At 39.3% G+C, this 64,683-nt stretch overlaps 2 protein-coding genes and 1 non-coding gene across 5 annotated transcripts; all 3 read left to right on the top strand.

The window, feature by feature from the left end:
* Window positions 1–9,700: 9,700 nt before the first annotated feature.
* Window positions 9,701–18,120, top strand: LOC108982025 (probable thimet oligopeptidase). 2 transcript variants are annotated; one of them, XM_035686170.1, is made up of 20 exons: window positions 9,701–9,994; window positions 10,152–10,273; window positions 10,411–10,574; window positions 10,955–11,045; window positions 11,352–11,531; window positions 11,696–11,776; window positions 11,988–12,068; window positions 12,548–12,640; window positions 12,783–12,863; window positions 12,995–13,154; window positions 13,295–13,415; window positions 13,516–13,588; window positions 14,549–14,656; window positions 15,614–15,711; window positions 15,790–15,835; window positions 15,992–16,088; window positions 16,249–16,322; window positions 16,400–16,504; window positions 17,427–17,507; window positions 17,745–18,120. In XM_035686170.1, the coding sequence occupies exons 1-20, from the start codon at window positions 9,832–9,834 to the stop codon at window positions 17,853–17,855; spliced, it is 2,130 nt and encodes a 709-aa protein (XP_035542063.1). In that variant the 5' UTR covers window positions 9,701–9,831; the 3' UTR covers window positions 17,856–18,120. The 2 variants fall into 2 exon arrangements, with proteins under 2 accessions (XP_035542063.1, XP_018808836.1); XM_018953291.2 differs by having other exon boundaries at window positions 9,702–9,994; window positions 12,992–13,154.
* A 15,726-nt stretch (window positions 18,121–33,846) lies between these two features.
* LOC118344933 lies at window positions 33,847–33,953 on the top strand. Its single transcript, XR_004798661.1, has one exon. It is a non-coding gene; the product is annotated as a small nucleolar RNA R71 (small nucleolar RNA).
* Window positions 33,954–53,118: 19,165 nt separating this feature from the next.
* LOC108980163 (serine/threonine protein phosphatase 2A 59 kDa regulatory subunit B' eta isoform-like) lies at window positions 53,119–63,315 on the top strand. Of its 2 annotated transcripts, XM_018951014.2 has the most exons (4): window positions 53,119–53,510; window positions 53,599–55,387; window positions 62,427–62,780; window positions 62,886–63,315. In XM_018951014.2, exons 2-3 carry the CDS (start codon window positions 54,179–54,181, stop codon window positions 62,745–62,747), a joined length of 1,530 nt encoding a protein of 509 aa, XP_018806559.1. In that variant the 5' UTR covers window positions 53,119–53,510; window positions 53,599–54,178; the 3' UTR covers window positions 62,748–62,780; window positions 62,886–63,315. The 2 variants fall into 2 exon arrangements, with proteins under 2 accessions (XP_018806559.1, XP_018806558.1); XM_018951013.2 differs by having other exon boundaries at window positions 53,120–53,314; window positions 53,549–55,387; window positions 62,427–63,315.
* The last annotated feature ends 1,368 nt before the right edge of the window (window positions 63,316–64,683 follow it).

Genomic DNA, 64,683 nt, shown 5'->3' with positions numbered 1-64,683 from the left:
TACACCGCCCAGCCCAGTAGCTTCCCCTCCCGCCGGTCATCAACCCCCACCAACCTCAGCCCCTAACTCGCCGCCGTTAGCCTCCACGCACGGCTTGAAGCCGCGGCCTTCACCTCCTTCGTGCGCCGCCGTCGCGCCACCATTGGCCACCATCTTCCTACCACTTCATCCCCGACCTCTTGGCAACCCATTGGACCCAACCCCGGCTCCGATCCGTCACCGGTGAAGCTCCACCAAGTCCATTTCCGATTTGTACATTTTTGGCCTTAAACCACCATTTGCGCCGTCATCCACGGCAAACCACCACCACCATTGGCTTCACCGACCTCTCTAGGCCCTACCCTATCATTTTGGGGTCTTCGTTTGTCTCCGTTGAAAAGTGGGTATTTGTGACCCACGACCACAGTGTATTTTACACTGTGGTGTTGCTCAGACGTCGCCTTTTTCAACTTCGTGATCCTCCGGAAATTATCATATAGCGCTGTAAGTATTTCTCCAAAGAATTCTCATGAATTTTATGTATTTTTGCACTAACCCATTTCACTGTATTTTTTTGGCATGCCGGACTGAGTCCGAGGAGTTCGGGGGTCGGATGGATTTGTGATTGGAGTTGTTGGTTTGATTGGATTGGTTATTGGTTATTGGTTATTGATGGATTTTGGATTGGTTGGTTCATGTGCATTTCATTATTTCATGCATGTTCATGTTTGTAAAGGAAAACTGGGTTTTCGTGTATTGCATTCATGTTCATGTGTTTATGAAAACTGGGTTTTCATGTGAATGATTTGTTGGGTGCGGGTGTATCACGAACCCCAAGCCGAGATGGGGCATTATCTCGGTGGAGCTCCTCTGGTTACTCGGGAGCGGAATAAACTGAGTAACGTCCCCTGGATTGTCGCTGGGCGACAATGGGATCGGACGAGAGATTCGTGCCGACTCCGTGGTCCTTCTGTTGGCGGGGACTAGAGGATGCTTGGTTATGTACGTGCTGGGCGCGAAACTGGGCATCGCTCGGTGTGTAGTGGATGTTCCCACTAACGTGTTGGGCGCGAAAGTGGGCATCGCTACGAAGCCAGGGTGTGCGGATGACCCATAGGGGAGATCATGGTGCATACATTAAAAATGGACTATTTTCTGGGAAAATAGCGTGCGTTGGATTTTGTGTAATTCATTTTCTGGGAAAATATTTTACGGATTATTTTTGGGCCAAATGGGATTTTGGCGTGTGTTGGAAAATTAATCATTTTCGGGGAAAATGATATTTTGAGGAAAATGCATATTTCTTCATATGCATACATGTTGGTGGCATTAATGCATTTTTATTCCTGAGGATATTATTTTTTTTGGGTTATACTTACCTGCGGTACCATTCTGTGGTAACGTAGATTTTGATGCAGATGAGGAGGAGGAGGGTGAGCCTGAGGAGACGGCTCCGCCCGATGAGTGATCTGGGATCAGTAGCTTGTTATTTATTTTACCCTTTTGTATTTTTGGGACATGTGTTAACTTTATTTTTGGATGACTGTATAACTGCTTTTAAAACTTTACTGATGTTTAGTTTGTATTTAAATTCTGGTACTTAGTAGACTTGATTAACCGCTGCGTTTTTTATTTGTACACCGTTGCATGTACACACACTGGCACTTCGTTGGGATGTGTGACCGTGTTGTCATCATCTCGGCGTCTCGATTCTCGTGTTTTCTCTACATGGGGGTCGGGGGCGCCACAGGTGGTATCAGAGCAGTTTGGCTCTGGGTAAAACCACATGTCCCTTAGGATAGTACCAGAAATTATTTTATTGTTTTAAAATAATTTTTTTTTTTAAGTGTTGTAAGTTAAATGATTATTTTAAAAATAAATATGAGATATTATGAGTTTATTGTTATTTTATTTTATGTTAATTGATGTTATTTAATTTAATTTTATCTTATTGTATTTTTTTTTTGTGTTGCTTTTGGTTGAGTTTGGTTTTATCTGGATTTAAGCGAGGTTGGAGGTTGCTCTATGACAGGACTATGGTGAGACCAAGAAGGCAAGCTGATGTGCCCGAGGATGAGCTACCCAGGGGTGAAAGAAATGATGCCATTACGAGGGCGTTGAATAGGATGTCAGACTTGTTCGAGCAGAATTTCTGACCGCCGCAAGGAGATCTAAATAGAGCGGTCCAAGTGGGGTGCACCTATGAGCGCTTCCTGGCGCATAGGACTCCTGCCTTTTCTGGCGAGGAGGATCCAATGCGAGCTAGGAGGTGGATTCTAGATTTGGAAAGAACCTTTGAAGTCTGTGGGTGTACTGAGGTCCAGATGGTTTTGTATGCAAGCTATATGCTACAGGGTGAAGCAGCATACTGGTGGGAGACCAAGCAGTCACTCCTAGAAATGGAGTTAGGATCCTTGGCTGCTGTGTCTTGGCAGCAGTTTAAAAAGGAATTTGATGATCGATATTTTCCTGTTTCGGTGAGAAGGCAAAAGGCTCGGGAGTTCAATAATTTGGTTCAAGGAGGCATGACTGTTGAGCAGTATGCAAGGAAATTTATGGAGCTTGGACGGTTCGCTCCTCACCTTATTGCCTCAGAAGAGTTGCAGGTTGAGCGTTTCATGGAGGGTCTGCGCCCCGAAATACGCAGACAAGTGGCTTGTCTTCAAATTGTGGAATTTCAGAAGTTGGTAGACTTGGCCAGTATCGCAGAGCGAGAGAATAGCTTTGTAGTGGGCTCCCCTCCTGGTCAGAAAAGACGGAGTTATCTTGGTGAAGGAAGTAGTTCTGGATCGTAGCAGAAGTTTGTTCAGAGGACCGGGACCCGTCCACATACAACCTCCGGTGTTCGTGCAGGGGGTCGGACTCCAGTATGCCCTAGATGCAATAGAGCCCATGAGGGCGATTGTGGTCAGAGGGGAATTCAGTGTTATAATTGTGGCCAGCCAGGTCACTTTGCTCGGGAGTGTCCTACAAGAGTTCAAGGTGGCCAAGGAGGACGAAGAGGTCGACGAGGTGGAAGGGGCAGCCAGAGACAGTTGGTACAAGCCCGGGTCTATGCAGTGACTCCAGGCGATGTGGATTATGAGGCTCCAGAGACCCACGACGCTGGGGTGATTACTGGTATGTTTGTAGTTATTTATTTGGATTTAATGTTTGGTGTGGTTGGGTTTTTTGAATTTGTCTGGTGGTTGTGTTTGCATCAGGAAGAGTTCGTCTATATGATTTTTATGCTTGTACTTTGTTTGATTCTGGGGCGTCCCAATCTTTTGTGTCTGCCACGTTTGCACGGATGTGCAATTTGGTTATAGAACCTCTACCGCAATCCTTAGTTGTGGCTCTTCCCAATGGCGAGATCGTGTGTTGCTCCAAGGTTGCTTTGGGTTGTCCTTTGGATCTGGGTGGAAGGACACTGGATGCGGATTTGATTGTATTCAAGTTGCTTGGTTTTGATATAATTTTGGGTATGGATTGGCTGTATCGATATTCTGCGAATATTGATTGTAGAAGCCGAGTAATTGGTTTTCAACTCTCGGATGGGGATTATTTGGAATTCGTGGGAAGTAAGTTAAAGGCAAGACCATCAATTATATCAGCAGTTCAAGCTAAGAGAGATATAGCTTGTGGGGCAGATGCTTTTTTGGTCCAAGTCGTATCTACACCATCTGAGAAGAAATCTTTAGCGGATATTCCAGTGGTGGAAGAATTTCCCGATGTGTTCGTGGACGAGTTACCTGGATTGCCTCCCGTTCGCGATATGGAATTTGTTATTGATCTGGAACCCGGGGCGGCTCCTGTGCATAAGGCTCCTTACCGCATGGCACCGGCCGAGTTAAAAGAGTTGAAGACTCAATTGTGAGAATTGGCTGACAAAGGATTTATTCAGCCTAGTACTTCACCATGGGGAGCACTTGTATTGTTTGTCAAGAAGAAAGATGGTACTCTCAGAATGTGTATAGACTATCGGGAGCTTAACAAGGTGACTATCAAGAACAAGTACCCTCTTCCAAGAATTGATGATCTGTTTGACCAGCTTCAGGGAGCAGCTGTCTTTTCGAAGATTGACTTGAGATCAGGGTACTATCAGCTGAGGATAAGGGATAAGGACGTGCCCAAGACTGCTTTCAGGACGAGGTATGGGCATTATGAATTTAAAGTGATGTCTTTTGGGTTAGCGAACGCTCCAGCCGCTTTTATGGATTTAATGAATCGGGTGTTTCGACCCTTTTTGGACTCTTTTGTGGTGGTGTTTCTTGACGACATTCTGATTTATTCCCGAGACTTGGAAGAGCATGCTTGTCACCTTCGTCTGGCACTTGGAAAATTAAGAGAGCATCAATTGTACGCTAAGTTGAGCAAGTGTGAATTCTGGTTAGAAGAAGTTAAGTTTCTTGGACATGTGATTTCTCAAGAAGGGGTGGCTGTAGATCCTAGTAAAGTAGAAGCTGTTTTGTCATGGCCTCGCCCTTCAACAGTTCGTGAGATACGAAGTTTCTTGGGACTTGCCGGTTACTATCGAAGATTTGTGGAAGGTTTTTCTCGACTATCATGACCTCTCACTGCCTTGACTAGGAAGAATACGGAGTTTGTATGGTCTGACAAATGTGAGAGAAGTTTTCAAGAGTTGAAGAGAAGATTGACAATGGCACCTGTTTTGGCACTTCCAGAGCCACACAAGCCATTTGTGATTTTTAGTGATGCATCCAAATTCGGGTTGGGATGCGTTCTTATGCAAGAGGGACGGGTTGTTGCTTATGCATCTCGTCAGCTGAAAATTCATGAAAGGAATTATCCCACACATGATTTGGAGTTGGCAGCAATAGTTTTTGCTCTTAAGATTTGGCGGCATTATCTGTATGGTGAAGCCTGTGAAGTTTATACTGATCACAAGAGCTTGAAGCATCTATTTACTCAGAAGAATCTCAATATGAGACAGAGGCGGTGGTTAGAGCTGATTAGCGACTATCAATGTGAGATCAAGTATCATCCAGGAAAGGCGAATCTAGTCGATGATGCTTTGAGTAGAAAATCTCAACAAGTGGATGAAGCAGAGTCATCAGATCTGGACTCTCTCCTTTGTGGTATGAAGAGACTTCTTATCGAGAGTTCACAGCAAGAGGAATTGTTATCGTCAGTCTTGGATGTCCGAGTAGTGGATTTTGAAGAATTGAAGACTCTTCAAAGAAGGGATCCTAAGTTGTTAGCTATCAGGAAAAGAGTTAGGAAGTCTAGAGGACCCCTGCATTACAGCTTGGATAAGGATGGTATTCTTCGGTTTCAGGATCGTAGAGTGATTCCCCGAGATTCTGAATTTAAAGAGCGGATTTTGGCAGAAGCCCATGCGGCTCCTTATTCAGTTCATCCAGGAAGCACGAAAATGTATCGAGATTTAAAGAGGAATTTCTGGTGGGAAGGAATGAAGTTGGACATCGCTTTGTTTATTGAGAAATGTGACACGTGCCGTCGAGTGAAGGCTGAGCATCAAAGACCTGCTGGTAGACTTCAACCTCTCCCTATTCCTGAGTGGAAGTGGGATGATATTTCTATGGATTTTGTTGTGGGTTTGCCGAGGACTCCTAGTGGGAAGAACTCAATTTGGGTGATTGTTGATCGGTTGACCAAGAGTGCCCATTTCTTGCCTGTTAATAATACCGACTCTTTGGGTAAGTTGACTCGGTTATATGTCAAGGAGATAGTGCGTTTGCATGGAGTACCCAAGAGTATCGTGTCAGATCGGGACCCGCGGTTTACGTCCCATTTTTGGAAGAGCTTGCAGGCGGCTTTAGGCACTAAGTTGAAGTTTAGTAGTGCATATCACCCTCAAACTGATGGTCAATCAGAGCGTACTATTCAGACTCTGGAGGATATGTTGCGGTCTTGTGTCATAGGATTTCAAGGAAGTTGGGAGAATCATCTACCGCTTATTGAATTCTCTTATAATAACAGTTTTCATTCCTCCATTCAGATGGCCCCGTATGAAGCTTTGTATGGGAGGAAGTGTAGATCGCCTTTGTGTTGGGATGAAGTTGGTGAGAGCAAATTGTTTGGGCCTGAGATAATTCAAGAAATGAAGGATCAAGTTCAGTTTATAAGGACTAAAATGGCAGAAGCGCAAAGTCGCCAGAAGAGTTACGCAGATACAAGAAGAAGAGACTTATCCTTTGAAGAAAGTGATTGGGTTTATCTTAAAGTCTCTCCTATGAAAGGCGTTAAGCGCTTTGGTAAGAAAGGAAAGCTTAGTCCAAGATATGTTGGCCCTTTTCAGATCGTAGAGAAAGTTGGGCTTGTTGCTTATAGAGTTGCCTTGCCGGATTATTTTGGGGATGTTCATGATGTGTTTCATGTGTCTTCGTTGAAGAAGAGTTTTGGACAGCAAGAGCCACGTTTTGTTGACCCTGAACGCATTCAACTTCAGCCTAACCTTACTTATGAAGTTACCCCGACGCAGATTGTTGATTGGAAAGAGTAAAGATTAAGGTCCAAGGCAATACCTATGGTGAAAGTGTCATGGGGTGATCCGTTGGCTCAAGATTACTCTTGGGAAAGAGAAGCCGACATGAGGGAGCTTTATCCTTACTTGTTTGATTGAAATTGTCGGTATGTTCTAAGTATGCTCTCGATTGAATCTTGATCCTATCTTAGTTTAATATTTGACCTTGCTAATTTCGAGGACGAAATTTTTTTTAAGGAGGGGAGGATGTAACACCCCCGTATTTTAGTGTATTTTTATTGAATGATTATTTTTATGTTATTCAAAAAATTATTCTCTTGTTTTAAAATTTCTGGATTTTAATTGGGTTATTTTTAGGATTTTTAATTTGGTGAAAATTATTTTTATGTGCTTTCTTGATATTTATTTATTTATATGCATTTAAATTGCTTTTAATATTTAAATTAACTACTGTGTGATTTAATTATTTCAATTTGACTTTACCATTACGTTTAAATTATTTTATTTAACTTATGGTTTTAAAGTCGTTTCTGTTGGATCATTTTGTTACCCAAGTTATGAGGATTGGACCTCATTTCTTTTCTCCTATTTTTCTTTTCCTCCTTTTCTTTTCTTTCTTTTCTTTTTCTTCCTCCTTATTTTTCCTTCTTCCCGCTCGAGCTGCATTCTCCCTCTCTCCCGTGCGTTCCGTCGTCCACCCCCAACCCACTGCCGCCGCGCCGCCGTGACCTACACCGCCCAGCCCAGTAGCTTCCCCTCCCGCCGGTCATCAACCCCCACCAACCTCAGCCCCTAACTCGCCGTCGTTAGCCTCCACGCACGGCTTGAAGCCGCGGCCTTCACCTCCTTCGCGCGCCGCCGTCGCGCCACCATTGGCCACCATCTTCCTACCACTTCATCCCCGACCTCTTGGCAACCCATTGGACCCAACCCCGCCGCCGCCGTCGCGCCACCATTGGCCACCATCTTCCTACCACTTCATCCCCGACCTCTCTAAGCCCTACCATATCATTTTGGGGTCTTCGTTTGTCTCCGTTGGAAAGTGGGTATTTGTGACCCACGGCCACAGTGTATTTTACACTATGGTGTTGCTCAGACGTCGCCTTTTTCAGCTTCGTGATCCTCCGGAAATTATCATATAGCGCTGTAAGTATTTCTCCAAAGAATTCTCATGAATTTTATGTATTTTTGCACTAACCCATTTCACTGTATTTTTTGGCATGCCGGACTGAGTCCGAGGAGTACGGGGGTCGGATGGATTTGTGATTGGAGTTGTTGGTTTGATTGGATTGGATTGGTTATTGGTTATTGGTTATTGATGGATTTTGGATTGGTTGGTTCATGTGCATTTCATTATTTCATGCATGTTCATGTTTGTAAAGGAAAACTGGGTTTTCGTGTATTGCATTCATGTTCATGTGTTTATGAAAACTGGGTTTTCATGTGAATGATTTGTTGGGTGCGTGTGTATCACGAACCCCAAGCCGAGATGGGGCATTATCTCGGTGGAGCTCCTCTGGTTACTCGGGAGCGGAATAAACTGAGTAACGTCCCCTGGATTGTCGCTGGGCGACAATGGGATCGGACGAGAGATTCGTGCCGACTCCGTGGTCCTTCTGCTGGCGGGGACTAGAGGATGCTTGGTTACGTACGCGCTGGGCGCGGAACTGGGCATCGCTCGTTGTGTAGTGGATGTTTCCCACTAACGTGTTGGGCGCGAAAGTGGGCATCGCTACGAAGCCAGGGTGTGCGGATGACCCATAGGGGAGATCATGGTGCATACATTAAAAATGGACTATTTTCTGGGAAAATAGCGTGTGTTGGATTTTGTGTAATTCATTTTCTGGGAAAATGTTTTACGGATTATTTTTGGGCCAAATGGGATTTTGGCGTGTGTTGGAAAATTAATCATTTTCGGGGAAAATGATATTTTGAGGAAAATGCATATTTCTTCATATGCATACATGTTGGTGGCATTAATGCATTTTTATTCCTGAGGATATTATTTTTTTGGGTTATACTTACCTGCGGTACCATTCTGTGGTAACGCAGATTTTGATGCAGATGAGGAGGAGGAGGGTGAGCCTGAGGAGACGGCTCCGCCCGAGGAGTGATCTGGGATCACTAGCTTGTTATTTATTTTACCCTTTTGTATTTTTGGGACATGTGTTAACTTTATTTTTGGATGACTGTATAACTGCTTTTAAAACTTTACTGATGTTTAGTTTGTATTTAAATTCTGGTACTTAGTAGACTTGATTAACCGCTGCGTTTTTTATTTGTACACCGTTGCATGTACACACACTGGCACTTCGTTGGAATGTGTGACCGTGTTGTCATCATCCCGACATCTTGATTCTCGTGTTTTCTCTACATGGGGGTCGGGGGCGCCGCAGTCAATGTTATATAAGGACAAGGAGAACATTGGAATCACATTTGGATGTTCATCTCTAATGTGAAAAAGATTCTTAGCAAGTTTGAGTGTTGGTCTGTCAAACACATCAAGCGAAATACTAATAAGTGGCATATTGTTTAGCCAAAAATGCACTAGATATAACTTATGTACTCATTGAATTATAGATGGTTTAGATTTAGAGATAAGATGATTTTAGATAAAAAATAAAAGTTGAAAAAAATATTGTTAGAATATTATTTTTTAATATTATTATTATTTTAAAATTTAAAAAAATTAAATTATTTATTATATTTTGTGAAAATTTAAAAAAGTTGTAATGATAATATGAAATGAGATAAAAAAAATTTCTGAATCTAAACGGACCTTAAATGATATTTATCTTTGTATTTCTCTTTCATAGAGTTTCATAGCAATAAAAGTATTTAATTCCTCTAAAATAAAATTAAAAAAAAATTCAATTCTTATGAAAAGTGTAATCTAAAAGTTAATTAGACGTTTGGATTCGAAAATGAGTTGAGATGAGTTGAAATGACTTGAAATGAGTTAAGATGGATTGTGAATAGTAATGAGATGAGTTGTGAATAGTAGTAAGATTTGTGAGTTAAAGTTACTGAATAGTAATAAATAATAGTAAAATGAGTTGAGATGAGTTGAGATAAGTTGAGATGAGCTGAGATCTCTTTCGAATCCAAACGTCTCCTTAACACTATGACGTCGGAGGTGAGATGATAGCAAGACAGTCCACCTTAAATTTAGCATTTGCCCATATTTAATTTCTCTGACACCTATGCCCTCGGCCAATTAATAGCATTTGGCGCAATCCAAGGGCGCCAGGGTCGTACTTCCTTCTTACCCACCAAAATATTTAAAATACTTCAAACAAAGGCCCCGATTGCATCTCGTTCTGACCGCTCGGCCTCCAAATTTCCCTCCCTAGAGCCGTTTGGTGAGCGAGAAAGCTTATAGAGGGAGAGAAAGAGAGATAGATATGACTGAAAGTCAAGGAACAGCTGATAAAATGGCTACCGAGCATAAGAGAGACCGAAGAAACGTCCTTGCCCTTACCGGAGCAGCTGCTTTGCTCGCTCTTGCTGTCAACCTCGCTATCTCCGTCTTCAACTCCCACAAGAAGAAGACTAAGAAGAATAAAGGTTTCTTCTTCTTGTACTCGAAATTTCCAGGATAACAACCACAAACACAAAACTCTAATCAATTCATTAACTATGCATTGACTGCTTCAAGTTTCTGTTTCTCTGTGACAGTCACTGTTTGAATCTTTATTTGTGTGTTTTTAATTTTATACATCAGATCTTCCGGGCTCTAATGTTTGTGTCAATCTCTCGGCGTCGGAGATTCGCAGATTAGCTGACCGAATCATTGCGAACTCTAAATCAGTTCATGATAGAGTTGCTTCTGTTCCTCTCGACAAGGTATCGACAAGTTCCCAGCTTGTTGAACATCTGGCGATATCAAATAACATTGACTATCTTATGATGCAATTATTGCTCGGAAAAAAATTGCTGTTTTCTAAGCTTACATCATTACTTTAATGAATTCAAAACTGCAGGTCACGTACAAGAATGTTGTTTCCCCTCTGGCAGAATTAGAGGCACGACACTTCCCGCTGATGCAGTCTTGCTTGTTTGCGAAGTTGGTGTCCACTTCAGATGATGTGCGCAAAGCAAGTGCTGAAGCTGAGCGAAGAATAGATGGTCATGTTCTGATGTGCAGGTTTTGCTTATGTAGTTGTTTGTTTATTTATTTATTTTCAGGTCCTTACTTACCTTCTCTTTTACCATTTCCTCCATCCAATGGATTGGTGCAACTGATTCAGACATACTATATGTCCATGTGCGCTTACCCTTGAAAAGAAGTCCAATTGACATACTTAACTCAAGCTGGTTAGCAATGTCATATTGTTGGAATATTGTCGGAAAAATGATGAAACCTTGTGCCTTTTCATAAGAGCGGTATACTGGGTGCATGTATAATTTGTCACTGAAAATAGACTAAACCTTACATTATGTATGGAGGAACAAAAGTAATTAATTTTCATTCACTGTAGTTGGTATGCAAATAAAGATTTTGTGTATTTCATGCAAGTCGAACAGCAAGCGTGAAGATGTTTACCGAGTCATCAAAGCCATTGCTGCAAGGGGGGAATGGATGAATGCTGAAGCTAAACACTACATTCAGAGCCTGGTAAGAGCAAATACATGTGCAAACGCATCCAAGTGTGAATATATACTCAGCTTGAGAGTGCGTGTGCCAGTATGTTACCTTTCTTGGTTAATTATTTTAATTCTATGACAGTTATTTGGCCTTCTCACTTAGTAAGTACTTGCTTGATGGTTGGAATGGTTATTTACCAATACCTATGCCATCTATAAAACACAAGCACTTATATGGAAACTACTATATCTTTTATTTGATACATTTCAGCAAGGACTTCAGTAATCTTCATCAAAAGTTAGATCTGGATATTTATTTTATTTTAATCAGTGACAGGTTAGAGACTTTGAGCGGAATGGTTTGAGCATTACTGTGACAAAGAGAGAGGAAATGCATCGGTTGAGAGCTCAAATAGATGAGCTAAGCTTGCAATATATAAAAAATCTGAATGATGATAGTACTTTTCTTCTCTTCAGTGAGGCTGAGTTAGCTGGTTTACCTCCAGATTTCCTTAAGGTGTGATATGTCTCTCTTTACTCTTTTCTATTTTCCATGTGAACTTTTCTTGAATGCTACTTTCCAATCTCAGTCAGGGAAGTAATAAGTTTTCAATGTGTAAGGAGCCTGTACTTTTTCAATGTAGTGTTTTGTTTTGCTTGAAAGACTTTGTTCTTGGGCAGGGCTTAGACACAGCTGAAAATGGTAAATTCAAGGTCATCCTAAGAAGTAATTATGTTGCGGCAGTGCTTGAACTTTGCCAGGTATTACATTCTGGGTTCATTAATTTTGCTCTGCCCTGTGCTGGCGCAAAACTTGTACGTGCATTAATCTGCATTCATTGATGGCAGTAATGAATGCATTTACTGTGCTTTGTTGTTTTTGTTTGTAATTGCTTTCTGATGCAGTTCTTGCCACTTATTTCGGACTGGGACATGTATTTATTAAGTTAACAACAATTTTGAGCCTGTGAAGGTAGGAACTACAAGGAAAATGGTAGCTGTGGCATATGGGAAGAGATGTGGAGAAGTCAATGTTGCCGTCTTAGAAAACTTGGTATAAATTCATCATACAAATCCCTTTGTTTTGACATGAAAACTTCTGACTTTCTGTAATGTAAATGATAAGTTGATTTTAACACTAAAATTTAAAGATATTATATGGACTTCTTAAAATGGTAACATTGCTGTGGTTGTTTTAAAGAAAGCTTCTGTGAGTTTATTAGCATCACTACAAGTTTTGTTGTTGGTTCACAACTCAGGAAACCTAATATTGTGAAAGTGCCAATTGGATTTAGTAAATGAACCCATTAGGGAAGTATATCAGCTGGTATGAAGCAACTGTTGTATCTTTTTGTTTTATGCAAATTAATGGCGATCAGGTAACCATTTTTCTAAAGGAGATTCTTGTTGGCATATCTTAAATATTTAGCTCATAATGATGTATTTTCTATTTGAGGATTTAGTTTTTCTGTACCATCAACTGCCACTTTTTATTACGCTGTCATGCATCGATATTGTTTTCTTATGATTCAGGTCAAACTGCGCCATAAATATGCTCGCTTGCTTGGTTATTCAAACTATGCAGACTATGCCGTGGATCTTAGAATGGCTAAGACACCCTCAAAGGTTTATATAGTGTTACCATAAAGCAATAGTATACACTGTTACTCTAAGGCCTGTTTTAAATAATGCATCTGTATGCTCTTTTTCTTGATACCTTTCACTGAATCTCGTTTTAACCTTCTTTATATCTTCTCACTGTGTCCAGGTATTTGAGTTCCTAGAGGACATCTCAGTCAATTTAACCAACTTGGCTAATAAAGAACTTAATATGATGAAGGACTTAAAGGTTAGTATTTATTTATTTTTTTAAAATTTTCTGGGTATGGCTACTTTAAGGTTGTAAGGTAGTTGCTAAAGTCTACTCTGCACTGTTTGCCATTGACTTCTTGTTTTTGTATCTGATGGGGCTATCAGAAGAAAGAGGAAGGTGATATTCCATTTGGAATTGAGGATCTATTATACTATGCAAAGAGGGTTGAAGAACAGAAGTTTGATCTTGACTTCGGAGCTCTTAAGCAATACTTTCCTGTCAATTTGGTTTTGTCTGGGGTCTTCAAAATTTTCCAAGACCTTTTTGGTAATCACAGATTTAACTTCAGATGGAATTGGGACATTCTTTGTAACATATTGATCACAAATGATTTAATTACATCTAGTTGACTTCTTCATTTCAGGTGTAAGTAGTGATACTTATCCTTTCGTCTTTATTCCACACAGGTTTAAGGTTTGAGGAAATTGCAGATGCTGAGGTTTGGCATGATGATGTTTGTGTTTTTTCAGTTTTTGACTTGAGTTCTGGTGAACTCTTGGGTTATTTCTACCTAGATCTGTACACGAGGTTTGGTTCACTTCAAGTTTTTACATGTTCAGCTCTTGATCTATTTTTTATTTACCTTTTGAGTTTGAAAGACATGGGGATATGTTGTATACTTGGACAGGGAAGAAAAGTATGGTAATACCTGCGTGGTGGCTCTTCAAAATGGTGCATTATCAGTAGATGGTGCACGGCAGGTGATTATTATTACTTAACCATTTCTGCTTTAAGTCCATGGAAACAAAGTTGACATTTGTGAAATTAAGCCTTGTGGTGCTGGATTGGACTTTTAGGGTCATCTTGATTTATTTTCATAGAGTTCTAATTTTTGGTAGTAAACTTTGAAGTTGTGGCAAAGTTCTACCTTAAGAAACTAATTATCATTTCCTCATCTCAGTACTATCTCCATCATCCTGATAATGCCACTGCTGCCAGAAAATACATCCAAAACCACTAGTCCACCTCTTCTTCCACTGGTGACACCATTATCACCACCACCACTGCCACCAACAACAATCACAGGATCACCACATATGTTTCTTTTTCCAAGTTACTCCTTCCTGGTGCATTGATTTTAGTCATCTGAAATACATACAATCTCAGATAAATATTTCCACGAATATATGGATGTTAGATGTTGCTGATTTGTTTTATACGTAACAAGATTAGGTGTCCCTGTTGATGAGAGATTATGTGTCCCACATGCTTGCTTCATGCCCTTGTGTTCAAATTGTCTACTGCTTTAGGAATCTAAGTTGAATTAGTTGACATGCCTTTTGATCCTCTAACCCCAGGCTTTTGGTGATGTCCTCATGGATATTCAGATGGATGCATGTGTGCTTTTGTTCCTTGGCTTTAAGGTAGATCTAAGGTATTAATGAAAAAGAAATAAGCATGAGTTGTTTAAAGATAGTCCTACAAATTGGAGTACCAAAGTAAGAGGTTACATTTCTAGGTTGAGTTACGAATCTTTCTCTCCGGGAACTCTTAAAATAGTCCTGTCATGTAGAGCCTGCTGTAAATTTGTCTGAAACATTTTTTTATCCTTTATAACAGTTCCAAATCTTTTGTTTATGCTTATGGTTATAGTTTGTCATACCTTGTTATTGTATAAACTAGTATCATGTAAATTAGTTAACTTTGGGTTTTGTTAGCAGGTAGCTGTGGCACTACTGATATCTCAATTTGAAAAGGACGTTGGTGGTCACCCTGGGTTGTTGCGATTCTCAGAAGTGGTTAATCTTTTCCATGAATTTGGACATGTGGTATGCTTTCTTTGATCCAAACTTTATCTTGAAGTAGAACTTGCATTCTCCAATACTGTCCTAGTATCTTTCTTATTTTATTTTATTATTATTATTTCTTTGCCTTAGAAATTGTGCTATATCTGTATCACTTTGTTTTTATGCAGTATAGAAGGTGGTCTCAGTGATGCCAGACTCGTTTGTTCTCTATGCTTTAGAAAACCATTATCTAAAAGAGGTAGCGCTATTTATAAATAGACTGAACGGCTGAACCCCCATTTCCTTGGCTAAGGAAACTAACAGTGTTTACAGTGGAAAAAACAATGGTAGTTGGACTACAGGCACTGTTGTTTTTTTGTGGAAGTTAGCTTTTTGTATTTGATGGGTTCTTATGATATCTCATATGATAAAGATAAGGGTAGGTCGTGTATGAGATCCTACATTGTTTGGAAAGAAGTTCTTGCTCTTTATAAGGTTACAATGGGACTCCAATTATATCATTGACTAGTCCTTTTGGAGTATAGGCCATGTGGCTTGAGCCTTCCATTAGGGCGTTACAAATGGTATCAAAGCTTATCCCAACCAGAAATGTGGGGCTTGAGCTGTGCTATTTACGACGGACTGGCCCAACGAGGACGTCAGGAGTTTAAGGGGATAGATTGTGATACCCCATATGATAAGGATAAGGGTAGGTGTTGTATGAGATCCCACATTGCTTGGTAATGAGAAATTCTTGCTCTTTATAAGGTTTTAATGGGGCTCCAATTGTATCATTGACTAGTCATTTTGGAGTATAGGCTATGTGCTTTGGCCAATGTCTCCACAACTTAATAGCAGGATTGACTTTGGCCAATGTCTCTTCACTTGGTGTATTTATTCTCTTGACAAGTAACGCTGTTTGTTTCTATAGCAGTTATGATAAATATTATATCTGCTGTGATAATGTCTCTGATGCCAATGGTCTTTTGCTGACTTTAGGTCCAACATATTTGCAATCGTGCAACCTTTGCTAGATTTTCCGGGCTGCGTGTAGATCCTGACTTTGTGGAGATCCCTGCTCAGGTGCTAGAGAACTTGTATGTAATGGATCCTTTTGTTTCATATTCTTATTAGAAAAATACAAATCTGACATTCAATTCTTTGGATAATTTTAGGTGTTATGAGGGTTTTGCTCTGAAGTTGATATCTGGTTTCCATCAGGTGATACACGCTTCTGACAAAATTTGATTCTTTTTATCGTAAACACTTGGACTGTTAGTCTGGTCTCCCTCTCTTTCCTCTTCACTCTTCAAACACATCAAAATGTTATTTTTATATAATCTTCTTAACATAGCTATATAATTTATTGAATTGTAGGATATCACAAAGCCCATCAAGGATGAGACATGTAGATCACTTAAAAGATGGCGACATTCCTTTTCTGCACTTAAATTGAAGCAAGAAATTCTTTATTGTAAGTTAACTTGTTAACATATTTTCTGATTGAAAACTTCACTACTGGATAACTACTACTTGTAAAACAGACAGTTGGGATGTGGACACATAACAGGCTATGAATTATTAGGTTCTGCAGATAATTGCTCCTGTAACTCAGTCTGTTTCTATGTTGTCAGGTCTTTTTGATCAAATTATACATTCTGCTGACAATATTGATGTTGTCGAGTTATTCAAGCATCTTCATCCGAAGGTAAGTAACGATTAAAATCCTTCCTTTATAAAGTTGCATGGCATCTGTGGATATATAATAACACTTTGTTCCTACAGGTGATGTTAGGTTTGCCGGTGTTGGAAGGAACCAATCCAGCTTCATGTTTTCCACGTAGTGTTATTGGTTATGAAGCTGCTTGTTACAGTCGTATTTGGAGTGAGGTGTGGATCTTACTTTTATTACAACTAATTGTGCACCTGATTGATGTGCTAGAAAGATTGTTAATCTTAAACTCTGTTATATGTATTATTATTATTATTATTATTATTTTGTTAGTTGTATAGTTGTTTGAACATGACATTTTCTGATTACTAAATAGATTAGATATAGAGGAAAGAAGTTAGGGGTTGTTTGGAAGATGAGATGGTTTCATCTCATCCCATCTCATCTCATCTCATTTCCTTTTCAAACATCACTCAAACACAAATACTTTTCAATTTCAAATCTTCAATTTTTTCATCTAATCATTACAACTTTCCCAAACTTCTAGACAAAACACTAAAAATAATTCAACTTTTTTAAATTTCAAAACAAAAATAATATTAAAAAATAATATTCTAACAATATTTTAACTTTATAATATTTTTATTCAATTTGTTTTCTCTCTTTTCCCAAAACCCTCCATAAAAATCTTAACTCAGACTACTTCACTACTATTTATAAATCATTTCATTACTATTTACATATTTCTTATCTCATCTCATTCTCCAAACATCCCCAAGTGTCATAGATGATGGAAGACGAAGTGTTCTATACCTTCAAAATTTTACTTCATATGATATTTATTCATATGACCTTACAAATTTATAATTTAAAGTAAGAATAAATAATGTGGCTGAATATGAGTAGAGATCCTGCTTCGAAAATAATTATGTTATTATTAGGTGCACATATTATGGAGTAATCTATTTCCTTTTAAGTGTATTGATCATTATGATTGTTTTAGCTACTTTGTTCACAATTGCTGCTATGTGCAATCATTCGTATCCAAGAATTTGAAAAGTGCTTAACTTTGACCATCTCACTCTCTCTCTCTAAACATTAATGATGCCTCATCTATGCCTAAAAAAACTATGCCTGAAGGTTTTTGCAGCTGATATATTTGCCTCAAAGTTTCGTGGCGATCCTTCTAACCAGTATGTTGGCATGCAGTTCAGGAACAAGGTAAATAGGTTTGATAACTTAAAAAACCGTTGGCTACAATTTGTGGAATATTCCATTGGATTCATTTGTTGATAATATCGTTGGGCAGTAAGCCTTTACGTTGAGTTTTTTTATTGCCTTTTATTTCCCGAAAAATTGCATGGTACGAGGTATATGCTGTACTTGTGAATTAAAAGTACAATTGGTATAGTTGGCATATCTTTTAATGTGGAAATTTTAAAATGAATACTTTGGCAGGTATTGGGCCCGGGAGGAGCAAAGGAACCTGTTGAAGTTCTGTCAGACTTTCTTGGAAGAGAACCATCAATTCAAGCTTTTATCGAGAGCAAAGCCGAATATAGTGTGTGATCCAAACAGGCGGTACTTTTTCTCTCCACCTATTTCTCTGCTGCAAGAAAAATTGACTCAGCATCCTGCAGTTTTGTTGCCAGTGGAAATTAGAGTTCTCACCATGTTATCGTTCGGGATTTATTGCCACTTTTTGTACTTGTTCTGGTGATGGTTGTATTATTTATAGCTGCCATTTATTATTAGCAGACATTTGCACTAATGGATGCTTAGGGACTGTGCATCTAACAATTTTTAGTAGCTAGTAAAAATAGGGCATGTTTTATTTTTGGTTGTATCTATGTTTTATAGATTAGCCTTATTGTTCAAAGTTCAAACTGATAAATCTCACTGCTGGTGTAATGCTCATATGACTAGGTATAATAGCAGTGAATGCTCAGTGATAGAATTTTGTTTTGAATTGCATCCTGAACAATTTTAGTACAGTGGTAATAGATTTTACACTAGGGTTTATGCAAACACAGGTTCACCCGATGCCGCAGACGCGTCATCTTTTGGCGTTTTATTATCTTTTGTTCCATGGCACTCATCTGCTTTGATTTGGTTTATGTGCATGACTGTTGTAACTTGACCATTCAGGGTGCTGCTTAGGTAAAATGATCAGGGATTACCTGATTGCAGCAAAATATGATCTCAGTGACTTGGATGATATTTCTTATCTTGTTATTTATCATGGAAGAATTTTATATGCAAGTCCTATTTTTTTTTAAAGTGATCCTGAAGTGGCATGTGTTGATGTCACTAGAAATTTGAAATTTTGTATTTGAAAAAAAAAAGATTTGAAACAGCAAAACGATTGAAACCTATCTGCTTTCTAATTTTCTTTCAAAGATTATTACACGTAAAGTCACAAAGCGATATGATTTCGTATGATACGATAGATTATAAAGTTATTTTTATCGCAAAATAGATTTAACGAATCATATGAAGATACGTCACTTTGTGAGTTTACTGTTGCGTATTATCAAGTGTTGCCCTGTGAATGAGGAATTCAACTTGCAAAGTCAGTGGACACATCATTTGCATCACTGATGTGGAAATATTTTGAAATCCTTAGTTTAGTTAATCGACAGGATGCTTACACTGGAGTTGCTTCTCTGCGGGGGTTTGTTGATGAAGATGTAGGCACTAGGCAGTATCATGGAACTTTGTATTCAATTGACTTCCTAATGCTGCATTTTATCCTGTTACTTAGCAAATGCTGGGTGAGCGGGTCATTTTCAATGGGCATGCTAGATGCCGTCAGGGGAGCTGATCGGTGTAGCAATGAGATATAAAGTTATAAACTCCTTCAAACCGAAATTTAATCTGCAATCATACTTCCAAATTGAAAAACGCTACTCTACTGACAGTAGGTCCCGATTGGGTCTCGACAATTTTTATTTTTTTTTACTTAGGCCTCATATGATTGTGTAATTCAAATGAGATGTTTTGTTGAAAGTTGAATAAAATCTTGTTATGATATAATTTTTTGTTTGGAATTTGAAAAAGTTAAATTGTTTATTATATTTTGTAGAAGTTTGAGAAAGTTGTAATGATTATATGAGATGAGATGAAATAGTTTAATTTTATGTAACCAAACTAACCCTTAGTGATTAAGGATGTGTTATTTATTTTTATTTTTTTAATGAAAGAGAAGGAAGTCACATGTCCAATAATGACTTCTGCCCGAATTTATTAATGAGCCTTCACTTGTGGCGGAGGAAAACCGTGGTAACGATCACAGTACTTGGTTTTTACAAAAACAATTGAAAAAATAAAAACGAAAAAAAACTCCAAGTACTCAAAAGAAAAAAATAAATTACACTACCAAATATTCTAAATTTACATTTCACACTTTCGAATCTGAGGTAGATCACATGCATCTGTTCTGATGATCCCTTTCAGCAAATGTGGAAGCTCCGTTTGACCTACCCATACATGTAAAACACCACTACTTCCTAGATGTGCCAAAAAATCGACAGCCATGTTTCCTTCCCGATATATATGACAGACATAAAAATTTATCTCTCCCAATATTCCAACTATTTCTTCTCAAAAATCTTCTAAATACCAAAGAGTACATCTTTCATTCTTAATCCAATTCACTACAATTAAAGAATCCATCTCAATCACAAGATTATTAAACCCCCATTGCTTACAATATTTAAGACTTGACCAAAAAGTCATAACTTCCGCAAGATTATTACTCACATGCCCATATGACTTGGAAAAAGCATATACCACAGACCCGAATTCATTCCTGACAACTCCTCCTGCACCCAACAATCCCGGATTATTTCGGCTACTACCATCCACATTTTAAGCCACCCTCTCTTTGGCTTTTCCCATCTAACTACCTTCAAAACTTCATTCTTTCTTGCAATAAAAGGTAAATTCAAAGAATTTAACACCTTAAAATCATTATCCACTAAACGAGAAGCCTTATTGATTTTAATACCAACCCAATTGAATTCAATATTTAACCTATCTCCATAAAACATGTACCTTTTCTTTCTTACCTTACATTCTAGCTTTACATCTCCACCTCCATAAATTCCAGGAAATTATCACCGGAACAAATCCGATTAGCGTACCATATTGTGATGATTTTGATGCTCTCCGAAACCAAGCCTCCACTGTTGCTTTCCAAGACCGATTTGGGACAAACGGAATACCCAACATATTGGAACTGAATTTCCAAATGACGGCCGCCATGTACCCACTATACAACACATGATCAATCTCCTCTACAACACCTTGTTGACAACTCTCACACTTGGACACTAAAGGCACTCCCAGCTTCCTTATTCGGTCATCCACACTCAGACAAAAATTCATGGCCTTTCACATAAACATAGAAATTTTTTTAGGAATAGCAACATTCCATATCCAATCCGTCCATTAATATTTATTGTTGCTTTCTCGAACAAGACTCTAGGCACTCCTGGACGTGAAAGAACCATCTGAACTACCCATCTAGATGAGCTTATCTTCACCTAACCTTTGACCCTTAATTTCATTAGTAATTTCTGCAGCTTTACCAGACCCTACTAATTGTTCCAAAGAATTCATATCCCAGCTATTATTCAACATAACCTGATTCACTTTTAGATTCAAATCACCCACAATCGTACAACTCTCCCTTAAATGACCATAAATCATCCACTTGTCCTTCCAAAAATAAATATTCCCCTCACGAATTCTCCACTTAGAATGCAAGAGAACAAATGGCAGTTCCTTAGCTACAGACTTCCAGAAACGGGTTCCTCTAGTTACGTTAATATCCAACTGATGCACACCATGCATATATTTTGCAGAAAAATACTTTTGCCAAATAGAGTCAGAGCATAGAAGGTTCCAGGAAAATTTAGAATGTAAAGACCTTTGAACATCACTTAACTTCCTCAACCCAAGCCCTCCCTCATCCACAGGACTACAAAGCTTCTCCCATTTAACCCACTTTTTCTTAGGATTCCTATTAACCAAACCCCAGAAAAATGTACTCAAGATCTTATTAATCTGGATATACATTTTGGAAACATTCAGCATTGAAAGAAGATGTATTGGCATACTCGACAATACTTGTTTTAAAAGAATCAATCTCGCCCCAGCGGAAATGAATTTTATTTTCCAACCTTCAACCCGGTTACGAATTCTTTGAACAATATCCTGGAAATGTAAGGACTTCAATCTTCCTGATACAATTGGAACCCCTAAGTATTTAGAAGGAAACACCCCTTTCGAGAACTGAGTGGTAGATAAGGATGTGTTAATGATGTGAATTATTTTAAAAGTTTAAGTGTATAAAAAAATGAATAAAAATAAATTTGCTCTTATCGGGACGTCGTTAGCTGCATGTGGGTGTAGCACTGCTCTTCCAAATTATAGATTTTGGTAACAAAAAAGTTGTTATGCCCACCATTTCTTACCACTCTACTTGACAGCTCGGGAAAAAAAATTTATTTTTATTTTTTATTTTTACTTAATGATTAAGGAAGTGAGTTTAAGTGTATTGATATATTTTTTATAAAAAAAAATATTTAAATATATTAAAAAATATGAATAGAAAAATTAAAAAAAAAAGTTACAAAAGCAACTAGCTGTAACAATGAGTGGTGCTACTCAGGCAGTAGAGTAGCATTGCTCTTTTGGTAAATGCGCCTCCAAACTACTAAACAATTACAATATACTTTCTTTAACCCATTAAAAGAAATAATTATCCTAATAAATCTAGAGTAATGCTATTATGAAAGATACAATTTTAAAATGTAGAAGTTTATTTCTTTTGAAAAATAGTGAAATTTACTATTAAAAAATAGATTTTTCTTGTAGATTTTAAATTTATCCACATTTTTTAAAAGGAATGAATAAGATTTGCACAAACTAGGATTGCAAATATTATTTATCATAAATCTAATTAAGTTTTGTCGGTTGTTATTATTATTTTAATTTAAAAAATCTTGATTATTGATTTCTTGTTTCGTTTTTAATTCCTTTTTATGGTTTCCTAATTTTAGTCCTTTTTTTAATTTTTTAATTTTCTTATATTAATAATTTTTTTTATTGATATGGCATGTTGACTAGACATTTTTAAAAATTTTTGAAAAAGTTAGACAACGTACATGAGGCATTTTGACTAGCCATTTTTTAATGGAATCTCTAGTTGAAGGTGGTTTCGCACACCAACCAAGCACGAAAGATGACATGGAATGCAGCTAGATTAACGAAACGGTGCGTGTTGAAGAGGGAGGAGATGAAATTCTATGGGAAAACTGCACTTGAACTTGAAGGCGGTTTCATGCATCAACCTTTCAAGCTTAAAGTCCCTGTGCAATTTTGCTCCTCTTCACCGAGAATATCTATCGACTCCATCATCAAGATGCCAGTGGACAGATCAAGAGGTGAGGCTGGTTCAAAAAGTCTCGGGAGTCCGTCTACAACACCTGACAGTGCAGGGTCATGTACTACTGGTTCAAGAACTTTAAGGACAGTCCTAACTCTGAGATGGGTGGGTATACGAAGATCTTGCACTCTGAGAAGCCCCCTCTTCCCCTAGCTATTCCTTCCTTTTCATCAATTTATATGTACCATGTCTTTTAATTACCATCGTAAAGAAATACAAAACATGGTTACAAAGAGCAAAAGTCTGCTATAAATGGGAAAGTAATCATAGATGCACGATTTACCGTTAAAATTCCCGTATAAACAGGATTGTGTGTAATTTTTTTCTTACTCCAAACATCAGAGGTGTTTAACCACTTTTTTTTCCCATATGAGATATTAACCCGTAATGTGTAGCTTTCAAATTGTCAGGCCTATGAGAGTATCCAGTTCAAATCTATTAGTTCTTTGGCCATTCTCTCACTCACTGTTTGATTTGATAATGAACAATAGTTCTCCATAGAGTCTCGGCCAAAGATTAGAGGAAGAGATTTGGGAGAGATGAAGGGATCTGAAGATTGAGTAGCCTGCGCGCGTTGCGTTGAGAAAGGAAGATGAAGCCGAAGTCGTCTTCTTCTTTCTACTCTCTATGTTTTTCGATCTTTTTTTCATTATTTTTTTTAATGACATCTAACAAAACAGTCCACCTAATCACTTGGTACGCTGTTGGTGCACACAACGGCCTATACCTAGGAAAACTGTTTTTTAATTCTTGAAAAACTGACCATGCATATGTGAAACGTGTCAGTCTTTAATTGCTCTTAACATGGGACTTCAACTGTTTTCATTGATTATCAACGGAATTTGAATGGAAGAGCCATTTGTTGTGTGAGTATCATCTCAAGGATCGTTGTGAAACTTTTTTCATTCCAAGGATGAGTTTTAAAAATAATCAAACATATGGACTACGACAATTATTTTTCCTAAATTTTAATAGAAGGTTATGGAAATTTAATATCTCAATTTTTTTTGTGTAATAATGTATTACGGAAAATTATCCAAAATATTATTTATCGTAATTGATATATAATTATGTTTAAATGGAGTGTATTTCTAAAATATAAGATTTAAAATAGTCATAGGAGTATCATTTTTTTATTTTATAAAAATGCCGTATATTTAAAATAACGTCCCGTAAAGGGTTGTATCTGTATTAATTTCTAGCAATTGTCTGTCAAATTCTTAAATTATTTCAAAATAATAAAAAAATTAATTTTTAAATTGGTAGGAATGATATCTCTATTTTATTGAAATGACATGAATTGATTTAGTAGATGAATTGATAATTTTGCATATTGCAAACCAAATATTGGCACATTAGTAGTGTAGATAGTGTATTCTAGCTCTATATTCACTTGAAAGTAGAATGGCTTAAAACACGCTACAACATATAAATTGTTGAGAAATAATATTTGCAGTCATAGAGTGGACACGGCGCTCTTTTTAAACAAATTAGGTAAATATAGAATTTATATGAAAAATCTAATTTTTTAATGGTGGACTCTACTTTTTTGAACTTGCACAATAGATGATTCTATCTAGCATTACTCTCTCTCTGGGTGTAATGAAAAAACCTTTCTTTCATAATTTGTCACATCTTTTTAATCAGGGATTCATTGTTTGTAAACTAATAGTGAAAGTCGCTGCTGATCTTCGGTTTATAGTGGCGTTGTGCATCTGAATTTTTCAAGTTAAATAAAAAATTCGAATTTTTTGAATTTAATGGGAATATATAAGAGGGAGAAAGGAGGAGCCTGGCATTATAATTGGACACGGCTTGTAAATTGGCTTTCATGAATTGAGCTCCCGGGCTTGGGGTGGGAGAGACAAATTTATTAAATGGACTCTACAATATTTATATCTGTCTTAACAAAATTTTCAGGCATTATTAAATGTTATTCGAATAAATTTCTTGTTCAATAAATGTTATATGAAAGAGATACATACATTAGGGGTGTTCTTCCGGATCTGGATCTGGATCTGGATATCCAACCATAACCGAAACCGGATCCGGATGTTAAAATCCGGGCGATTATCCGCCCGAATTAATCTAGATTTAATCCTGACGGATAACTGGATTACAACTAGATTTAATCCGAGTTATAACCGGATAAATACGGTTTTTATTTTATTTTATTTTTTTAAAATACGTTAAAACTTAAAAAAATGTTTGTATATCACTTGTTTTTTTTTTAAAAAAATTGATATGCTTAAATTGCCCAAATTGTTTTAAGAAAATAATTTAAACACTTTTTAAAAGATTTTTATAAAAAAAAAAAATCAATTAACAAAAAATGCAAAATAAATAATATTGTTGTTACATCACAATGCAAAACATAAATTTACAAAAAATAAAATAAATAATAATATATCACAACTAATTAAAGTAAAACATAAATTTACAAAGAACAAAGAAAATAATAATATATCACAACTAATTAAAGTAAAACATAAATTTACAAAGAAAAAAAGAAATAATAATACATCACAACTAATTAAACTAAAACATAAATTTACAAAGATCAAAATGCATTAGTCTTCACATATTGAATATGACATCAGTGCTAATAGCAATCTGGAATGGAAACCACAGGAATTTAAAAAAAAAATGGGTGGCGAAATTTAAAAAAAATGCTGATAGCATCAGTGCTCCAAAAATAACATCCTTACATGGATTATAAATCCTATTGTTTCGTTGTAATCGAGAAGCTCCTTCCACTATTTCCCAATGCTCAACTGCAACAAATAAGTTTGACATAAGATGCTTGTCTATATTTTATAATCAAAGTCAAATTTAAAAATGACCCAATCATAGTATATTATCAACCAGGCTTCAATTAGGGTGAAGGTTCAACCCATTAAATATAAAATTTCTTAAATTGAGCTAATGAATGATGTATCAAGTCTTAATAGCATCACAACTAATATTTCTGGCTGAATTACATTGATATTATATATCAAGGTCTCAAATGATGAGAAGATTGCAAATTTGAGTACATTACAACAGCAACCATTCCAACTTGCACTTAAAAATCATTTTTCTTTAATTAACTTCTTGCAATCTGAGTGGAGCATCAAAAAGTTGAAACAAAAGACTAGGCTGAGACCAATTGTCTTCAGTCACTTCTAGTTGAATTTTCATAAAGGAAATCAGAAGTTTGGAGCTCAAGATCTGTCCTATATGATCATACCTTGCAGTTATTGGCATCAAAATCTGGACCAAGCAATTCTAATGCCTTTTTGTCATTTCCACTCCCGTACTCATACATAGATTCTGCAAGCCCAAGTACAAGGGGTGTTCACCATATACATCACGAGGCAAATTCAATCAGCTCCAAGAAAAAAATAGAAACAAGATAAACTCATCATTATAAACTCATCGTTATAAACTCATCATTATATGTCAAAGATAGCAGAAATCAGAACAAACCATCATTACTCTCTGCATTAATTGCTGCTTCTTCTTGCTCATCCTAGAGAATCTACAAGATAATGAAATTTTGATATAGAAGGAAAAATAATATAAACCAAACAAACAGAGTATTACAATGAATTATGACAGAAATAAAGGGAACCTTAAGAAGAGGGTTAAGTTGAAGTTGCTTAAGTTGCTGAAATTGAAAGAAGAGGGTTACTTTAAGCAGAAAAAAATGTAGAGATTAAGTTAAATGGATAAATTAATAATAAAAAATCAAACTTAACAAATAAAAGTGTTTACCTTCGATGTCAACGCGTTCTATATGCTCCTCGACCTCCTAAGAACTAAGTGGTTCACAAGTAAATCAATTTTGCGTGCAAATTAGTGCTTGGACTATTACACGTCCACCGGTGCTGAATGCGGATTCGGATGCGACGGTGGAAATATGGATGCCTAATACATCACATGCGATCTCCGCAAGGAAGAGATATCTAAATGAGTTCTTGTTCCACCAATCCAAAATATGAAACTCAGGTATTTTTGGTTCAATCACATCCGACAAATACCTATCCATGTCCGAGTTAAGTACTGAACTGTTTTGCTTCTCAAGATATTGCTCTAGAGCTGTATAAAAATCTTCACAGTCCAGGTCATCACCAATAATACTTGAGGACCTTCTATGGGCCATATTTGATCTTCCACTGCCTAGCCCATAAAACTTGTGGTATTGCTCAATCAAACGATTCATAAGCCATCTTATTTTGGCCTCAATTCTATCTCCGCATTCATCCCCTTTGCTCCTTTTTAACCAATATGACAAGGCTGTAATCTTATATCGAGGATCAAGGATAAAAGCTACATAAACAATCATGTTTATCCAATCCGTGTTCCCCCAATATTTATTAAACTTATGTTTCATAATAGAAGCCATTCTCATCAACATATCATCCTCACTTTGACCCATGTTGTTCAAAGTGTTCTCAATTGTACAAATTTGTTGAAATAACATATTGGAGGTCACATACAATGAGCCAGAGATTTTCAAAGTGGCGTCATAAAAAAATTTTAGAAACTTAATAAATATACGAGCAATTCACCAATCTTCAAATGGAGGCACCAAAAATTGTGACTCCTTCACTCCCATTAGCACAAAAGCTATTTTGTATTTTTCAGCAATACTAAGCATTAGGTATGTTGAGTTCCTTCTAGTAGGAACATCTAGACAAACCATTTTTCCACATACAATATTAAGCTCATTTGCACATGTTTTAAACATATCAAGGCTTGCCAGTAAGGACCTCACAAATCTTATTACTTCTCTAATCTTATTTACAGTATCATGAATAATTTTTAAACCATCACATACAATGAGGTTTAAAATATGTGCAGCACATTGCACATGTATGAACTCGCCTCCCAAAATTGTGAACTCATTATCTCTTATATTCCTACTCACATGATCAATAACAACATCATTAGAGAAGGTATTATCCATGGTGATCGTACAAAGGCGGTTAATCTCCCAATCCGCCAAGCAAACCTCTAACATCCAAGCAATGGTCTCACCCCTATGATTCGGAATCTTAAAAAATATTATAATTTTCTTGTGTAATACCCAACTTTGATCAATATAATGTCATGTAACACAAATATAGTTCTTGTTTTGCACCGATATCCATATATCAGTGGTCAAACAAACTCTTCGACTACTCAACAATACCTTCAACCTTTGCTTCTCCTTCTTGTATAAACCAATACACTCTTTTTGGAATGTGGTTTGGGATGGCAAGGTGTGTCTAGACTCTAAATAACCCAAATGTTTAATAAATGCCGGATGCTCTATAACCTTGAATGACAATTCACACTAGATAAATAAATTGGAAATCATCGCCTTTAATTTTTCACGATCATATTGTCATAACACTTGAGGACTAGATCATTTACCATCTATTCTAATTTCAGTGTGTGATGGTGATTTATCATTCCCAAGATTTTTATTCTCTCTAGTCGGAGAGTTTGGACAAACATATCTTAGGTGGTGTGACATTGATGAAGTACTATTTTTATAATGGCATCCATAAATCTTAAAGCAATAATTGTATCGAGCTTTAGGTGCAATGAGATCAACAGGTTCAACTCTTGTAAAATGATCTCATACAAGATATTGGTTCGTAGCCTTCTTAGCTCTTTTTGACTTTGGAGGAAGAGATGTTGTGAGGTTTTGGGTATTCATATAGGAAGGCACTAAAAGACTAGTATTTTCCTCCATGTCCAATGAAATAGAAGCTGATCCACCGACACTACCACTAAAACTATATTCCATCTATTTTAAACATAAAAAATAATGTACATGCTTCAACAAATATAATAAGAACCAACAATGACAACAAATATCAAACAAGCTTGGCTAATTAAACAAATCTGTCGGTACCATAATTTTCTTCATATTTTACACTTTTTCAAAACACAAAATCAATGTAGTGATGTAAGCTATAATGACCCAAGTTCACTGTGCAGAAGATTCAAAAAGCACTGTGCAGTAGATTCAATGTAGTCATGTAAGATTTCCTGCGGATGTTAGGGCTTTTGAGTTTTGACCAAGCTGCCGGCTTAGTTTGAATATGCCATGAAATTTTATCACTTTCTAAAAATTATCCACAATATATATTTATATATATATATATATATATATATCCAATTAATTGCATAAGAGGGATCAGCATGACGACCATGCAATAACTTGAAAAGTCATGAGCCAGAATAATTTTATTAATATTGATAATACGAAACCGACACTAGACTAGTCCACCTTAGAACAAACTGAAGATAAACATATATATATATATATATATATATATATATATATATATTTATTATAAAGTTAATTAGCTTCGATCCAATATTTTTGAAAAGTCAATTGTATTTTCATGTGATCTTTATACCTCAATAACAACCACATGCATGGTACAAAAATATTGATTCTGACTTGTATTTTTTGAAAGTGTTGGAGAAATTTCAAGTCTTCTGAGGAGTACGTAGTACTAATTTTGACAAAGAAATTAGATCATCAAAATCATGTTGAGCCTGAATACACGCTTGCTAGCTGTGGCGAGAAAAAGAGGTGCAGGCTAGCTAGGCTACTAATGAGTGAACTCGAATGCATATATAGCAGTCTGCCAAGAAAATGCAGATAGAAGACTACCAAAAACATATAACAATACAAGAAGGATACCAAATCGAGAGATCTATAAGAATATGTTTAAGAGCAAAATATCAATCATAATCTAAACTGTCAAGCTTGCCACTTAACTGTTAATGGACCATATAAATGTTTTAATTACCAACCAAATATCTACAACAATGAGTATCAATATGGAAAATACACTTCTTCTACTTCGAAATTAAGACTAAATAATTGATGTAATTCAAGAATTACATCAATCCCACTTACACTAGCAATACCTAGCCCTTATAATAATGTATAAGTTAATAAAACAACCAGCAGAGTGTTCTATAGCAGAAATAAAGTTATACCCACCAGCTCCCGATTAGACACCTCGACCTGTCTCTTTTTTGAAGATGGTATGGTGTCGCCATGTGATGGGTAACGCCATATTTAGTTAGTAGCGCTTCAAATTGGCGATTGTAAAAATGCTTCCCGTCATCATTGATTATGGCCCTCGGCATGCCGAATTGGAAAAATATGTTATTCTGCAGGAAATTCACTACGACCCTCGCATCATTGGAGACATAATCTACAGCAACCAAAATAAATTTGTTAGAATATGAGGATGGAAAAGAACCCATGAAATCTATACCCCAAACATCAAATAATTCAATCACTATAATATTGTTTAAAGGTATCTCATGTTTCCTAGAAATGTTGTCAGCCCTTTGACAATGATCACATAAATTAACAAAATTAAAAGAGTTTTTAAAAATATTTGGCCAATAAAAGCCGCATTGTAAAACTTTCGTTGTTGTTTTTGCTACCAAAGTGGCCGCCACTTCCAATGAGTGGCAATGTTTGAGTATGCTAGCCATATCCTCCTCGGGCACACATCTCTTGATTATCTAGTCTGCAAAATGCTGGTATAGAAAAGGTTCCTCCCAAAAATAATATTTCAAGTTGGAGAAGAACTTCTTCTTTTGTTGATATGTCATTTCGGCCAGTAAAATTCTGGACACCAAATAATTTACCATGTCAGCATACCATGGAAAAACTTGTATAGCCATTAATTGCTCGTATGGGAAGGTCTCATTAATTGGGGATTTCTTCTCACCAACCGCCTCTTTAAGCTCAAGACGAGATAAGTGGTCGACCACTACATCCTCGGTACCTTTCTTATCTTTTATTTTCGAATCAAACTCCTGTAATAGCATAATCCATCTTAACAGTCTTGGTTTGACATCCCTCTTCGACAACAAGTATTTAAGAGCTGAGTGATCAGTGTAGATGATCATCTTTGAACCTATCAAATAAGAATGAAATTTGTCAAAGGCAAACACAACTGCTAACAATTCTTTTTTAGTAGTAGCATAATTAAGTTGAGCTTCTATTAAGGTCCGACTTGCATAATAAATAACATGAAATTTTTATCTTTTCTCTGCCCCAAAGCAATCCCTATAACATAATCACTAGCATCACACATTAATTCAAAAGGTAGATTCCAATCCAGTGATACAATGATAGGTGCTGAAACTAAATTTGTCTTCAATGTTTTAAAAGCATGCAAGCATTCATCAGAAAATTCAAACTAAGTATCTTTAATCAACAGATTGCAGAGAGGTTTAGTAATTTGGGAAAATCCTTGATAAACCGATGATAGAACCCGATGTGACCTAAGAAGCTCCTCATGCCCTTCACACTGGTCAGTGGTGGGAGTTTGTCAATCACTTCTATCTTTGCTCAGTCGACCTCAATTTCCTTGAAGGAAATGTGGTGGCACTATTTCCTCCTCGACCATGAAGTGAAATTTTTTCCAATTTAAAACAAGATTTGCCTCCTTGCATCTCTACAAAACCAAAGATAAATTCATTAAACAATTATCAAAAGAGTGACCAAAAACCAAGAAGTCATCCATAAAGACTTCTAAAAACATTTCCACCATGTCTAATAAGATGGACATAATGCATCTTTGGAAAGTGGCTGGCATTGCAAAGACCAAAAAGCTTGCACATATATGCAAAAGTGCCATAACGACAGGTGAAAGTGGTCTTCTCTTGATCCTCAGGTGCAATGGCTATTTGATTGTAACTGGGATATCCATCTAGAAAATTGTAGTAAGCATGACTGGCAAGTCTTTCCAGCATTTGATTAATAAAAGGTAGGGGAAAATGGCCTTTTCAAGTTGCATCATTCAGTCTTCGATAGTCTATGCATACTCGTCATCCCGTGACCGTCCTCGTCAGTATGAGTTCATTGTTGTCATTCTTCATCACGGTTATCCCTCCTTTCTTTGGGACGACTTGCACTGGATTTACCCATGCACTATCTAAGATTGGATAAATGATCCTAGCATCTAAAAGTTTCAATACCTCTTTCTGCACCACTTCTTGCATTGATGGATTTAATCTCCTCTGGGGTTGGACAATTAGTTTAAAATTATCTTCCATTAAAATCTTGTGCATGCAAATTGAAGGACTAATTCCTTTGATGTTCGAGATGGTCGAACCCAAGGCCATTTTGTGTTCTTGCAAGACTCTCAGCAACTTCTCTTCCTCTACATCACTCAAGGAACTGTTAATAATAACTAGAAAAGTAGATTCTTGGTCTAAGTAAACGTACCTTAAATTTGATGGAAGTGGTTTGAGTTCAAGCTTGGGTGGTTCCTTACTTGGCAACTTCGGCTTAGATGAGTTCAGAGCTTCCACTTTCGGCTTTATTGATGGAGAAAGAGATGTTGTAGCTTCCAAATATCTCTCACACTCCCTAACCTCTTCGTTTTCATATTCAATAGATGTAGAGTGAGTAAGACATACCTCAAATGGTAGCTTTGGAAATTCAAGTCTTGTCGGCCTTGACCAGGTCTCCGTCACTTATCTGAAAACAAGAATGTACCTTGGTAGGGAATTCCATAGATTTAAATATGTCGAAAGTGACCTCCTCTTCGTCAACCCTCAAAACGGTCTTTACTGGACATCAATTAAAGGTATCCCCGTTGTTAGCGAAGGTCGGCCCAGTATCAAAAGGATCTCCTAGTCCTCCTCCATATCAAGCACAATGAAGTCAGCTGGGAAGATAAATTTATCAACTTTCACCAGTACGTCCTCAATGAGTCCCCTTGCTTATTTAATAGACCTGTTCGCCAACTGTAGAGAGATGGTGGTCGACTTTGCTTCTTCAAGACCTAGTTTTCTAAAAACCGAGAGATGCATTAGATTAATATTTGCCCCTAAGTTGCATAAAACTTTATCAAAATAGGAATTTCCTATTGTGCAAGGGATCGTGAAACTCCACGAATCTTTCAACTTAGGCGGCATCTTCTTTTGTAAAATTGCGCTGCTCTCCTCGGTCAGCATTATAGTCTCATGTCCCTCCAACTTTTGCTTGTCTGATAATATATCCTTAAAAAATTTTGCATATTTAGGTATTTGCTCTAAAGCTTCAATGAGAGGAATATTAATATGCAGTTGCTTATATATACTCAGAAATTTAGAGAACTGATTATCAATCTTATTTTTTTTTAATTTTTGCGAAAAATGAAATGATAGATCATAAATTGAAGGACAATAAGTTTTAGAAGTAAACTCCCTAGATTTCTTGGGTTTTGTAGGCCCTGTATTCTCCTTAGTCATTTCAACTTTCTAGTTGGTCGCCTCTCGATCGGTTTCTTTCACCTTGTACTTGTTTCCTTGTTCTCGGACTCCACATTTTCTGCAGCTTCTGCATCTCGCTCGGTACTTACTGTTTGTGGCTGATCATATGTCCGCCCACTTCTCAACGTTATGGTTTTGACATGCTCCTTCAGATTTGTCACAGTGTTGCTTGGTAAAGTCTCTGCTATCCTCTAGGTAAGCATGTTTGAGAGCTGACTGATTTGCACCTCAAGATTGCGGATTGAAGCTGAGTTGTTTTGGATCACCATATCAGTCTTTTGCATGCACTGCATGCACATATCCTCAAGTGTCGGCTTCTTCTCTTGTTGTGGAAACTGTTGAGGTGGTCTAGCTGTCCCTTGATTATTGCTCCATAAAAAGTTAGGTTGATTTCTCCATCTGGGATTAAACGTTTTTGAATAAAAATTATTTTGACGTTGGAAATTGGACACGTAATGCACTTGTTCATGACTCGGTTAGACAAAAGGATTCCCCACTTGGCAATCTACACTTGCATGATTTCCTGCGCAATGATCACAAACAACATTAGTTTGAATAGCATTAACGTTCATCTTACCTAATTTTTGTGATAGATTTGCCATCTGTGCTGCCAATATAGTAATATAATCAAGTTCAAAGACTCCAGCCGTCTTTCTTGACATTACTCTCTCTGCGGACCATTGATAGTTGTTGGATGCCAATTCTTCCAGAAGTCCATATGCGGCTTCATGGGTCTTACTCATTAATGCTCCTGCGGCGGCCACATCAACCATAGATTGATTTGTGGGTCCCAGCCCATTGTAAAATGTCTGTCCTTGAAGCTAGGCAGGGAGGTCGTGATGTGGACACTTGTGCAATAAATCCTTGTCTCTCTCCCATGCCTCATATAATGATTCACCCTTAAGTTGGGTGAATGTAGTGATATCATTCCTTAACTTCGCTGTCTTGGCCGGAGGGAAATATTTTGCTAAAACTTTTTGTGCTAACTCCTCTCAAGTGGTGATGATGCGGGTGGCAAAGAGTTCAACCAAGCTTTTGCTTTTCCCTAAGTGAGAAAGGAAAAAGTCTCAATCGGATTGCATCATTGGTCATTCTGTTGTGTTTAAAAGTATCACAAATTTTCAGAAAATTTACAGTATGGACATTAGGATCCTCTTGTGAAAGGCCCCCAAACTGGACAGTTTGTTGAATCATTTGAATGATGGCCAGCTTGATCTCGAAGTTATTGGATTGTATAGCTTGTTGCCTTATACTAGATGTTGCCCCATTGACCGAGGGCATCGCATAGTCTCTTAACGCCTTGTGCTTCTAGTCGGCCATATTAAATTTGGAGGCGGCGACCTCTTTCTTATTCTCTTTATTGATCGAACGTAAGGTTCTTTCAATCTCAGGATCGAAAGGTATACGCTTTAATGATTTCGATCGCGGCATGCACTTCTGATTCTTGAGAAGAAAACTAAACGGAGATCTAATTAATTTTTTTTTTTAAAATAAAATAAAATGCAAAGTAGTAAAAATCTAGCTAGTATCAATATCAATAACAAATAACTATTCCCCGGCAATGGCGCCAAAAATTTGTTGTGTTGAAAATATATCTACAAGTGCACAAAATCGTAACAAGTACTAAAATGTTTTAAAGAAAACGAATATCTAACCCACAGGGAATAATTATGCTATTGAGTATTGAAATTGACTAAATTAATTACTATTTGGAAAACTAAAATTTGAAGAATGGATTATCTAAATTAAATTGAAGAAAATAGCATTAAAATTAAGATTTTAAAGATAATAAGAATAGATGATCTAGAGCGTTTGATTTCACCTAGCAAATCTCACACAATTTATTCTTCCTTGTTATAGAATTTCAATTATCCAAAGTTGATGATAAAAATTCCTTAACTCTTCAATATTTTCTCTCGAACAAGACCAAAAATATCTCAAACTAATAATTCCATATCTCTATGTGAATTTAACTAATTAGAGACTCATTAAATTCTTTGATTTTTTTTTAAATCACACTAATCTCGGTAAAGTATCTTTACTTTATCTCAACTAATGGTGCTTAATTGTAGAGCTTTAATCACAGTGAGACCTTAATCACAAATCACCTCTTGGTCTCACTGTGATTCAATAGATCAAACAATAGTTAGTTTGAAAATTGCAAACTTTAAGAACAAGGAATAAACATTCAATCATGGAAATATTGAAAATAAAATAACTTAGAATATAAATTGTATGTTCACTACTAGGCTACATTAAGGCTCTAGAAAATAAAATTAGTTCATAATGAAATTAAAAATAAGAACAATAAAACTGATGTTCTTCGTTCGAGTCGGTTGATGAAGCATGCGGCTCTCACCTCTACTCTGCCAGTTCCGCCTCCTTGAAAGAACACTTGAAGAATAAATTAAGGAACTCTAAAACTCAGACTCTCAAACTTAGATTTAGACTTCGGGCCCCATATTACAAGCCAGAATTAAATAGCTGTCAAAATTTAAATCCGGAAATAGAATTATCCCACCGAGTAGATGACGTGTGCTGAATATAACTGGCGTGGAGGTTACAAACGAACGGGCTTGGAAAGACTCCCAATCAGGACGATAGAACCCTCTCGCCAACCTACCGAGCAGTAAAGTTGCTCGTCTTTTGTCTCGTTGTTGCCGAAGATTTTTTTTAAGTTGGTCTTTTAAGTTGGTCGTTTAGACTAGTCGCCCAGAGCCTTGCTCCAAGTCTTTGCGCCTAGGAAGTAAATTATATCGCTCATCACCTATCTCTTGTCGCCAATTCCGGTCGCAATTGATTCTCCTCACCTACCGAGAGGAAAGTCTTCTCGCCTTTTGGGGGAGAAAAATATATTTGCTGCCCACCGGATAAGGCTCCTTGCCCAAGTCTCGTCGGCTCTCTTCTGATCTCATTACCACTCGTTGGTCTGGATCCATAGTTTCTTCTTTTGTATCAAAATGCTCTGTTTTTGTACTAAATCTTCTCATTCCTTCAAATCCAAGAAAATAAAGAAAAATATATAGAAATAAAATAGAATTAAAGGAAAACTGACACTTTTCATAAATAAAAGAATGATAAAACCCCATAAATATAACACTTATTAGGGACATATTGTGTCTTCTCCCATGGAATTGGTGTCCTTCATATTGTTCATTTTGTAAGAGTTTTTGAATGCAGCTTGGCTCTGCGACAGCATCATTAATGTGGCGTGTAGCTGGGGTAATGGTACAATTAATGCAGCGTGGTTCCCCGATTTGCCTCACCCCACTGGCGTCCTTGATGGTCCATCGATTTCTCCATGTCAGAGGATCGAGGGTCACCCTTACTTCCCGCTCTTTTACGCAGATAGGTACTCAAGGGTTGTACACTATTCAAGGGATTTCCAGGTCGGCGAGTCTCATCCCCTGCAATACGTTCCCTCATGGAGGTTGCGTTCAGGGGAGTCTACCCGTGGATGGGGCCGAAGAGTCTACTTGTTCTGGGTTGGGCCTTTGCTTCTTGTTCCCTTAGTTGTCCTTCTCAAACCCGCTAAGACAGAGGGGAAAAAAACCCCTTACAGGTACAATTTGATTAATTTGCAAGATTCAAATCTATAAACTATCCTTACAAATTAAATCATTCCAGATTAGTATGCAATGTGTGTACCACACACCAGTTTATGAATAGGGTCTTTCCTACTTAAAACAATGATTAGTTTGATTATGCAAGAATTATCCGTACATCTTAACGTACTGTACTCCTAGCTCGGTTGCTGGAGTTTCACTTTCAAATATTTGAGTATCCATTGAAGATTTAGAGATCTTACTTTTGCTTTGTTTTCAGTAGAACCTTTTGAGTTCTAAGATTGTGTATGCTTCTTTATCTTTTGGAGAGATTTGTAAGCCATTTATTATATCTTTTACTTTAGATTCTGATTTGTAGTGCTCTATTTTTCCACACTTGTAACATGTTATTTTTCTTTTATTTATTGTGTTTATTTTGTAATATTTTCTTTTTTTAATTTCTTCTATAAAATTCATTTGATTGGATATTTTTCTGTTATTTTGGTCTTTTCTGTATTTTCTAAACTATCTTTATTTTTGTCTTCTTTGTGGCGGTACTGTAGGTAGACCTTCTTTGTTAATAAAAGTCATGATATCTCCATATGTGAGGTTATCATATTCTATTATTATAACAGGTGTACCTAGCGATCTCCTGTAATTTGTGTGCAAACAAGTTAGGAAGACCATTTATGAATTTCTTTCCAGAAGGCATTTTTGCAATCTTCTCTTAGCTTATTCTTGATTTAGAGACATCTCTTAGAATTGCACATTGATGCAGGGGAATCCAAGTCCAATGAGGCTTAGCTGACTAATACGACGTTAAAAGCATTGGACTACCTCGAGAATGTAGACCAGTGCAAAACTGGCGAAAAGAGATAAATATTCCTAGGATTTGGGCAAGAAGCAATATTCGTTTGATTTGGGCAAAGAACGAGTTCTTTCTCGGCTAGGTGAGAGGAGAAGTGACAATATCAGTATTTTACCCATAACTTTGACTACAAGTGTTAGAATCACGCATATGACCCCCAATTTGGAAAACTTTTTCAGCGTGCACGTCGTGATCACCAAGCTCTAACTTGGTGAGCCCCTTGTTGACCCCAAAATCAGTCCTTTTTTTTTTTTTTGGTTTTTCTGAATTGTCACTTTTAATTTTAATTTTAAAATTAAGTACTCAGGTCTTTGTCCCTTAAAGATTCAGGTCTTAAGGAATTTAAATTTTCTCAACTTGATGTTGAGCTACAATCTTTTTCTGTGCAGAGGACATATAAATCTGTCTTGGTTCATCAAAACGTATATATTCTTACTCTTAGACATGATAAGACTGAGGCATTGATATTTCTCCTGCTGGTTAAAGGTTTAATATTGCAACTTGGATCAAATCTTTATTACTAAATTTGTACTTATTTTCTTTGTGTATTTTCATGGTTTCTTTTTCTAAACTGGATACATTTCTCATGTTCTTTCTTCAAAACTTAAACTTGTTCCGATAGTTTTAACTTTATTAATATATTTCTTTACTTCTCTCGTGTTATCAGAAGTTTGATATACTTGTCAACTCATGTACAAAGAAAGATGTGAGAAGTTTAAGAGAGAAATGAACCATCATATTAAGTACTACTATCTATGTTGGTTGTTGGACTTAGTCCATTATAGCTAGAAAAACAATCCGAAAGTTAAAGCTACAAGAGATGCAAAGAAAGTGGGTATAAAAACGACAACTTCAGATCAGATGTTGAGTTGGTCTGGTTTGGTTATACAGATGAAATGAAATAAGATGAGATAAAAGTTGAAAATTAAATAAAATATTATTAGAATATAAATTTTTTATATTATTTTTGTTTTGAGATTTGAAAAAGCTAAATTGTTTATTGTATGTTGTGTAAGAGTTTGAGAAAGTTGTAATAATTAGATAAGATGAGTGGAGATAGTTTGTTTATTGTATTTTTTAGTTGCTGCAGCTTTTTGCACAAAAGAGATATAGACACCAATACCACCAAAAGAAATTCTATTTGCAATCCTGAGAGGGGGACTGCATGTGTAGTCCTATTGATGAATGATGCTAAAAAAGGAAAAATATCATTTTAAAAATGATATTATTGTAATTTTAAATATTTTTTAAATATAATTGTATGAGCTTGCATGAGCAGTCCCCATTTGGGGATTGTATGTAGACTAACTTTACCAACAATATTGTCGCAAGTTGTTTCATTTCTAAGAGAGAAACCAATTTTGAAACCTTTCACAACCACTTAGTCAGATAGGTTTTCTTGATACAATTGTATTTGTTGATGTCGTGTTTCACAGCCCGAGCACTTCCGCGATAACCAAACTCATGCTACCATCAACTAAGGGGAAGAATGGGCTCCGGTGACGTTCGAGGTCACTCCAATACCAAAGTCAGTGAACAATCCTCTAGTGATAAGAATAACTCTGAAGAGTAGTAAGAACAATCAAGATTTCAGTGAGACCTCCTGCAGAAGGGATGACCGTTATTTATACTTGATTTGGGTTTTGCTGTTTAGGGAGATCGTGGCTTGTCAGGTGTCAAACCTGCTACCACTCATTTCTTGTTGCCACAATGTGTCAGTCTGCGGCTAAGGTGGCTGAGGGAGATCGTGGCTTGTCAATCGTGCTAGACCAGTCCTGCTGCCACCTTTCAGTCAGGGTTGGGTGTCAAGTGGTGGGCGAGCCGTCCTTCGTATGTGGGGCGCACCGTTGCATGTCGGGTCTCCTGACACATGCATTGAATGTAGCATGCCTTGAGTCTGACGAGTCCATGACCGGGCACATTCAGCCGTCCGCGTTCAGCTGGGCGTCCTGTTCGGCTATGATAGGGCTCGGTAGGTTGTCGAGCCCCGAGACGATCTCACTGGTATATTCGGGCTCGATGCTAAAAGGCCTTCCCTGGTAAGTTTGCAGTCACGGTCACGGCATGTGGTCCTCTAGCTTGGAATTTTAGCCCACGAGAGGGTTTCTTCTTTAGGCCTGGAGTTTTGTGACTTGACCTTTTCGGGCTTGGGCTCTTCTGGGATGGGCCCCTCCCTCACAGTACCCCGAGAATTCCTATCACTGGTGCATGGTGGGAATTCATAATACTTCTAATTATGTTGCCGCCCGTTCGGCTTCCATCGCTTCAAGTTCCAGAGGCCAACTACTGTTGAAGGGGCACCTTTCCCCTTCTCCCGAGGCCGTCCCGTGTCCTGACATAGATTAAACGTGCTAGCCGCCCTTCCCTCCTTATCCTAGGACCTCATTGGTTCGTGCCCCTCATTGTCTTGACACGACACCTTCCATTTCTGTCGTCGCTTCAGAGACCATGTGCCACATGGCGCTTGCTGATGTTGCTGCTATCAGAGTCGCTTCTTTTCCCGTGTACTCTCCATCCTGCCTTCACTATATAAGGCCCACTTCCTTTCTTCTTCGCCATTTCCTCTTGCCTTCATCTATCATGTTTCTACCATTTCTTACTCTCTTTCTCTCCAGCCGTCGTGTTCTCATCCCTTATTTTTTCTTAGCCACCGTTTTCCTGTTGCTTCCCACCACTGTGAGGCACCCGAAGTCGATCCCATTCCTCTATATTTTAGGGGGCAAATGCTGAGTTTCCTCTGTCTCCGACGATGACCTAAGGGCATTTCGCTCTAAGTATAGGATTCCTCCCACTGTGGGGCGAGCACACGGTGAATCTTGATGGCATGGTGACGAGGGTGGCTCTTTACTAGCTAATGTTTGCCAATGGTCTCTTCCTCTCTTACTCTCGTTCTGTCATCCGGTTCCTAGACTGGCCCCGTCGCAGCTTCACACTAATGCATGGCGGCTCCTGATATCCATTTGCATCATCTTTCAGATGATACTCAGCAAGACTCCTAAAGAATACCCAAATTTGACGGCGGGAGTTCTTGTATGTATATCGCCTTAACTACCGACTGGGAAGCATCGTCAGTTTCAGGCTCGATCTTTGGGCAAAAAGATCGCCTCGCTCGAGCATCGTCACTGGAGCATAAAGGAGTGGTCACGAAAGTTTTTTTTGTCGGGCCCGGATTGGGAGTATCCCGATGGGGAGGCCACCCACAAGGAGTACAATATTCAGGCGTGTTGGGGATTTCCCCCTTCCGTGAGGAGCCTGGAACTTACCCTCAATTAGAGGGAAGAGGCTCGGTTGGAGTTGGTGACAGCTTGGGTGTGGGCCCACCTTAACGAGTCGCAGACCGATCTGGTCCTTTCTGACTAGACCATCTGCAACTACTTATCTACGTTTGACTGCTCGTATGCTATCTTGAGGAATTTCTTGTGTAGCATCCCCCCTCCGCAGGCCCGACCCTTTCCCCGAAAGCGGACCTCGAGTACTTCTAGTCGTTAGGCAAAGCGACCAAAGGTATGCCACGATTCTCCTCTGCAAAGTGGTGAGGCTGGGGGTTCTTTTCTTTCCATCAATCGTGCCGAGGGACAGGGAAGTAGACTGCAAATGCCTCGTGATCAGGAGTTCGCACGTGCGGAGATTCCTGTTCCTTCGACATGGAGGAGCACGATGTCATTTCCTAGCAGTTCAGGCCTTGATCCTAAGCCCTCTACTCTGAAGAGCTCTTAGCCAGCTCCCTCTGAACCTTTTCCAGACCTGTTGCTTCCTTTTGCAGAAGAATTAGATGCTTGCGATCTTAAGGCAACATTTTTTGCTTCTTTGGTGCACTCCCCGCCTCGCATGCCTAGCCTGTTTGAGTCATTCACTTCTTTTAAGGATACACTTCGGGAGGAGATGGCCTGCGAGGTTCCCCAGGTAGGTTTGGTAGCTGGGCCCTGAGTCGCAAGGCAGATTTCTTCCCAAGATATAAGCCATGGAGGCGCTGGCGAAGACGAAACGACCCTGGGGTCTGGATTAAGGGAGGCAGAGTCAAGCCCCTCCCGTGCCTCGAGCCAAGAAGGGGTGAGGGTAGAATTCATCTACCAAGATGAGGAATAAGAAGATGAAGAAGAAGGAGAAGGGTTGAGACCCGAAGCTCCTCCTGCTGCAACTCAGAGCTCGGAGGAGGCTGCCAGACCGGCCTCTCCGGTCGTGGGGGTTGCTCCCCCCATCGTCTACTGGGTCAAGCAGGAACGATCACGGCCCATATTTCCAAGAGCCTCTCATTTTCATAGATTTTGAGTGACGATGATAACTTTGAGGCCCCTGAGCGTGTGGGTTAGATGTTGAGACCCCTATTCACCTAGGTAGGCTCTTCCTTCGTTTGATGTACTCTGCCGAACCTTTTGCTTCTTACTTATGTTTGTATATTTTGCAGGTTGTAGACCAGTTGGCCACGACGATCGGTGGGGAGTTAGGGGAGCTAGAGAAGGCCAACCGGAAGCTTGGGACTTTGTCGTGCTTCGAATATTTCAAGTTGAAGCAGGTGGCCCGAAGAATAAAGAGCCTCAAGATTGAGCGAAAGGAGTTGATCAGCTAGGTGGTGTATGTGAAGGAACAAAACCAGCATCTGGAGGTGGTTGCAGCGAGGCGTAAAGAGAAGAAGAGGACCTTAAGGGTTTATTCCGCGATGCCGACTGGGACATCCTTCCGTTTGCCTCGGCAAAAAGGCGTGCCTAACTTTCGAACAGAGTTTGGTCACTCGGGAAGTGGAGTTGGAGGCCGCTCGGGAGCATCTGAAGTCTGCTCGGAAGGAATTGCAGGAGTCTAGGGAGGAGATGGAGTCTGCCCTAGGGGAGTTGGAGGAATCCCGATGGAATCGGGCTCTAGCTATAGGAAAATGTTCACGGTTGTTTTTTGGGCATTTTAGTCATTCTCAGGAGGCTTAACACTTAAGAGAGCAACTGCGACAGGCAAAGTCACGCATTGGTGAGCTTTCACAGTCAGGGATCCAAAATAACATTGACCTCTTATCCTGTAACAATTAGATTGCCAGCCTGAAGTCTCGTTTGGAGGACGTTGCCAAACGTTCTGGGGAGATTTGATCTTGGATCGCGAATGCAAACGCCATCTGGGAAGCAGCCTGGTCTTACGACTATCGAGATGGCCTCGATCGTATGCACAAGCACTTGTTGCAGAACCTCGAGCTAGACTTGTGCACTTTGTCTCTATCTTCCCATCCTCCATGTTCCGAGGCGCAAGCTTACGTTAAAAACTTTGAGAAACCAGGGTATCCCCTACTCCCCCTGGGTGCTCTTCTGCCTTCTCCACCCCAGTGATGAGCTCGGCCCCCCTTTCACTTTTATTATTAATTTTTTTTTTTTATGGTACTTTGTATAACGCTTCTTGGCTTTGCTTGTAGCTATGTACGTTTGATGATGAATGAAATGAAGACACATTTTTTTTTTCAAATGTTGTGTTCTTTTGTTTCCTTTTCCTCTCCTCTTTTCCCTTTTTTTTTTTTTTTTTTTGCGGTTCTGACAAGGACTTGGCTTTACCGGACAGGGGGTTGGGACCCAGTTCTGAGACTTGGGGCCTTACCCCGCAGCGAGTCAAGGGACTCATCGTCTTGCGAGTGTAAGGACTTAGCTTAATTGGACGAGGGGTCGGTACCCAATTCTGAGACTTGGGGCCTTACCCACAGCGAGTCAAGGGATCCGTCTTCTTGCGAGTGTTAGGACTTGGCTTAGAGAGTCAAGGGACCCGTCTTCTTGTGAATATTATTACTTGACTTAGTTGGACGGGGGGTAGGTACCCAGCTCGGGCGGGGCTTGGGGCTTTACCCTGCATCGAGTCAAAGGACCCGTCTTCTTGTGAGTATAAGGACTCAGTTTACTATGGCGGGGGGTCAGTACCCAGCCCAGGGGCTTAGGACCTTACCCCGTAGCGAGTCAAGGGACCCATCTTCTTGCGAGTGTTAAGACTCGACTTTATTGGGTGGAGGTCTATACCCAGCCCGGGGGCTTGGGACCTTACCCCTCAGCGAGTCAAGGGACCCGTCTTCTTACGAGTGTAAGGACTCGGCTTAATTGGACGGGGGGTCGGTACCCAGTTTTGAGACTTAGGGCCTTACCCCGAAGTGAGTCAATGAACCATTCTTCTTGCGAGTGTAAGGACTCTGCTTTATTGGGTGGGGGTTGGTGCCTAGCCCAGGGGCTTGAGACCTTACTCTGCAATGAGTCAAGAGACCCGTCTTCTTGTGAGTGTTAGGACTCAGCTTAGTTGGAGGGTGGGTTGGTACCTAGCCCGGGGGCTTGTGACTTTACCCCGCAGTGAGTCAACGGACCCGTCTTCTTGCGAGTGTTAGGACTCAGCTTGTTTTTTTTTAAGACATGAGATTTGAGATGAACATCCAGATGTCCTCATTCATTCATAGTCATTCATACAAAGTGTTGCCTTATACTTCTACACATAACACTTCTTTAAGTGTTCGACATTCCATGGGTGGGGTAGCTCGTGTCCCTGGCTATTTTTTAGGCGGTAGGAATCTGGTCGATTGCTCGTAGTTACTACGCACGAGCCTTCCCATCGTGGCCCTAGCTTCCCTTCTTCTGGGGTAGTTATCCCAGTCTGTCGTAGTACTAGGTCGCCTACCTTGAAGGAGTGTGGCCTGACACGTTTGTTGAAGTATTGCTTCGCCTTCCGCTTGTTATTTGTCGTCCGTACTGTTGCTTCTTCCCTTCTCTCCTCCAGGACATCCAAGCTCTTGGCTAGCCTTTCGTTGTTAGCATCCGAGTCGAAATGTTTGACACGGAATGTGGGCATTCCAACTTCTACTGGAATTACCACTTCACTGCCACAGGTGAGGGTGAAGGGTGTCTCCTTGGTGGGGGTTCGGACAGTGGTCCGGTATGCCTATAGCACACTTGGGAGCTCTTTAGCCCATGCTCATTTGTGCACCCCGATCCTTTTCTTGAGGGTGGAGAGGAGGGTTTTATTGGCTGCTTCAGCCTATTCATTGGCTTAAGGGTGTCCTGGTGAGGAGTACTTCACTTTGATTCTGAGCTCTGTGCACCATTACCGGTAGTGTGTGCAGTCAAACTATCTTCCGTTGTCCGATATGAAGCTCTTAGGTATACCGAATTTGCAGACCACTAACTTCCATAAGAATTTAGTGATGGTTCAGGAGGTGATGCTCACGAGAGCCTCCGCTTCGACCCATTTTGTGAAGTAGTCGACCGCGACAATGAAAAACTTGGCTCCTCCTCTTGCTACTGGGAATGGGCCAATTAGGTCCATACCCCATTGGGCGAAAGGCCACGGGGCCATGATTGATGTCGGCTCCTCCGCGAGCAGTACGAAATCGGCCCGTGTTCCTGACACTTTGGGCATTTCTTAGCAAAATCTTCTGTATCCATGAGGGAACGAGGCCAATAATATCTAGCCCGGGTTACTCTCGCAGTCAGCGCCCTCCCTCCTAAGTGGCTTCCACAAATCCCTTCATGAATCTCTGCTAGCACGTATTGGGCTTCATCTGGTAAGAGGCATCTGAGGAGTGGCTCAGAGAAACCTTTTTTGTATAGAACTCCTTCCAACAGGGTGAACCAGGCTGCCCTATTCCCGACCTTTCGTGCTTCTTCCAGGTCTCTAGGCAGCTGCCCTTCCTATAGGAATTTCTAGATGTCTGTTGCCCACTCGAGAGGTCTTGGGCTCTTGACAGACACTTCCACCTCGATGGAAGGGTGTCGACCATCCTGACTATGGTGTGTTTCGAAAGTGGGAGTTCTTCTTGCCCCGATGCAGCCCTTGCCAGACGATCTGCCTTCTGGTTTTCTCCTTTCGGCACCTGTTGGATGCTAAAGTAGCAAAATCGGTCATGCTCGTTGCATACCAACTGGAGATACTTCTTTAGCCTTTCTCCTTTCATGGCTAACTACCCCAGTACCTGGCTAACTATCACTTGGGAATCTGCCCTTACTTCTATTTCTCTAGCTCCTACCAACCGTGTGACTGTCATTCCGGCTAAGAGCGCTTCATACTCAGTTTCATTGTTGGTCGTTTTGAAGGCCAGCTTGACTGCATAGTTGTGATCATCTCCTTGTTTGGTGATGATGTGCACCCATACTCCCCCACCAGCCCGGCAAGACGAGCCATCGACGTAGACTTGCCAAGGCTTTCCTCGGGGTGCTTTTGGAACTTTTTCCTAGAAGTTGGTGAATTCGGCAACGAAATCTGCCAACACTTGTCCTTTGATTGCGGCTCGAGGCTGATACTCCATGTCGAATTCGTTGAGCTCGATCACCCATTTTGTAAGCAGTCTTGAGGTGTCTAGCTTCTGTAGCACATCTTGAAAGGAGATCGGTGAGCACTTTCATCGGGTGGGTCTAGAAATATGGCCTTAATCTTTTGGCCGCGATGACTAGGGCAAATACCAACATTTTTGTCTGGGGGTAGCTTGTCTCTGCTCCGTGGAAGGCCCGACTCATGTAGTATATGTGTCGTTACCCTTATTCTATTTACTGCACAAGTACGGTTGATACGGCATGCGGTGACATTGTTAGGTACACCGTCAAGGTCTCCCTGGGCCTTGTTTGGCTTAGTAATGAGGGGCGGCTTAGGTATAACTTCAAATTGGCGAAGGCTTTTTCCTAGGTCTCATCCCACTCCTGGGCCTTCCTCAAGACTTTAAAGAAGGGTAGGCACCGGTCGGTTGATCTAGTGATGAACCGGTTCAGGGCTGCTACCCGCCCTGCCATCCTCTGGACTTCGTGAAGATTGCTGCACGAGGGGTGGGGGGCATTCCTATCACTACTTCCACCTTTTCTGGGTTCACCTCAATTCCTTTCTTGGAGACCATGAACCCCAAAACTTACCCGTCTCCACTCCGAACGTGCACTTCAACGAGTTTAGCTTCATTTGATATTGCCGGAGGATGGAAGCTTCTCATAGGTCTGCCAAATGTTGTTCAGGCTCTTTGCTCTACACCAACAGGTCGTCTATGTACACTTACATATTTCAGCCGATCTGTTGTTTGAACATTCAGTTGATTAGCATTCTTGAGGCCGAAAGGCATTGCTTTGTAATAGTAGAGTCCTCTGTCCATTATGAACACTGTCTTCTCTTCGTCATCCGGGTTCATCCTAATTTGGTTGTATCTGGAATAGGCGTCCATAAAGCTATGGAGGGGATGCTCCGCCGTCAAATCCACAATCAGGTCGAGGCACGGTAAGGGGAAGCTGTCTTTCGGGCAAGCATTATTCAAGTCAATGAAGTCAACACACATCCGCCACTTTCTGTTAGCCTTCTTGACCAGAACTACTTTAGATAGCCATTCTGGGTAATAGACCTCCCAGATGAACCCTGCTGTTAGGAAACGGTCTACCTCCTCGGCTATTGCCCCATACTTTTCAGCGTTGAAGCTCTGCCATTTCTGCTTGATTCTCCGAGCAGCTGGATCGACGCAAAGCCAGTGCTTAATGATGGAGTTGTCGATCCTAGGCATAGCCTCTTGGCTCCAAGCGAACACGTCTTGGTGTTTGATTAGGAGAGATATTAGCGCTGCTCTCATCTTTGGGTCTAGCTTAGTCTCAATTCAGACCCTTCATTCCAGTGTCTACTGGTCAACTGTAACCAACTCCAAGGGCTCGTTGGGTTCTGCTTGCCGAAGGGCCTGTTTGTCAAGAATTTCTTCATCCCATTCGGTCAGGGGTGGAGGTGAACCCGGCTTGGGCGCTTCTTCTGTCCCTTCGACTGTCACAACTACTTTGACCTCATGCCTCAGCTTTCTGTTGTAGCATTCCCGGGCCAAGACCTGCTCACCGCGACTTCGGCCACCTTTGAGTCAGTGGGGAATTTCATTTTGAGGTGGTAAGTGGACGCTTAACCTATTCAGGGTGGGGGTTGGACATGGTGGCCGTAGTCCTAGGAGCCTTCCCTGCTAGTACAGAAAGGGTGATGGCTCCTATTGGTTTAACAACGTCTCCCATGAAGCCTTTGAGTGGCATTGGAGTAGGACGCAGTTAGTCCGGGGTGATTCCCATCTTGACAAAGGCTTTCCAAAATAGGATGTCTGCCAAACCTACCATTGTCGTCTAGGATCCTCCGGGTTTTGAAGTTTGCCACTTGCATCGTTACCACCAATGTGTCGTCATGCGGATGGAGGATGCCCTCTTTGTCCCACTCGTCGAAGGTTATCATGGGGCCTTTGGTGCGCCGTAAGGGCCTGTTTGCAACTCTTTCAGCGGCGAACACTACCTCGTATCGTGCCCTCTGGGCATGTGCTATTCTGGCTGACGAAGTGGCCCCCCGCCTCCAGCATACCCTTCGGTGATTGTGCTGATCTCCCAGAGTGGCCTGTTCTCCACCGGGGGACTCCTCCATGTCTCATTCCTTGCTTCCTGCCTTCTTGGACTCGCACCCCGATGGGAACCCGCGCACCTTCCTCCGCGTCGATCTACGCAGTCCTCCGACCAGCGCATCTGATTAAGCTAGCCTTCTCCCTCATTCTCTTCAGGGCATAGCAGTCTCGAGTGTTGTGCTGGTTATTCATGTGGAACTCACAATACTGGTGGTTTTCCTTATCTTGGGGTTGTTCTCTTTGGGGGCTCTGGCACCGGTTCCCTTCCACGGCCAAGTTTGTGTGAGCACGGCTCCCCCCTTGGGGACGAGCCGACATTTCTCCCCTACTCTTCGTATCTGGCACTCCCCACTTTCTCCCTCCCCGGTCGTTACCTCCTCAAGGGCCTAACGCCTTTCGATTCGCTTACTCCATCTCGGACCGTCTTGGGGCAATTAGGGCCTTGAGTGTATCTTCAGCGTTGATAAACCCATATGCTCGGTCCATGAACTCCTTTAGCGTAGTAGGGGTCTTTTGCGCTATTTTCATCATGAATGGATTCAGAGGCTAGATTCCCCCCAGGAGGGCCGCCAATGTGATCTTCTTGTCTTGGTCTTCAGTGGTCATACGCTCCTGATTGAACCGCGAGAGGTATGACTTCAAATTCTCACCATCATGTTGTCTGACAGTCAGAAGGTAAGCTGTTAGGCATCTCCTCTTCCGACTTGCAAAGAATTGCGTCATGAAGAGGCGGGCGAGCTCCTCAAAGTTATCTACTGTTCCCGATGTCAAAGTCCCAAACCAGGTCTGGGCGGCTCCTTTCAGTGTTAGTGGGAAGGCTCGACAGGCGATTTCCCCTAGGAAACCATGCAGGGTCATGTGGGCTTTGAATGTCTCTAGGTGCTCCAGTGGGTTTTTGGACTCATCATACATTTCCATTTGGGGGACCTTCAACTTGGGGGGAAGTGGCACTTCTATGACCCTCGCGTTGTACAGGAGGTCGGTACTGAAGAGTAGCTAGTCAACAGTGGATGGCGTGTCTATCTTCCTAGCCATCTCCATGCATTTATCCCTAAGCTCTCGGATTTGGAAGTTCATCTTGCGTTTCTCCTCCTCCGCCGCGGCATCTGCAGGGACCTGCTGCTAATTCTCATGTTCGTTGCCACTCGATTCTGCGCCCCCCACTAGCTCCTCATTGGTGCCCCTGAGGGCCGCATTCTCCTGGCGTAGCATCCCAACTTTTTCTGTTAGTTTCCTTACTGTCTCTCCTCCATGCTTGTGAGTCTCGCTTCCATCGTCTCTTCTTTGTCGTCTCTCTTCCGTGTAGCTTGGGGCCGCGTCATTGCTGGCATGCGAAGTACATGCTTTTATGGAAAGAATCCCACAGATGACACCACTATTGATATCGTGTTTTGCAGCCTGAGCACTTCCGTGATAACCAAGCTCGCACCACCTGCAACTAAGGGGAATAAAGGGCTTCGGTGACATCCAGGGTCACTCTGATGTTAAAGTCAGTGAATAATCCTCTAGTGATAAGAATAACTCTGAAGAGTAGTAAGAAAAATCAAGATTTCAATGAGACCTCCCGTAGAAGGGATGATCGTTATTTATACCTAATTCGGTTTCTGTTGCCGAGGGAGATCGTGGCGTGTCAGGTTTCAGATCTGCTACCATTCATTTCCTGCTACCACAATGTGTCAGTCTGGGGCTTAGGGGCTGAGGGAGATTGTGGTTTGTCAACCGTGCTAGGTCAATCTTGCTACCACCTTTCTGTCAGGGTTGGGTGTCAGGTTGTGGGTGAGCCGTCCTTCGTATGTGGGGTGCACAGTTGCATGCCAGGTCTCCTGACACATGCATTGAATGCGGTGTGCCTTGAGTCTGATGAGTCCATGACTGGGTACGTTTAGGCATCCGTGTGCAGCTGGGCGTCCTGTTTGATGCTCTGCGGTAGGGCTCGGTAGGCTGCCAAGCCTCGAGACGATCTCATTGGTATATCCGAGCTTGGTGCTAAAAGGCCTTCTTGGGTAGGTTTGCGATCACGGGCCCGCCATGTGGTCCTTTAGCTTAGACTCTTAGCCCATGGGAGGGTTTCGTCTTTGGGCCTGGTGTTCTGTGACTTGACATCTTCGGGCTTGGGCACTTCTGGGATGGGACCCTCCCTCACAATATCATTGTTTGAACTAGCATCAATGACTTTAACCTTGTTTGGTTACACACTTTAGATTAGATGAGACTATATATTTTGTTAAAAGTTAAATAAAATATTGTTATAATATTATTTTTTAATATTATTTTTGTTTTGAGATTTGAAAAAATTGAATTGTTTATTATATTTTGTGTGAGAATTTGGAAAAGTTATAATGATTATATGAGATGAGATAGTTTGATTTTGCATAACAAAACCAAGCCTAAAGATGACAATCGGCTAACTCTCTTCAAGATGACAACGAAAAAAAAAAATTATCTTAAATAGAAGACCAAAATCTGAAGAGACATAAACGAAGTGCAACAAACTTCCTGGCATCCTGCTAAGTTTGGAAACCAAACAGTCTGAAAAATTGAAGGGCTTGGAAACTGAAGGGTGTTTAAGGAGATAAATTAATGTTGAGATGGTTATCCAATCACTTTTTTTTTCCTAAACAAGCAAATTTCATTAGAAAAATAAAAGATGATACATGAAGAGGGGGTATGGTTTCCCAATAAAAACACCCCAGTACAATAACCACAGTGCAGAAGTAGTGGAAAAAAAGAAAATAAAATGGGTTTTGGCACCCATGTCCTATAAAGATGACGACATCTTAAAAGATGGTTTTTAAGTAAGCTACTGTTGGAGGCGGTGTAAGCTGTGGGTGTACTACAATTTGTTGTCTTGAAATATTTTTTGAAGTGATCAGTAGTCAATTTTTCAAGATCAGTTAGGAAAAGCAATAATATAGTAGAAAGACCAGCATCGAATGAACTGATTTGTGACAGATCATCTATCTTCCCATGCCTCTGTGGTGGCGTGTGGAGGTTATGCGCCGATGGTTGGGAGGTGAGATGGGGCAAATCTGACAGATCATGCGGTGGGGAATCTATTGGTACGACCCGTGTAGCCAGTAGCCGGCGGAGTTGCTTGGGCACGGCGGCGTGTAAAGATTATGAGCGAAAGCAAGCCGCGCATGAGGGTCACGTGCCAAGATATTTGGTGCAGTTCCACGTTATCCCAGTGGATCAGCGGCAGTAGGGTTGCGTGGTGGGGCGTGTGTTGACTAATTATGTACGGAGTGCAGTAGATCTGACTGAAACTGAATCGGTGGAGGGGAAAAAAGGGAAAAAATACTACCACGGAAGCATATTCACACAGTGGTAGTGAAAAGGAAATGGAGATGAAGAGAATGGTGGAAAGCATCATATAGCTCTCATCCTCCTCTCCGGCCGGAGCACTCGGAATGATTTGGGTTTTCTAGAGAGAAGAAAGAGCTTCTCTTTCTAGAGAGAAGAAATTGTGGATTTGTCCCACGATAATACTATCGAGTCATTTCAATAACCTTTAATAACTTGGAAACCCAATAGTTTTGATAACTTAGAAAATATTTAAAAAGGGGGCAATATTAAAGACGGATAATATAGTGGCAATATTAAAGAGTGAAAGTATAAATGTGCTTTTATTATAATAGTAAAATAATGAAGATAAATAAAGTTAAGATCAACAAACGCCGAGGTGTTGTAATATTTTATAAAGATAATGTTTCAGCATTTATATACTTTAGTAGTATCATGTGATTGGAGGAGAGAAAAGAAAGTACATTTATCTTCTATATAATCATATTGATCCCTCTTTCCTTAGGTGGCAGATAGAGTATTGTTCTTGAGGAATAATGATCACATTGAGATCTTGATCAAACAGAATCTATTATCTCCTGCTTTGTACAAAAATGCTAGAGATCATCAGGAATATGAGACCAAAGCAAGACTCGAAGGCACGTGGAAATGTCTAGCGGAACTTGCTGCTAGAAAAAGGCTGAAAGTAATGAAGCTGCTGCGCTTGTTCCTCGGACACACCGCGTCTCTGCACGCCTTCAGCTAAGAATTCTCATCTTTTATAGGGAAAAACACAGAAAATAAAATTCAACAAGTCATGGCATTCCTAATCTATTGACAACGTACATATCATGATATTAAGGTATAGTTTAGTTACACATTTCATATGAGATGAGGTAAGATGTTTTGTCGAAAGTTGAATAAAATATTATTATAATATAATTTTTTAATATAATTTTTAAAAATAAACTCACAAACTGATATGATTTTATATGAAATGATAAATCTATTTTGAGATTCTTTTGTATTTATTTTTGTGGAATCTTTTTGTGGTTAAATCATTTATCTTATTCTTTTAAAGTTATGCGTTGGATATCCTTTCATATTTCCTCAAAGCAACAGCAGCTAAGCTTTTGAAATGTGGAAATGGCTTAGAATGACTCGAAGTTATTTTCAACCCAAAAATCAAATCATAAACATTGAAATTAGTACTGAGGCTGTCTAAGTTGTGAATTATCATAGAGACAGTGCCGTTAATGCTGGATCCACTTATGCCCAAATATGCCATTGCAATAAAATGGGTGGAGGAATGCTTGGAACAAACTTGGGTTTGTAAAATAGGTGATGATGCATGTTATAGTTTTTACTAAGTTTGTAAGCAATCTTTAAATGCTTTACTATAACTAAGGATCAAAATGTTAAAAAAATGCTTGCAGGCTGATCTTCCTCCATGTTTAGGATGTTAAATAAAAAAAGAGATAATTTATTTAAAAATTTATTTTTTACACACTCAGTACGTCGTTGATGTAGAAACTTTTCACATCAATTATGCTAAAAAAAATTATTGATGTTTTGATTGTTTTAAAATTATAATAGGTTCCACTATAAGTCACTATAAGTGGTATGCTAATGCATTGATATGTGTACAATAAAATTTATTAAAAAAAAATTGTTAAAAATAAATAAATAATAATAGTAGAGATTTATTATGCATCAGTTACTATTCACTCTCACACTCTACATCTATAATAAATAATTCATCTCAACTCATCATTATAACTTTTTCAAATCCCAATACAAAATATAATAAATAATTTAATTTTTTTAAATCTCAAAATAATAATAATATTAAAAATAATATTCTAACAATATTTTATCATCTCAACTCAACTCAACTTAATTTAACCAACTCAACTCACTTTAACATCCAAACACAACCTAAATAACTGTATTTAGTTAGGTAGGGTAAACTTGAGAAATAAAATACTGACAGTGTGATTTTGGGTTATTAGTTATTAAGGAGATGTGGTTTGGTTGTTTGAGGAAGCAATAACATTCTCATGAGATGTGCAGTATGTATGTATGGTGTCCCACGAACAATATCCATTATCACCGACCTAAGCGTGTTTCTGAACAGTAATGTAATCCTCTAGATTTCATTCGCGGTGGGAGAGGGAGAGAGGGAGAGGGAGGCACTTTTTCATCCTCTATTTGTCAAACTTTATTTTATCTTACTCAAAGGTTCCATTGACGCACTGTTATGTTCTTACGACTATTTTGGTCAGTACTCTCTCTCTCTCTCTCTCGCTGGACCGATGGAAATGAAAAGAGAAAAAGAATATCTTTGCCCATTTCACACCGCTTCTCTATGAAGTGATTGCCTCTGGCCCTCTCTCCCAAGAACAAAACATAATTCTGCTTCTTTTTTCATCTGGGCTTGCTTCACCGTCGATGTTCTGCTTTTCCTTCCTTCTATGTAAGTTTTTCACTTTCTTTCTTAACTTTTTTCTACAGATATTTTTCGAACAATACGTTGAAGAAAGATTTCTATTTTCGTGTTATAGATCGCACCCAGATCCTGTCATCGTCCGAGCTTGCTGAGTTTCGAGGAAGGGCCAAGAAGGTGGATTTTCCTCTTTAACTCTGTCTTATCTGCAAGAACATAGTAAAAGGCTGGAGGTTCTGTTATTTGTATCTAATTTTGGGAGTTGTTGCTGTGTTCGGTTTAAGCTGTCCTTTTCGTTGTTTGCTTCATCTGGGTGTGTGAATTTAGTTCAAGGCTGCCAAATCGTGTAGATCATTTTGCCAGGGATCTAGAAAAAAATCTCCAATTTTGGATGGATGATAGATTTAAACAATGGTTTCTCACTCGAGGCTTTGACTAATGCTTCTGGGGTTAGTGTAAACTATATATGGGAATGGGTGTTTGTATCTGAGACTAATGTAAGTGGGTCCAGATTGTTCAATGGATTGAAATGCGTTTTATCCATCTGGGTTTTCTTTTCTGCTTATGAAATTGAGGTGCTTGCCTCTTTTGATGAATTGGAATCTGAATTGGAATCTGCTTTGAGAGAGCCTCTAGATTCTAGATACAGTTGTGCTTGATTGGACTTGAGTTTATCGTCATTATTTCTTCTTCAAGTTATGATCAAACAAATACTTGGCAGGCTTCCCCGGAAGCCATCTAAGTCTGGTGAGAATCGTGAATTTGGGGGTTCATCAGACCCACCTTCCATTAACACAAAAAGCAGTGACCTTCTGAGTAATAGGCCGGTAACCTCAAACAGTACAAACTTCATAGGCCCTGACTTTGCTCCAAATTCAGGATATAGTTATGGAAATAAACTTCCCCAAGCTGCCAATCCAAAATCCAATGGAAATATGGTAACTGGTCCTTATGAAGCGTTGCCAGCATTCAGGGATGTATCCAGCTTTGAGAAACAGAACTTGCTTATTGGAAAGCTGAAATTGTGTAGTGTTGTCTTTGACTTCACCGATCCAACGAAGAACCTGAAAGAAAAAGATATCAAGCGGCAGACGTTGCTTGAGCTGGTGGATTATGTTACTTCTGCGAATGGGAAGTTTACTGAAATTGTCATGCAAGAAGTTATAAAGATGGTTTCTGTCAACTTATTTAGATCACTCACCCCACAACCTCGTGAGAACAAGGTCTTAGAAGCTTTCGATTTGGAAGAGGAGGAGCCTTCAATGGACCCTGCATGGTCTCATTTGCAAATTGTATACGAATTCCTTCTGAGGTTCGTTGCATCTCCTGAGACGGATGCCAAGTTGGCCAAGAGGTATGTTGATCACTCTTTTGTTCTGAAGTTGCTGGATCTCTTTGATTCTGAGGATCCCAGAGAGAGGGAGTATCTGAAAACAATTCTACATCGCATATATGGAAAGTTTATGGTGCATCGCCCATTCATTAGGAAAGCAATCAACAACATCTTCTTCAATTTTATTTTTGAAACAGAGAAGCATAATGGGATTGCTGAGCTTTTAGAAGTTTTGGGCAGTATAATCAATGGGTATGCTCTGCCACTAAAAGAAGAACACAAGTTATTCCTTGTTCGGGCTCTAATCCCTCTTCACAAACCAAAATGCTTACAAATGTACCATCAGCAGTTATCATACTGCATTACACAATTTGTTGAGAAGGACTCCAAGCTTGCCGAAACTGTCATAAGGGGTTTATTGAAGTACTGGCCAATTATAAATAGTTCAAAGGAAGTCATGTTCCTAAGTGAGTTAGAAGAAGTTTTAGAAGCAACTCAGCCAGCAGAATTTCAAAGATGTATGGTGACCCTGTTCCGCCAAATTGCCTGTTGCTTAAGTAGTTCACATTTTCAGGTAATGACCTCTATTAAGTTTGATATTACTGCAATTCAACTCACACTTTATATCTTGAAGCTTATTTTCAAATATTTTTCACTTTTACTTTGCTATGTTTCTTGTTCTTTTTCCGTAGTAGTTGCAGTTTGAATTTGGGAACATGCTCTGATTATTTTGAATAAATGGTAATAATTATTTTTTCCTAAGTGGGAAGAAGGGTGGCTTATGCTCACCATTACAATAAAACTGGTAAAGTATAATAGTCTTTCTTGCTTGCTTGCACATCTTTTTGATTTATTCAATATCCTGTCAATAAATGCAAGGGCTATAGGTAAGAAATCTGTGGTTGTTGCACATTTCTAAGGACCTTTGTGTCACTTTCAGTCCCGAGCTTGTGGATCATAACTTTTAGGCAGCTGGAATTCTATTTTTGTTAAAATCAAAATTTTGGGGATAGGGTGAGAACCTTCCGTTGATGTTCCTTGTCCACTTCATCTATAATATTTCATCAAAGCATGGATTCATACATCTATGGCATTCCTGCACATTTTTGGGGATTCCAATCATCTTGTGGAATAGGGGTGCGTTTCTTTCTTAGGGCATAAAAATCAGGTATCTTTTCCTTCAGTGAGTCTTCACATACAGCGAGTCTTCCTAACAATATGTGGTGCTTCATCCATAGATTTGTAACATGGGATTGTTTGTCTTTATAGTAGTAGCAATGATGGTGCTTTTGATGGCACTGGTACACCTCGACAATGTTTTTCAACTGCTTTGAGGACCCCTCATTTCTTTGTCCTCATGTTAATTTATTCTTTCATTTATGATCGATAATATCTCTTCAATATTTTTATGTGTCAAGTTTAAAAAGGATAGCTTCAAAAAGGATTCCAGTCAATGAAATGCCCCAACATTCTTCAATATTTAGCCTTTCAAGATTAACGCCCCAATGGAAGGCCCAAACTATATGGTCTATACTCCAAAAAGACTAGTCAATGATACAATTGGAATCCCATTGGGACCATTATAAAGAGCAAGAACTTCTTCTTCCCAAGCAACGTGGGATCTCATAAACCACCTACCCTTACACATCATATGGGGTATCATAATCTCCCCCACGTTTGATTCTTGTGAATTGTGCTGAATTGTCACCATGATGTTTCTTTTTTGATTGGCACTGAGTGTTCGGGAACAGTGTCTCGACTAATATAGGGGGTGCATAGGCCCTTGGCAAGGAGTTTCCCTTCAAATGCACCTCGGGTAATTTAAAGGGAAAATCCCTCAGTCCGATGGCCCCTAGAGATTGTTTGCACCCAAGGGGATTTGAACCTTAGACCTGGGGGGAGCATACCCCCAAACCCAAGGCCTTTACCACTTGAGTCACCCCCTAAGGGTTGTCACCATGATGTTGTTATTAGAGGTGTCAAATAATTCACATATATTTTTAACATCTGATTGCGGCGGTGCTTGGAAACATTTTAAAACTTCTTTGGTGTATTTTCTGATAAGTATCTAAAATCTCATTAATAGCGAAAAGCGTGCAAATCAAGTAGATAGGGTTTTGACAGCATTGAATGCTTTTTGATAAATAAAGACACTGCATTTTATATGAGGGCACGATGGGATTAATCTAAGTACAACGGACACAAGGAAAGTGCATAGTTTAAGGAAGGGAAGAGCAAGGATTTAGAAAATCTACAAAAGGAGCCAAATGGGTATTATTGTGTGCGATTTTATTCACGCATACAAATACTTAATCATTGGAGCAATTAACTTAGGCACCATTCTATTACCATCTTGAAAGTTGTGAGCATTGCACTCATTCCAAATACCTTACATTAAGCACAAAGGAACCATCTTCCATAATATCTCTGCTCTCAAGTCACCTCCCAAATTACCTCCCTAAGCCGTGATTAACTCCACCACTTGTTGAGACATCACCCATTCAAATCCCAAGAAAATGGAAGATTGCGAGCTCAAGGCCCTAGCCAGTTTACAATGAAGCAGAAAATGATCGATTGTTCCTCAATCCGTTTGTCTTATCAATCACCATTGTGCATCTCCTTCTCAAATTATCCATTGTTAGGATTTTACCTAGAGCCGCCGTCTAGACAAAGAATGTTGCTCTTGATGGAGACTTGTTACCCATGTACTTTTCAAGGAAAATAATGCGTATTTGTGGGCTGTAGCATTTGATAAAATGATCTAACGTCATACTGCCTTCATCTAGAATGGATCTACCCAATTTTATTCTTGTGGTTTCTCCTTAGCTTAAGTACAGGAGATTTTGAAGTGAAGAGAATGATTCCACTTTGCAATCTTGCTCTAGTCTAATGAAGATTTTCCACTCTGGATTGACATTAGTAACCTAGTCAAGTTTTGGCCTGCTGCCTCCCTGCATATGATGATTCTAAGCAATTCTGGGTATACTTCCTTCAGGGCTTGAACTCTGTACGGTTCCTCTTGCGAAACTCTATTTTTGGACCCGTCTCCTACTTCATGTCTGATGGACTGGAAAATTCTCCCCATTATTAGCAAATGTTTTTTCCACACTCCCACTCTGAAAGGCCCATTGATCACGTTTGAATACAAATCACTTCATCTACTTCCATAGTTGACTTCCACCTATCCCTCACACCATTCCCCAAGAAATCACTCTTTAAGCTTCTCAATACACTTTGCTACACCTAGGTTTAGAAGGAGGGACAAAGTATAAGTAGGTAGGTTGGAGAAAGTGTTCTTGATCGATGTGATCCAACCCACTTTAGAAAAATAAAGACACTTACATCCGTCCAATTTCCTTTTAATTTTCTCAATGATGCCATCCCAAATTGACTTTGCTTTATACGATGCTGCTAAGGGAAGACCCAAATACTTCATTGGCAAAGATGCCATCCTACAGCTGAGAATATGCACGAACAACCCAACATCTTCCTCATCTCCCACTTAGCCTTGACACAGCCTCAAAGCATAGAGACATTTTAAATGGCACAAGTGCTCTGAGTTATCCTCACGGAAAAATCAGTGTGTCATCCACAAAAAAAAAAAAAAAAAAAAAGACGAGACACGAGCAGCTTGTCTGTGCTACTTTGCCCCACTGAGAAACCTGATAAGTGTCCACTACTTTGCCCTACGTCCTCAACAAGTACAATAAAAAAATCTCCATTGACATGGTTTTAAGCCTTCTTTAGATGCAATTTATGTTGTCATGTTTACTATTTTCTTCTGTTGAGGGCATTTATAGCATGCACAGAAGAGAGCCCTATGTTTTTTGTGCCAGAATGTTTCTTGATTTTCGCTCTGATTCTCTTTTCTATCAATTTGGCCTTTGTTCTCTCAATATTGGAGAGGTCTGCAGAATAATACATCTGGGTTGGACATTTGCAATAATACATCTATATTGGAATATTTATACTGAGAATTACACAGTACAGAGGCTGATGTTAGCCATTGTATATGTGGGGGTGCTTAACAATGTTTCATGGTACTCTAGTGGGTTTCTGGTTCAATTATGTAAATCACATTTTTCAAGTGAGACAATGAGTTTTCTAATGACTAGGCACGAGGGTATGGTAGATGACTAAATGTGTATAGCTTAGTATATTCAAGAAAATTACAAAGCTTTTTAGTTGAAGACCGTTTAAAGAAGATGGTAACTGCCAACCTGTATAAAATGACAGGTTGTTTAGCGTGGGACAACAAAACTGGCCATTCTTTTTTTTCCCTTGGCTTATTCATATTGATTGTCTGTTCTACCTCGAGTCTCTAAAGGGTGTTCTGTACTATGCTTTAAGGGTGATTTTCTAGTGTTTATTCGACACTTTGTTTGGTCCTGTTGCATTTTTTGTTTATGGCATCTGTACTATGCTTTAAGGTTTGGGAGGTTTCCCTGAGCTATGCATAGATGTGGTTATACACAAAAGGCTGATCATACTCTGTTCTTTAGACATTTGTCACAAAGGAGGTAATTGCTCTTGTACTGGCTTTGCCTTTCTTTGATCAATATAATTTATTTATTTTTCAAAAAAAAAAAGGTGGTAATTGCTCTGATCATTTATGTTGATAATAATGTTGCCAAGGAATTATGATGAGGAGATACAAAGGCTAAAGAAATATGTGGCTAGTGATTTTTATACAGACTACTTGGGTAGTTTGAAGTCTTTCCTGGGTATCGAGGTAGCTAGATCAAGACGTTATATTTTTTCTCAATATTTCCTGTTGTAAGGCAGTTGACAACCTTGAAGAACCAAATAAAAGGAAAGAAGTTGACGAGAATCATCTGGTGGATAAAGGTAGATTCAACGATTGCTTGGAAGACTAATTTATATTCTCGTAGAGTCATACTTGTCCAGACATTACCTGTGCAGTTAGTATAGCTACTGTTTATGCACTCACCACAAGAGCCTCATATGTAAGCCGTTTATTGGATGTTCCGTTATCTGTAAGCTTCACCTGGTACAAGTTTGCTGTTCTAAGGCACGATCGCACAAAATAAAATTGCATACGGATGCAGATTGCTGGATTAGTTATATCAAAGATCGACATTAAGTTATACATTTGTGAGAGGTAATGTTTTTACCTGCCATAGTAAAAGTATGTGGTTGCTAGATCAAGTACAGAAGCTGAATTCCAAGTCATGCCATACAGAGATATGGGAGTTAAGTATGGCAGAAAATATTTTTGAAGGAGCTTGCCAGCTTGGATTTGATTCTAAAGACCCTATGAGATTGTATTGTGACAATAAAGCTGTGATCAACATTGCTCTTAATCTGGCCCAACATGATAGAACCAAGCACATCAAAGTTGATAGACACTATCAAGGAGAAGTTGCGTTCTAAGATGATCTTTACACCTTATTTGAAAATATGAGAACAACTTGCAGATATCTTAACACTAGGAGTGTCTAGTAATGTCTTTTACATAGCTTTTTGCAAGCTCTGCATGGGAGATATCTTTACCTAAGCTTGAGGGGGCCTGCTGACTTATTGAATTTATTCTATTGTTAATGGCATTTGTGTAAGTATAATGCTTAGGAACAATAATATAAATAAAATGAATTGAAAGACAACGCTAAGTTTTTTGGGCCTTTTCCTGAGCATTGTCCCCCTAACTATTCTTTTGCTCAGCTGTCTTTATTCTTTCAACTATTTACATAACACTTCTAGGATCCTGTGCTGTCTAGACATTCATTGGCAATTAGAACCAGATTTAAATTCTGTCTTCCTTTGATAAATGCATTCTGTGCTCTAGATATTTCCTTTCTCAATGCCTCTTTCGTCTTGTTAGCTAAAAGTTTTGAAATAATTTTGTACAGACCACTCACAAGAGAAATAGTTCAGAAATCCTTAATCTACATAGCCACTCCTTTTATTGGAAAAAGTGCTATAAAAATTGGCTTATACTGAATTAGAAGGAATGTAGCTCCCTGAAGACAGAACTCATGGAAAACATTCATTACATGTGTCTTAATTGCTGCCCAACACTTCTGAAAAGAGGCTATAGAGAGACCATTTGGATCCCGTGTCTTACGCCATTTAGAGCTTTCAAGACTTCAAGGACCTCACTTTCCTTAAATTATTCCATCCATGTGGCTTCCTCCCCTTCAATAGTGTCAAAATTAAAACCATCCAATTTTGGGCACCAGTTGAGCTGTTCATCATGGCAGTTGTGATGCTATAAAATATGCTCTCTTACTTCTTTAGGATTTGAAGAGAATGAGTTGTTGATGATGAGGTCTCTAATGGAATCATATATCCGATTCCAATTAGTTAACCGGTGAAAAAAATTAGTATTTTTGTCTCGCTCCCTCACAATGTTCATCTCTCTCTTCAACTCCCTTCTTCCATGATAATTGTTTTCTCTAGTTCTATGTAAATATCCTCATTCTGTGACGCCTCCTCTGTGGATAAGACTCTGAAATCACTTCAAGACCACCAAGTTCATTCAATGGTAGCCTTCTCCAGTTCTCAATATGACCATGCTCTTCGTCATTCCATTTTTTCATGGTTTTCTCCAAAGGCTTTCAATTTGCTCGCCAATGCTAAACTAGGCTTTCATTTTTTTCATTCAACTAGTTCAAGATTGACTAGTGGAACTACAATCAAGTACCCAGTGATAGGGGTGTAAATGAGTTGAGTTTGAGCGATTAGTCGGCAGTCAAATCTTGTTTATTCAATTTTTATTCGATCGCGCTCAAGCTTGTTCACGAGCTACTTGGTTTTGACAAAGTAAATTGTTTATATTGTATCTTATAAATAACAAACTTTGAGTTTTGGTAAATTTATTATAGTTTATATATAAACATATATCAATTATTATACTTTGAAGGGCTCAAACAACTTGTATAGTATTAGGAACATGATTTTACCTATAAAAAAAAGAGTATTAGGAACATGATTTCCTTCTATCTTTTTAAATATGAAAATTATTCTCATTACAAGGTTTAAGATAATACTAAATGAGTTTTTTTAATAACTACAAATTTATTTGAGTTTGTAGGAGTTATATTGTTTAGTGGTCGATTATATTGTTGTGTTCACAAATTGCTCAATTATTAAACAAATCAAGTTGAACTTAAATTTGTCCGATACAATTTTGAGTGGCTTGTTGAGCAATATTGTATATTTATAGCCCTACCCAATGCCTTCAGATTTTAGGGGCCAAAGGAAAATCTTTTAGGGGGCAGGGAGGGATTTTTCGGATTTTGCTCTTGGGGTGGGGGGCGTGGGTCCCCAGGATACCCCATGCCCCCAATAGGTATCGTGCATAGTTTGTTCACTTTTACAATCATTTTATGGTTGCTGGACTAGATTAGAATTCAAGATATTTCTAGTTTCTTTTAGTATACTGGAGATGCACTTATTAAAAAAAAAGTATGCTGCAGATGTTAGTTAAGAGTTCTTTCGTGCTTCAAAATTCAGAAATAGATTCTTGTTATGGACTACATTACCATGGTATCTACTCAGATTTGAGATCCTAGTTTATCCTTTGATAAAGAATGATAGTATATTCTATGCATTTTCTAAAATTTGAATAACTTACTTGATACATGCTACAGGTTGCAGAGAGGGCTTTGTACTTGTGGAACAATGATCACATTGAGAATTTAATCAGACAGAACCGTAATGTTATACTACCCATCATCTTCCCTGCACTTGAGAAGAATGGTCGTAACCACTGGAATCAGGTGGTTCAGAGTTTGACGCTTAATGTCCGCAAAATCTTCTCTGATGTTGATCCTGAGCTGTTTGAGGAATGCCTGCAGCAGTTCCAGAAAGATGAAGCAAACGTGGAGGAGATCAAAACAAAGCATGCGGCCATGTGGAAGTGCTTAGAAGAGATTGCTGCATCAAAAGCTGCAAGAAATAGAGCTGCATAATTCCTAGCCAAACATCTTCGAGCTGGTGCTATGGTCTCATATTTTTTTGATTGTAGGGGCATAGGAAGGTTAATGTGCTTTAAGAGGTGAATGTTTAGGGATTGTTGTCTAAACTCATAGCTGTCGTGCCCCTTTCAGGTCTGTCAGTGCTATAATGATGAATAGTATTTGACACCTCTATAAGACACTGCAAGTCCTTACTTCTGGAGTTCACGAACATACTGTATACAGGGTACGCTGCAGAATTAAGTTAGAAGCTCCACTCCACATATGCAACCAAGGAGACCAGAATTCTCATTGTTGATATTTAAATTATTGAGATGAAGAAGTTGCGGATGAAAGGTAATTTACACACCAGGACTTGATTTCCTCGAGTGCTGAAATGCTTGTCGAACTGCCCAATTCTATTCCTATATGTGTGTATTAAATAGTATATTTGTTGATTGATCTTTAGAGAACCCTTTACTCTGTGAGTTCTTGTTTATATAGATGATGATGTATTTGAATGATCTTAACTAATCCATCATACTTTTTTGGGTTGCTATTACAGGCAAACTTGCTCTCCCTAGCATATTCTCAATCTAAAGGTAGTTTGAGTTTCTGCTCCACAGGTTATTAGTCAATTTGGGGGGGTATGGGCTGAAGAAAGAAGGTTGGGTGGAGGGAAGGTACGGTGAGTTGAAGAAGTGCATGATCCGAATCATTTCCTCCTGTTTCTCTTATGGCGCTACACTTCCCTCACTTTGTTAATTCATACTATGTCAGTGCCCACTGCCTACTGTCGTTGTCTGAAACAGACCCTGTAGGTGCTTGAACTTCCAATGCTTCCCCTTTCTGATTTCTCATACGCATCCAGCTCCGTCCCAGATGACCTGCTAAGGACTCCCCCTTCTGGGTGTTCATAAGCTCATTATTACAATCTTCATTTTCTTCAGCTCACCAACTTCAACTTTCTGTTTTAATTTCTTCCGCTGCAAACTTTGAAGAAATTGGCTACTTTTAGAACTTTCGTCGGCATTTTATTCTTTGCATTTTTCAAAAGCACTTGATAAGCTTAGGGAGCTTCTTTGCATTCTGAATCTGGGGCTGTGGTCTTATACAAGAGTCTGCTCCTGACATTCATGGCCAATTAACCCTGCCTGTATACGAGTTCTGGAGTTTTAGAGATTAACAATCGGCTGAGGTTTGCAACTGCCTAAATGTGATGTGTCGAAAGTTGGGTGCCACCTTGATTGAACACCAAGGGACTTTTTTGAATTAATTTGCTCAGGAGAACGACGAAAAGGAAAATCTGGACAATTGATGAAATAGAAGAGAGATGGATAAATGGAAAGGGGATAAAAGGATGAATCCTACTTTAAAGGAATGCACTATAAGAATAGACCAATTACTGAAACTTCTTTCTTATCAAGATGAGAATCAAGAGAATGTATATGAATTGCAGGGAATTAGCAAGGATGGGGATGGAAATGAGATCGTAGCCAAATAAGTTTCATGTTTGACTTCCTTTTGTCTCCTTTAAAGAGCATACACCACCCTATTCTCCTTGCCCCTCTTGTACTCTATAGAGAAATCATTATCCTATAAGCTTTGTGACCCATTTCTGCTGAGTTTCTATGCCTACCCTCTGCTCTAGGAGAGATTTGAGCTCTTGCTTGTCAGTTTTCACAACAAATGCTTGACGCAACAGGTAAAGCCTCTATTTTTGAACTGTTGTCATTAGAGCTAATAGCTCTTTTCCATGCGTAGACAATAGGAGAGCCTTTCCTGTTAAGGCCTGATTTAAGTATGAGATGGGTTGCCAAACTACATTGAAACTGCCCCAATGCCCATGCCATTAGCATCACACTCAATGGTAAAATGCTTGCTAAAATCTGGCAGCCTTAAAATTGGGGGATGAGCCAAAACTTCTTTGAGGGCCAGAGAAGCCTTGTTT

The sequence above is a fragment of the Juglans regia genome, chromosome 16, assembly GCF_001411555.2.
Source record: "Juglans regia cultivar Chandler chromosome 16, Walnut 2.0, whole genome shotgun sequence".
Taxonomy (NCBI): Eukaryota; Viridiplantae; Streptophyta; class Magnoliopsida; order Fagales; family Juglandaceae; genus Juglans; species Juglans regia.
The sequence above is the reverse complement of the archived record's forward strand: the minus strand, read 5'-3'. Positions and strand labels throughout refer to the sequence as shown.

Excerpts from the sequence above, each read along its gene's own strand:
- LOC108982025 (XM_018953291.2), top strand. The coding sequence starts at position 9,832 with ATGACTGAAAGTCAAGGAACAGCTGATAAAATGGCTACCGAGCATAAG. Across the intron at positions 11,777-11,987 it reads CAGTGCTTGAACTTTGCCAG|GTAGGAACTACAAGGAAAAT; the intron begins GTATTACATTCT and ends GAGCCTGTGAAG. Across the intron at positions 12,069-12,547 it reads TTGCCGTCTTAGAAAACTTG|GTCAAACTGCGCCATAAATA; the intron begins GTATAAATTCAT and ends CTTATGATTCAG.
- LOC108980163 (XM_018951014.2), top strand. The coding sequence starts at position 54,179 with ATGATCAAACAAATACTTGGCAGGCTTCCCCGGAAGCCATCTAAGTCT. Across the intron at positions 55,388-62,426 it reads TAAGTAGTTCACATTTTCAG|GTTGCAGAGAGGGCTTTGTA; the intron begins GTAATGACCTCT and ends TACATGCTACAG.